This window comes from Martes martes (assembly GCF_963455335.1).
Source record: "Martes martes genome assembly, chromosome: X".
NCBI lineage: Eukaryota > Metazoa > Chordata > Mammalia > Carnivora > Mustelidae > Martes > Martes martes.
The window spans coordinates 92,011,506-92,082,718 of NC_137897.1; the positions used below are offsets into that span (position 1 = coordinate 92,011,506).

A 71,213-nucleotide genomic window follows, 5' to 3' on the forward strand; every position below is an offset into this window, starting at 1 on the left:
GAGCCGAAGGCAGACACTTAACGACTGAGCCACCCAGGCTCCCCAACAATGCCATTTCTTAAGAAGAGACCTGTGAGGGGGCCACAGACTTGTCTTCTTCAAAGGGGGAGAGAATACGGCAGGGGGTCGCTGGGGCCCAGGCTGGATGGGGCATCTGTCCAGGTTCCCTTAGTTGAACTGAATTTCCTGCTTCGAGTTTGTGATTCCTATTTTGGGAACGGGCAAGATCCCATCCTGAGTTGTATAGAGCGAGCACCCGGAGGCCGTCTTCATTTTCCCCCACAGGCTATTACCTGCTTGTCCTAAAGTGAAGTGCTTTATTCTGCTACCTGGATCGTGAGCAGAGCGATCATAAAGCATGGAAGTATTGGGAAGGAAATCTGCCTTCTGAGCATGCGTATGATCAACACCCTTTCTGGACACTAATAATGATGCCTAGACTTTCCAGCCTCACCTGGAACTGCCTAAGGGTTCTGAAAATGACACTTCCACCAACGACAGCTAAGAAGTCCACTTCAATGACAGTTTGACTTGAGGGGGAATATGCTCTCCAGTGTTCTTTCATAGGATGTCAAGGCATCCTGACTCCCTACTGTTGTGATCCTTTTGCCTCCTTGCTTTTTTTCCCAGGGCTCCCCTAAACCCAGGCCCTTTCAGTCAGGATGTGACCTGGGGGCGGCCCAGGTCCTTTCTGTGTTGAAAGTGCCACCTAAGGGCTCCTGAGGGGCTCAGTTCATTAAGTGTTTGCCTTTGGCTCAGGTCATGATCTCGGGGTCACAGGATCGAGCCCCGCATCAGGCTCCCTGCTCAGCAGGCAGTCTGCTTCTCCCTCTCCCTCTGCCCCTCCCCCCTGCTCATTCTGTCTTTCTCTCTCTCTCAAATAAATAAAACCTTAAAAAAAAAGAAAAATGTCCCACCTAATTCTCCCCTCTCCAGGCAACGGTCCCGCTTCCTGATCACCAGCTCTCCATTAGGGCCCCTCAACCTTAAAACATCCATGAATGCTGATTTATTCCCTCAGTGTCCTGATTCAGTCTTTTGAGGGGCAAGGGTAGAAGTTTCTCTAGGAAGTTCACAAATCCTTACTTGAAATTGAAAAATGTTGTGTTTACGGAGTGGGGAGTATCCACAGAGTTCTGTTTTTTTTTTTTTTTAAAGATTTTTATTTATTTATTTGATAGAGAGTGAGTGAGCACAAGCATGGGGGAGTGGCAGGCAGAGGGAGAAGCAGGCTCCCCGCTGAGCAGGGAGCCCGATGTGGACTCAATCCCAGGACCCTGGGATCATGACCTGAGCCGAAATCAGACACTTCATTGACTGAGCCACTCAGCCATCCCTATCCACAGGGTTCTTAAAATTCTCAAAGAGGTCCATATCCCTGTAGACATTAAGAAATATTGCATTAAGGTTTATTTAGCTTCCATTTGAAGATTATATTTTAACAACTCTCCTGGAAATAATCCCTTAGCCTAAAGAAATGGCTCTATAAATGAAGAGGAGGCTTCACGGTACGGAATATATTATTTGGGAGAGGAGTTTTGTGATACCTCACTCCATTATATGGGTAATTACTTATTTTTCTTGCTCTCTCTATTTAATGACAGTGACAAAGGGATTTATGCCTTCTGTTTCACTCTGTGGTTATGGCCTTAATGGATTCTAAGATATAATGTCTCTAAACTCTTAACACAAATGTCAGAATGGGGATGGGGAAGCATTCAGTCCAGTTTGGTTTACATGCATTCATTTGGCACTGTGTAAAGTGCAGTGCTTGACGAGATAGGCTAGAAAGAGAAATAAAATCCTATGAGATGTGAGCCTTCCAGAACCTGACAATCCCTGGGGGGCGGGTGGACAGATACACACATACACACCTACGTAATATTAATGTCAGACAGTGAGATGTGCTACTGTATAAGATGGGAGCAAGAGGCATTAATGTTAACTAGACAGCATCTAGAAAGCCTTCACTAAAAGTACAAATGAGTCTATCAATCCTCAAGCCCCTGGGCCCTCGAACTTCTCTCATCCCCTTTGCTGAATAACCACTCCTTCATCCTTTTTTTCTTAAACAGATTCAGTGATTAGGCCCATTCAACTGTAATTTTTTTTCTTTTTTTTTTTCTGGTTAGAGAGCAAGTGCAGGAGGAGGAGGGGCAGAGGGAGAGGGATAGAGAGAGAATCCCAAGCAGGATCCACACCCAGCCCGCAGCCCAACCCAGGGCTGGATCCCACGTCCCGAGATCATGACCTGAGCTAAAACCAAGAGCTGATGCTTAACTGACTGAGCCACCCAGGCGCTCCCCCGCTTTTTTCTTTGTTAGGAAATATTTCAGACCTAAAGAAGTTATATAAAATATTACAATAAATACCCACGTGCCCACTACTGGGCTTAAGAAATAAAGCATTACAGATACAATCGAAGCCCCCTGTGTACCCACACGCTAGAATTCTCTTTTATGGATACCCTCCGCTTTTGACTGGCAGCTTTCAAAGAAGACCTCGCCGAGCCCCATCTTCTGGTGTTCAGGCCTTCCCTTTGAGTGTGGGCTGGACTTAGTGACTTGATTCTAATGACTATGACAAAAGTGACGGGATGTCACTTCTGCAATTAGGCTACAAAAGATCGCGACTTCCATCCTGCTGGCATTCTCTCTTGCCCTCTCACTTGCTCTGATCAAGCCTGCTGTCACGTGATGAGGTGCTATATGGGAGACCCACATGGCCAAAACTCAAGGGAGGCCTCTAGCCAACAGTTTAGTAGGAAACGAATCTTTAGTCCAACAGCCTGTGCAAAACTGAATCCTCCCCAAGAACGATGTGAATGAACTTGGAAACAGATGGTCTGCCATGAGCCTACAGATGCTACATTTATGTGGCTCATTCCCATGCATGCCTATACCCGCACTCACATATAATATATATAATACTATATATTATATACATATATGATGCATGTATGTGTACACACACATACATCATTGATCATTGTGCTTTCTACAGCAGTATGTGTCTGAATGTGTAATGTGCATAGGAATTACCTCCTCCAGGGAGGAGGGCCTGAGGTTCTGTATTTCTACAAAGCTTTCAAGTGTTGCTGATGCAACATAGAGTGTAGGGAAAGATTGCACTCAGCGTCATTAACCTAAAAAGAAATCTGTCCACACTCGTGTTTCTAAGTTGAATGAATTGCTGGCAAATATGTGTGTAGAATTTAGGATAAAAGTCAGTTGTCAGTGGCTATCGCTTTTTGGGTGATGAAATTTGGAGTCAATATCAGTGTTGAGAAAATGTCCCTGGGCAAAACAAAAACCCTAAAAAGCGAAGAACAGATTCTTTCTTTTTTCCCCCCATCCTTCTCCTTCCTCCCAACTACAGGGCAAAATAAGAGAAAATTAACAATGATACAACATTAACATGCACTGGTGACTTTCTAAATCTAAGAAAATAGTCTTCCTTAGGTGCATACTATATCTCAATAAGGAGAAAAGAAAATACATTTTCTTTTCATAATTTGGAATCCTGTGTATCTGATGGCTTCTGCCCCTGATAGCACCAGCCTTGTCTCTGTTGTCCAGTCCCACAAACTCTTACCTCTTCCCCCCGCTTCTCTCCTATCTTCTTTCTTTCTTTCTCTCTCTCTTTCTTTCTTTCTTTTCTTCTTTTTAGAAAATCCGTTCTGAGATTTAAATACAACTTAGCTGTATTTAAAACTGTGTACAGTTTCCACTTCTGACCAAGTAACAGGGACTAGACTTGCCCTCTCACTTGAAACAACCAAAAACCAGGACAAAACACACAAGCTCTACCTGACTTGGTTCCCTGATCTCTCAGATTGGTGTCCTCAGCTCAGGGAGTCTGCCACGCTCTGCCTCCGCTCCCCTTCCTATCCTGGAAACTTTCTGAAGGCAGTAAGTTGGGCCAAATCTTCCACCTTAAGACACTGAAAAAGAAGGGCAAACTCCACCTAAAGCAAGTCAGGAGGAAATAATAAAGATCAGAGTGGAAATTAATGGGAGAGAGAATAGAAAAACAATGGAGAAAAATCAATGAAACCAAAAGCTGTTTCTTTTGTCAGCAAAATTGACAAACCTTTCCTTAGGTTGACCAAGAAAAGAAGAGAAGATTCCAATTTCTAGAATCAGAAATGAACTTACATAAATATAAAGGAATTCTATGGATAATTATATGCCAACAAACTAGATAAGTGAAATGGACACATTCCTAGAGAAATGCAAACTACCGAAACTGACTCAAGAAGAAAAAAATAATTTGAATAGATGTATTGTAAGTGAAGAGATTAAATTAGTATTTTTTTTAAAAACCTCCCCATGAAGGAAAAACCCCAAATTCAGTTGGTTTATCACTGAATTATAAGAACATTCAAAGAACTAATACTAACTATTCACAAACTTGTCCAAAAATGGAAAAGGATGGAACCCTTCCCAATTCATTCTGAGGCCTGCTATTACCTCGATTATCTTAATACCAAAACCAGAGACATCACAAGAAAACTAGAGATCATTATCTATTATGAATATGAGTACAAGAATCTGCAACAAAATAGTAGCAAACTGAATCTAACAGCATATGAAAAAAATTATGCACCATGAAAAGTGGGATTTAGCCTAGGAATATAAGGTTGGTTTAACATCTGAAAATCAATTAACATAATACATCATAGCCGCTGAATAAAAAACAAAATCACATGATCATCTCAATAGATGCAAAAAAAAGTATTTGACGAAATCCAGCACCCTTTCATGACAAAAACACCCAACAAACTAGGAATAGAAGGGAACATCCTCAACAAAGGACATCTACAGAAGACCCACAGCTAACATCATACTTAATGATGAAAGAATAGATGCTTTACCCTTAAGATTAGGAACAGAACAAAATGTCTGCAGCTCAGCATTTTACTGGGGTTCTGCTGGGGCACCTAGGCAGGAAAAGGAAATGAGAGGCATCCAGATTGGAAAGGAAAAAGTAAAATTATCTCTCTTTGCAGAAGACATGATCTTGTATGTAGAAAATTTTAAGGAATACACACACATACACACACACAACTAGTACAGCTAATAAATAGTTCAGCAAGGGGACACCTGGGCAGCTCAGTTGGTTAAGCATCTGCCTTTGGCTCAGGTCATGATCCCAGGGTCCTGGGAGTGAGTCCTGCATAGGGCTCCCTGCTTGGTGGGGAGCCTGCTTCTCCTTCTGCCCCTCCCCCTGCTCGTGTTCTCTCTCTCTCTCTCAAATAAATAAAATTTTTTAAAATTCCATTTATAATAGCATCAAAAAGAATAAAATACTTAGCAATAAAGTTAAGAAAAGGAGCATAACGCTTATATGCTCTGAACAATTTCAGACACCGTTGAAAGAAATGAATGATCTAAGTAAGTGGGAACACATCCCATGCTCATGGATGGGAAGATTTAATATTGTGAAAATAGCAGTGCTTCCCAAATTGAGCTATAGTTATAATGCAATCCCTAGAAGAATCTCATCTGACTTTGTTTTAGAAATTGGCAAGCTGATTCTAAAATTCATATGGAGTTGCCTGTGACCCAGAATAGCCACAACATTCTTGAAAAAGAAGAACAAAGTAGGAGGATTCACACTTCCCAATTTTAAAATTTACTACAAAGCAATGACAATCAAGACAGTATGGTAATGGCATGAGGATAGACATATAAGTCAATGGAATAAAATGGAGATTCCAGAAATAAAACCATGTGTCTATAGTCAACTGATTTTTGATAAGAGTGCCAAGATCATTCAATGGTGAAAGAATAGTCTTTTCAAAAATAGTGCTGAGACAGCTGGATAACCGCATGTAAAAGGGTAAAGTTGGACCATGCCCCACACCATATGCAAACATCAACTCAAAGTGGATTTAAAAACATAAGTGTGGAAGCAAAAACTATAAAACTCTTGGGGTGCCTGGGTGGCTCAGTTGGTTAAGCATCTGCCTTCGGCTCAGGTCCTGATCCTGGGGTCCTGGGATCGAGCCCCACATCGGGCTCCCTGCTCAGCGTGGAGCCTGCTTCTCCATCTGCCTCTCCTTCCACTTGTGATCTCTCTCTCTCTCTCTCTCTCTCAAATACATAAATAAAATCTTAAAAAAAAACTATAGAACTCTTAAGAAAACATAGGGGTAAATCTTCATAACCTCAGATTTGACAAAGGATTTATTTATTTAATTTATTTTTTTTTTTTGAGAGGGAGAGAGAGATAAAGGAAGGGGGAGGAACAGAGGAAGAGAAAGAATCTTAAGCAGGCTCCACACCCAGCACCAAGCCTGACATGGGGCTTGATCTCCTGACTCTGAGATCATGACCTGAGCCAAAACCAAGAGTCAGACGTCCCAGCGACCAAGCCACCCAGGCACCCTGGCAAAAGATTTTTCTTTATTACACCAAAAGGGTAAGCAACAAAAGGCAAAAATAAATCGGACCTCATCAGAATTAAATACTTCTGTGCTTCCTCATCAAAGCAAAGGATAACCCACAGAATGGGAAAAAAATATTTGGAAGTCATTAATCTTACAAGGGAGTTGTATCTAAACTATGTAAAGAATTCTTCTAACTCAATACAAATAGAAATAACCCAATTGAAAAGTGGATAAAGGCTATGAAAAGAGATTTCCCCAGGGAAGAGACACAAATGGCAAATCAGCACATGAAAACTTGCTCAGTGTCATCAGAGAAATGCCAGTCAAAACCACCATGAACTCCGTGCCACTTTATACCCACTAGAAAGGCTATAATAAAAAAAAAAGTCAGATAATAACAAGTACTGGTAAGAATGTGGAGAAATTGGAACACCTGTACGTTGTTGGTGGGTATTTAAAATAATGCAACCACTTTGAAAAACAGTCTGGTAGTTCCTGAAAAGTTTAAACATAGAGTTACCACATGGACCAGCAATTCTCCTCCAAGATATAGAAAGGAAAATATATATTCACAAAAAAGCTAGTACGTAGCAGCATTATTCATAATAACCAAAAGGTGAAAACAACCCAAACGTCCATTGCCTGAAGAATGTAGAAATGAAATGCGCTATATCCACAGAACGGAATATTATTTGGTCATGAAAAGGCATGAAGTGTATATATAACGTGAATGAATCTTGAAAACATACTGAGTAAAAGAAGCCAGTTACAAAAGACCACGTGTTACATGATCCCACTTATTTGAAATGTCTAGAATAGGGAAGCCTATAGACAGATGGTAGGTTAATGGTTGTTTAAGGGCTGGAGGGAATACAGAATAGGCAGCTAAAGGTATGGGGTGTCTTTCTGAGGCGATGAAAATGTTCTAAAATTGGTGAAGCTTGCACATATCTGTGAATACGCTAAAAACCATTGAACCATATACTTTAAACCAGTGAATTGCATGGTATGTCAATTACATCTCAGCAAAACTATTAAAAAGAAGCTGAGGCATACATAGGGCTCACCTTGTTTGTTTTCTCTCTGGGATCACTGTCCTTTGTTGCCTAATGCCTACTGTCTTGAAAACTGTTGCTTCATACTGTCCTTTTTTTTTTCCAGTTGTTTCATCCAGGGGGTTAAAGACAAATCCTTAGCCAGAAGTAGCAGTTTCCTTATATTTTTAACTGGGGAAACTGAGGTCAAAAGCAGCTGACTGGCTTGCCAAAGTTCGTGCTGGTTAGTGACAGAGTCAGGACCACAACTAAGACTTCCTGATATCTAATCCGGAGTCGAGACAGCATGGTTCCTTGTCTGTCCAACTTCTGGGGCAACCTGATGGCAGAAGTTCAATTAACCAGTCATAGACAAAGCAAATGTCTGTGACTAGAGGATCCCCCGAAAGGCCCAGCTCCGCTCTCTGCCTTCCCCTCGATCAGCAAGCATTTATTGCACACCTATGTGCAGAGCTTGTTTGGGAGACATTCCTGGGGACAGAGAAGCAGGTGCCATCATCTCTGGCACCAAGGAGCTCCCCATCTGTTTGGGAGAAAAGGCGGTGCGCAAAACATCTCTGACTCATGCATGATCACCCGTCGAATGTCTCATTCAGCTACGCAGCCAAGACCATTGGGAGGGGTCACAGCGTGTGGGCTTTTCTCAGGAAAGGTTTCCAAGGAGAGGAAGGATAGGGGTGCCTGGGTGGCTCAGTGGTTTAGCCTCTACCTTCGGCTCGGGTCATGATCCCAGGGTCCTGGGATTGAGCTCCACATCGGGCTCTCTGCTCAGCAGGGAGCCTGCTTCTTCCTCTCTCTGCCTGCCTCTCTGCCTACTTGTGATCTCTATCTGTCAAATAAATAAATAAAATCTTAAAAAAAAAATTTCGGTTTCAAAAGATAGGCAGCACCCCCCGACTGGGTTGGGGCACTGAAGGCAGGACACTGTCTCCACAGGGTGTGTGCTAAAACGAATACAAGGCCTCAGAGGTTCCTTGGTTGTAAGAAGAGCCCGAGTCTTGGAGGGAGGAAAGCACTGGGATATTGTGCTGATCACAGGACAGAGCTAGGGGATTTGATGGGAGCCTGTGATGAGCAGCACGACTAACGAGGCAGTCCCTTCACCTACTGCAAAATCAAATGCTCCCAGGCAGACAGTTTTTTTTTTCTTTCTAGGAAAACAAGTGTCTTCCCAGGTCATGAAAAGCTGGGCTGTTCACTTGAAGTTACGGGACAAATATTCCAGACCCTAGTCATTCAATCCTTCACTGAGCCTGTATTGAACATCTACTATAAACTGGGAATTGTGCTAGTGGCTGGGGATTCACAGGGGCCTAAGTCTTGTACTTGTCCTAGTTCATGGTCTGGAGAGGAAGACACTTGCATGATAGATTTCTTTAGGGAAAGGTGCTCTCCTTTCCTGCCCGATTCCCCCCGTCAGTCAACGGAAGCAGTCAAGTCCTTCCCCTCTGCAGACCTGACTCTAGGGTCAGAGTTGGACAGGGAGAAGGACCCAAGGCCATGACAACTGGGAGGGGTTTCCCTTTAATTTCAGGCCACTCCCTGAAGACCCATCTGGAGCTCTCCTTTATAGCCTGGGCCCAAAAGTCACCACCTCCAGGCAGCCTCCTTTCCTGTGTCTGCTCCCCGCCCCCACAGCCTCTCCAGAATGACAATGACCTGTGTGGACTGTGTTTAGGCCCCTGTAAGCACAGGCCATGGAGGGGGGGGGATGGCCACAACTTCGAGCTTGTAACAGCCATGGGGACTTTGCACAGGTGGGTGTTAGGCAAATGTTTGTTGACTGAATCCCAGGAGCTTTGGAATGACTGTCCTCTCAACGGCGTTTCTCTTCTACCCGCCTATGGCTTGACTGTTTACCAAGGGCCTTATCCCCTCTGCATTTCAGTCTCAGGATCCTCTCCACGGCCTCCTGTGATGTCTCTGCTCCTGGGGCCCGGGGGATGCTCAAGGCGCTGGGATGCCAGGCGGTGAGGGGCTGAAACCTGCAGGTGAGAGCCTGCCCGGGCCCTGCACAGGGACTGACTCAGCCTGTCCCTGGCCTCCTAGTCCCGCCGTGTCACAGCCAGACTGGCCTGTGGGGGCTCCCCACACGGGGAGTGCCGTGCGCCTACAGGAGCCTCAAGCCCTCGGGTGACAGGCCTGGAGCCCAGCCCCTCCTGCCGCTGGCGGAAGCCGGGGACACAAGGGGACCTTCAGGAGGGCCGGCCTCTCAGGACTGGACCTTGCCTTTAGGTGCTGGGCTTCCCATAAAGTGTAAATTCACATTCTTCATTCTTTTTTTTCCCCTCTCCTTTCTGGTTTTATAATTTGGAGAGTTGTACTCCTGCCCCCCCCCAAAACCTGCCCCCAAAGGGGAGACTTAGTAGTACAAGTGCATAGAAAAATACAAACAAACCCATGCATCTTGGTTGACAGTTAAGTCTGATAACACTCGGCTTAGCAATTACAGAGCCGTCATGCTCCCTGCCGAGCAAACAGAGTTTCGGGGAAAATCCGTAACAGCTGTGAGCATATTACGGCGTCAGAAACCCAACTTACCAAAAAGATTCATGAGAGAGTGGCTATTCACAGTTTGAAGGCATACTTACTTTAGAAGAGACTCGTAAAGTTCCTGAATTTGAGTGAGTATGCATTCATATGTTCTAGTCCCCAGGGTTTTCAGAGAGTTTAGAGAAAGTGACTTGTTCTATCCTGCGGCTAATTAGTGGCCAAGCCTAGGACTTAGGCTCATTCTTTCTGAGCCCCGGACTCTTCATCTGAGCCTCCCTGGGATAGAAGGCTTTGCTTCCAGCCTACTCATTAAACACGAAGTAGAAAGAAAGGAAAAAATGTCATGAAGCGCAGGGGTGTGAAGACATCCTATGCTGACAACCAATTAAAAACTCAGATAAAGTACTTCTGAAATGATTATATGCTGCAAAGCAGTCGGTGGGGAAACAGGACTTGAATTCCTTAAAAGGGATTTACAGTAAAGATCTAGAAACTCATCTATCGGCCTGTTCTAGAGGAGCGAGCTAGAGATGTCCGGGTAGAACGCCAGAGTCCTGATCGGATTCCTTCTGGCTCTCAGACCCGGTGCAAATCATTGCCCCTTCCTCAGCCTCTATCACTCATCTTAAGTGAAAAGATGATGCTAACATCTAAATTGCTCCCAAAGAGTGAACTAAGGTCATCGAATCAGTCCCCACATCTGCTCCTTTTTGTCCCAAATGTCTCTTGAGCCCTCATTTCTCCCTCGCCTCACTGTCCTTCCTTCAGTTCATCTTTCTACCTGGTCTCTCCCAGGCCGGGCTTTGTCATTCCGCTCTCCTCCACGTTGCAGCCAAAGATCTTTCTAAACAGCAAAGCCAGTCACATCATGAGTCTGCTCTAAACCCTTCAACAGCATCGTCTTCCTCTTGGGATAAAATCCCAAGTCCTTACACTGATCTACACAACCCTTCATAACCAGGCATCTGCCCACCTCTCTAGACTCCTACTACTCGTCTCACTCAAATGCTAGCTCCAGCCATGACACACTAGCCGCGGTTCCCTAGCCAGCCAGCCTTTCTCACCTCCGCGGTTTGCAGTGGCTTTTTCCTCTATCTCAAATGCTCAGCCCCTTCCAGCACACCTTTCCTCCCCCTAACCCCGTAATCCTGCAGAATCCTTGGTCCATGTTACCCACCTGGAGGCCCTCCCCTGATCTGAACTCACCTCCTCTGTGCCCCCCATCAGCACCCCATGCTTCTGTCTTCTTAGCACTCATCTCCTGATTAAGACCACCTTTTCCCATGGTAGTCCCACTCAGTTCTGTGGACTGCCTTACCCATCATGTTTCCAGTGGAGCCTGTTGAATGAATGATGAATGTTTAAATGCTTTGTAAATTGCAACTTGCTACACAAGTGTTAATTATTGTGTAATATTACTGTATTTGGGTTGGTGGTGTAATATTGTTGGCCTACTCACCCATTTGATAATAACGATTATCACATTTCACTTACATCATTCTGGTTCCTTCTTAAACACAATACTAATAAAGGTTACCACTTACTGAGTATTCAGTCTGGGCTAGGTTCAGGGGTAAGATTTGAGACATACGATCTCATTTACACATCATCAAAGCAATCTTACGAGCTAGGTTCTATGATAAGCATTATCCCCATTTTTCAAATGGAAGAACTAAGGCAGGCTCAAAGAAGTTAAGTAGCTTGCACAATATCAAATAAGTCGATTGTGAATCCAGATTCTTCAAGATCCAAACCTGAGTTCTAGTTGCACTAGGATGGGTCAATCAGTTATGCATCTGCCTTTGGCTCAGGTCATGATCTCTAGGGGTCCTGGAGTCTGGCTCTCTGCTCACTGGGGGGTCTGCTTCTCTCTCTCTCATTCTCCCTCTGAGTTCTCTCTCCTTCTCAAATAAATAAATAAAAATCTAAAAAAAAAAAAAAAACAACCTGAATTCTGACATCTCCCAGTTTTCCCAAGGTTGTCAGATAAGGACACTATCAGCTGTGAAAAGCAACCCACAGAATGGGGGAAATGGGAGGAAAAAAATTGCAAGTCACGTGTCTGATGAAGGATTAGTACCCAGAATATAGAGAGAACTCTTAAAACTCAACAACAAAACAACAAACAGCCTGATCTAAAAAAATGGCCAAAAGACTTGAACAGACATTTCTCCAAAGAAGACATACAAATGGCCAGTAAGCAAATAAAAAAAAAAGCTCAAGTCACTCATCATCAGGGAGATGAAAATCAAAACCACAGTGAGATGCCACCCCACACCCATTAGGATGGCTCTGATGAAAAGAAAACAACAGAAAATGACATGTGTGGACAAGGCTATGGGGCAATCGAAACACTTATGGATTGCTGGTAGGAATGTAACATGATGCAGCCACTGCAGAAAACGATATAGTGGTTCCTTGAGTGAAAAATAGAATTGCCAGCCAGTCACCATATAATCCCATAGTTCTTCTGGGTATAGAGCTCAAGAAGTGAAAGCAGGGTCTAGAAAAGAGCTTTGTATACTCATGTTTATAGCAGTATTATTTGCAATAGTCAAAATGTAGAAGCAACCCAGCCGTCCATTGACTGAGGAATGAACAAGCAAGAGAGCAAGATGTATGTACCTACAGGGGACTATTACACAGCCTTTAAAAGCAAAGAAATTCTGACACATGCTATGACATGAATATTGAGGACATTTTATGGAGTGAAGTAAGCCGGCCACAAAAAGCAAATCCCATGTGGTTGCACTTACTTGAAGTGACTAAGAGTTGTCAGATTCATAAAGACAAAGTAGAATAGTGGTGGGGGGGGTGCTGGAGAAAGGGGGGAATGGAGAGTTGCTGTTCAGCGGGTGCGGGGTTTTGGTTTTGCAAGATGAAGAACGTTCTGGAGGTGGGTGATGGTATTGGTAGCACAATGATGCGAATATACTTAATACCACCAAACTAGACACTTATAATGGTTAAAGTGGTCAATTTTATGTTTTGTATATTTCACCACAATTTATGACAGATACTAACCAGGCTTGCCAAAGTTCTCAGGTTAATTTCCTTCTGATGGATGTTTGCTGTTTTCCCTCCAGATAACCTGCCTTTTATTTCTTTTTCCTCCTAAGACCAGACAGCTCTTGGCCAGGAACTCTAGGGCCCCTACACTGGCCAGTACCCCTATAGAGGGCAGGGCCCAGCCCCGGGCCTTTAGCTCACTCTCCTGGGAAGAAAGCACTTCTACTCCGAAGGCAGTCGGTACATACTTTACCCACAACAGTTGACAGATGACTGTGGATCCCTTCAGTTCCCAGGAATCACATCAGGACTAACTGTACTGTGCATTTGCCATCACTGGTAGCTAATCCCAACAGTGACGCTGTACATCGTTATTAATAGGCGAAGGACACACAAAGAGAGAGGGGAAGTGGCTGGGGCTGAGTCACACAGCAAAGCTAGGACTCAGAGCTCCAGCCTCTAACCTCACCCTGGGCTTTGTCCCACACACCTGGCAGTTCCAGAGACTTGCTCCCTTTTGTCCCCTGGCCAGCCAGATCTGGCCAGCCAAGTAGGTCTGATCTGTCTTGCCGAGAAATGAAGCAAAATCTTCCTTGAGATGATAGCTTCTGATCTTTCTATTTCCACTGGTTGGCAGGAAACCAGACACCACACTACTTGCTGAATGACCTTCAACATATCATTGGAAGTCTCGGGGCATGGTCAGGGGGAGGGGGAGTCTCTGGACCCTCAGTTTTCCCTTCAATAAAAAGTAGACAAGAATTATTGATATTCACTGCCCAGAGAAACTGAGGGTGAGCTAGAGAGAGAAGGATTGGGGTGTACTTATCCAGTCTATTCTGCATTATCCTTTACATGAGTGAACCCCAAATCTAACTAAGCATCAAAATCACATGGGTAGCCCTTAAAAATAGAAATCCCCGGGCTTTGACCAGCCCAGCTTCCTTGAATATCTCCCTTTCCCCAGCCAGGTGGCCCCTGATGTGAAGGGAACCCCCTCGAGTTGAGAAGTGAGGTGGTCTTTAACTTCTCTAGCTAAATCCTCTCCAGCCTGGCTTAAAGGCACCTTCACTGTGAGATGGGAAGCAGTGCCGTCTGTCTCCTTTGAGCTCTCGCTTGGACTTGCTGTTACCCCAATTTTGGCACTTCTCACATACTGCCTGTTATTTTTACCTAACTATTTCAAATCTTTGCCTCTTGTTTCCTCAGTTAGCTACTGGAGGATAAGAATGGTGCCATACCCTTCTATTATTGCCCACAAATGCCAGCTCTGTTAGCACATAGTATATGTTCAATAAACATTTGTTGAATTGCAAATCACGTAAGAAACCTGAAATAACTTCCAACTTATTTGGGGAGATGTTCTGTGTTCTTTGGAAGTTTTCTGCTCACATGGAAAGAGCGTTAAACAGAGGCAGGGGGCCTAGCTTCCAATCTTGGCTGTGTCATGGATCCCCACAGCAAGTCACTAGCTTTTGCTAGCCCTCAGTTCCCTCATTTGTGAAACCAGGGCTGATTGGTGAAGTTTTCATACTTTGAGTTTTCAGCTCTGGCTTTTGGCTACTCTAGATAGCAAGGGGCAGCCTTTTTCATGTTAGTGCCTTTAGAGCCCCCACCGCCCCCGCATAAAGGCTAAATAAATTAACAATTTCTTTAAAGATTTCTTTATTTATTTGACAGAGAGAGCACAAGCAGGGGGAATGACGGGCAGAAGGAGAGGAAGAAGCAGGCTCCCTGCTCAACAAGGAGCCCAATGTGGGGCTTGATCTGAGGACCCTGGGGTCATAACCTGAGCTGAAGACAGACTCTTAACTGACGGAGCCACCCAAGTGCCCCAAGGCTGCGTAACTGGTGGGTCACCCCCAGTTCATAAAATGAGAAACTCAAGTAAACATTAAATAAGTGCTTTGGCTAAGCTTCTGGGCATAGCGTGTGCACACGTGTGTGTGTGTATGTGTGTGTGCGTGCGTGCAGGGTCGTATGGGACTCTTGGCTCTTTCCAATTTTAGTATATGTGCTGCCGAAGCGAGCACAGGACTGTCAATGCTCAATTATCTGCGTGTTCACTATGTCCTCTGTGAATGACCCAGGGCAAAGGTATGACCTTCTAGTTGGATGTCCTCTTGTCCCTCTGCACTCTCCCACCCAGAACCAAAATGTCCCCTGCTGTGTTCAGTAAGATCTGTTCAAATTCTATTCTTCAAAGGGCACTTGGGTGGCTCAGTGGGTTAAGCGTCTGACTCTTGATTTCAGCTCAGGTCACGATCTCAGGGTCCTGGGATCCCCTCTCTGCATCAGGCTCCACACTCAGCGGGGAGTCTGCCTGAGGATTCTCTCCCTCCGCCCCATCCCCCTTCCCTCTCTAAAACAAAACCAAATCAAAAACAAAGACTGTCCTTTGAGGAGGAGATGAAGGACACAAGACACTAGTCTTGCCCTCGTGGAACTTCTGGTCCATCTAGGAAGCTGGGATAAAAATATGTGGGAAAAGTATGTGCAACCCTCTGTAAAGGGAGTACCTGGGAGCCAAGTGCTGCTTTGCTGTATCTCCACCTACAACAGTGCCTGGTGTATAGAACATGCTCCACAAATATGGGAAAATGGCCATGGTTTCCAAACTTTTTATTTTATTTATATTTATTTAAATCCAATTACCATATAGTGTATTGTTATTTTCTGTTCTAGTAGGTAGAGTTCAGTGATTCGTCAGTTGCATGTCACACCCAGTGCTCATTACATCACATCCCCTCCTTAATGCCCATCACGCCATTACCCCAGCCCCCCCAGTCCCCCTCCCATCCCCTCCGGCAGCCCTCAGTTTGTTTCCTATGATTAAGAGTCTCGTATGGTTTGTCTCCCTCTCTGGTTTCGTCTTGTCAGACTACTCATTTTAAAGAAGGGAAAGCCGTTCTTCGGTGAGATTTGACCTCAAGCTCACCACGAAATGGACAGACTGACAGCTGCTGTGCTCCCTGGTGAAGGGAGCTAGAGTCAAGCCCTGCCAGCTGTCTCCTCTGGACCCCAGAGAGGTTCTTTAGCACCCAGTTGGAAAACTTGCTATAGTCACTGGAAAAGGATGTGCAGATCAACCCTGCCGCATGGGGGATACTAGCATAAACAAACAGTGGTTTGAAGCACCAGGCACTCCAAAGGGAATATTTGCATCTGAAAAAGTGTTGTCCGTCTCTCCTGTCCCCTCCTTGTAGGCAGCCCCAAGTAGTGGGAGCAGAGGGAAGGAAGTTTGGAGTAGGAGGCTTTTGAGTTGGTCCACAAATGTATATAGCGGTAATGTTTGTTCACTTTAAATAAAGGAAAGAAAGCCATTGTGGTAATGTCTTCCAGAATTCCACAGAAGCCCCTTTGGTGTTATCGTACAGGCAGTCCTGATACGCAAATACAATGGAAAACTCTTATGGAGTCTGTCTGGTAATTGAGTATGTGGCGCTGCCTGGTTTTGGTCCCAGGGCACCCTGCATCACCCTGGCAGCTGTTAACGTTCCTGGCGAAATTCATGGTCAGCGTTAGGCACACACAGATGTCGAAGGGGGCTACCTGTTGAGAGCATCTCTACTCCACGCCTGCTGGACTGAAACCTGCTGCCTGCCCTGCCTTGGCCTTCTCTTCGCCGCCTCCAACCCCAGTGGACAAGGGAGGGAAACCAACCCAGAGGATGCTTGCTTATTCGTCAAGGTGGTCCAGGGAACAAGGCTCATCTCAGAACTGCATCTGGAAGACAGCTGGCAGTAACCAACATCTTTTAAAAAACTTGTCAAAGGGAGAAAGATCTTGGATTAAGTTTTCATCGTGATTCATCTCATGGCCCTTTCATTACATCTCATTACGGGCCCATTACCTACAGACTGTCCCTCCTCAAAGGTGTCAAAAGGGGCAGACAGATAATGTTGGGGACCCTGCTATAGACTGAATGTTCGTGTCCCCCACATTCATATGTTGAAACCTAATCCCCAGTGTGATAGTATTTGGAAGTGTGGCACTTGGGAGGTGATTCAATCAAAAGGGCTCTCACTCTTATGAATGGAATTAGCACGCTTATGAAAGAGAGCCTGGAGAGATCCACGCTTCCACCATTTGAGGACACAGCCGGGGAAGATGGCTGTCTATGAACTGGGAAGAGGGCCCTCACCAGACACCAGATCTGCTGGAATCTTGATCTTGTTCAGCCTCCAGAAGTGTGATAAATAAATTTCTGTTTCTTATAAGCCACCCAGTATATAGTATTTTATTATGGCAGCCTGAATGGACTAAGACTGAGCCCATTCAACAGCAGGGCAATTTGAAGGGTGAAAGGAGCTTCCTTTAGTATTTTACTGGGAGCCCCAGCTTCTTCTCCACTGCCTGGCTTGGCCATCTCCTTCCCTCTTGTCCAGTCCCCTGACTTCTCTATCTTCAAAATCTAGCTCTTGTGGCGCCTGGGTGGCTCAGTGGGTTAAGCCTCTGCCTTCGGCTCAGGTCATGACCTCAGGGTCCTGGGATCGAGTCCTGCATCAGGCTCCCTGCTCAGCGGGGAGCCTGCTCCCCTCTCTCTCTGCCTGCCTCTCTGCCTACTTGTGAACTCTGTAATAAATAAAATCTTAAAAAAAAATCTAGCTCCAGCCTGACCCTGATGAGGACAGCAGTCTAGCCGCCCCTACCCTTCTGCTACTGCTGACTTCACCCCCTTGTCCAAGCCACCAACCAACAGCACGACCCCCTGCCCCCAGCATCTGGACCAGTCTTTTATTTTTATTTTTATTTTTTTTAAGATTTTATTTTATTTGACAGAGAGAGAGAGATCACAAGTAGGCAGAGAGGCAGGCAGAGAGAGAGGAGGAAGCAGGCTCCCCGCGGAGCAGAGAGCCCAGGACCCTGGGACCATGACCCGAGCCGAAGGCAGAGGCTTTAACCCACTGAGCCACCCAGGTGCCCCTGGACCAGTGTTTTAATAAAGTAGTTGAGTTGTTATCATGAAATTCAGTCTTAGGATAGAAGTCACTGAAGGTGAGGGCTGGAGAGAACCTTGATGATCTGGAGAAACTAAGGCCTGAATGGAGGACTTGCTAAGTTCTCTTCACAAGTCATGGCAAAACTAGAGCTGCAAGCCAAGTTTTCCTTTGAGCGCCTTATGCCTTTATGGCTACATCCTGAGCTCCTTGGTTCTTTTCTTGGTCTCTTCCCCCCCCCCCCCCCGCCGCCCCGCCCCCCCGCTGTCCCCAGCGTTCCTTCTCCCCTCTGACCCTTTCCCCAGTCCTGTCTCACCAGAGGGAGGCTCTAGAAATCGCTGCACGACAGCGTACTTGTGGGGTTTTTTTTTTTTTTTTTGGTGTTGTTTCGAGGGATTAACCACCTAAAGAGACACAGAGCCCTAACAGAGCCCTGTGATGCCCAACTCTGAAACATGACTTGATCCCGACTAAGGTCATCCCCGACATGTGTTCAGAACCCCAAATATTGGTTCCTAGAGTTTAGGTCATTTGTCCAAGGTCCCTCAACTAAGAGATGGCCACAGCGGGAGCCAGCTGGAGATCTTCAGGCGCTGGGGGGGACGCTGGGCCCCTGAGCGTGGCTCCAGGCACTGCTCAGAGCCTGCAGGCTCTGGAGGCTCCGGGAGTCAGAGGCAAGCCCAGACCCCGCTCTCCTGCTCGCAGCACCAAGGCCCTAGGGGACATGCGTTATTCCTTTAGGTCTCGAAGCCTCTTCGTTTTGTGCGTGTGGCTCCCGTCAACTTCTGGGTGGGGAGAGATGGCGTGAGCAGTTCACATGGGCCTTCTGGAAGGAAGCGGGGCATCCTCGAGGCAGCCCAGCTATTGTGAGCCCAGCACCCCGGCCTGAACACAGCCCTCCCCCACTGCGCGCAGGGGCCGAGACCGCGGCGCTCCGGGACAGCGAAGCTGGAGGCAGCTCCGCCTGCAGCTCGAGCGCGCCGGGACGCGCGGACTTTCCCCGGAGGAGCGCTCTTGGTTCCGATCCCGCCCGCGGGTCGCCTACGCTCCCAGGGGACCCGCTGATCCCCGCGGAGTTCTCGTGGCCGCGCCCCCTCGTGGCCCCCCCCGGAGCCCCTCTCGTGCCCCCCATTCCCCCCCCCCCCCGCCCAGGGCCACGTGCCGCAGGTTTTGGCGCTGACGGGAAGGACGCGAGTCGCGGGGCACGCAAGGCGCCACCCCTGGGGCCCGTCCCGCAAGCGCATCTTCCTGACGGGTCCCTCGCGGTCCAACCCAACTCTCCCGGGCCCGCCGCTTAGGGTGGCTCCCAGCACAGAAGCGCCTTCGGATGACCACACTCACTAACTTTCGGGGGGAACTCCCCGGGGAAGGCGGCTAGGGACCCCGAATGTGAGCAGCCGGGACGCGGCTCCCAAGGCTCACGAGCCGCGGCCGGAACTGGAGCGAGGGGGGCGCGTGTGGGCTTCCCGGGGACCGTCCCAGCACGCTTCCCTCCGCAGACGTCAACCGCCAACTGTAGCCCCTAGGCGGGCGAGCCTTCCGCGTCTCCTCAGAGATCTGGCGGGCTGAGCCGCTAGGGGTCTTTGCGTCTCGAGGGATGGGTTGGAGGCGGGGGGACCGCCGGCGAACGGCTGGCTGAGGTGACCTGTTTGCCCGCGGCTTTGAAGGTGGGATCGAGTAGGGTCCGCTGACGGAGAAACCCGAGAGAAGACTTAGGGTTTGTTTTTTTCTTCCCTTCCCTCTTCTCAGAAAAGCAACCACATCGTGGGGTGTGGGAATAAAGAGGAGAATAAACACAAACAGCCTCAAAAAGACGCCAAGAAAAGCGAAGCCAAAAGAAGCAATCGCAACACTGTTACAAAACTGGTTTTGTAACAATTTCCCTGCTGCCGGCCAATGAGCGGCGTGGCGGTGCGTCACGTGGTACTGTTTTATATAACACTTCGCTGAGACAGGACAGTTATCAGTCCGCGCGGGGCGGCCGGCGTGGTGCTCGCGAAGGCGCGGCAGCGAGCGGCGCACGGCAGCGCGGCGGTGGCTGTCCGAATTCTCTTCAGTCCCTGCTCTGGGCCTCCGGCCCCTAGACGCCTCTTCCCTGCGCGCCTGTCTCTCTCTCTCTATAGATTCACTTCAGACCGGACAGATGCTGAGCGTGTCCGCCGAGCTCGGCGGCAACAACTTAGAACTGGCGGAGCCGGCGGCATCCTCGGCCCGCGCCGACATGGGCCCCCAGCCGGGGGCGGCTATGGAAGGCTCCGCACCTTTGGCCGCTCGGGAGCCGGAGCCGGAGGAGCCGCCTCCGAGTCCCTCGACCCCCGAGTACAAAGTCCTGCTCGAGCAGGCTGACGCCCTGGCGTCCGGGGGCCGCCTCCGGGAAGCCTTCGAGGTGTACCGACAGCTCTCCGAGCGGCAGCAGCTGGTGGCCGAGCAGCTGGAACAACTGGTGCGCTGCCTGGCCCAGAACGTCCCGCAGGGCGAGGCGCTGCCGCCAGCGCCCCCGGACGGGAGCGGGGCGGCGAGCCGTGAGGCGGCGGCGGGAGAGGCAGGGGCGCCAGCGGCCGCGGCGGCCGACGCCGCCACCGAGGTGTGGGACGGCTTCAAATGCAGGAAGTGCCATGGGTTTCTGTCAGACCCCGTGTCCTTGTCGTGCGGCCACACCTTCTGTAAGCTGTGCCTGGAGCGCGGGCGGGCAGCCGACCGGCGCTGCGCCCTGTGCGGAGTCAAGCTCTCGGCGCTGATGGTGGCCGCCGGGCGGGCGCGCGCGGTCCGGCGAGTGGAGCCGCAGGCGGCGTCCGACGCCGCGCAACCGCCGCCGCCGCCGCCGCCGCCACCGCCGCCTCCGCCGCCGCCGCCACCGCCGCCGCCGCTACGGGTCAACGTGGTGCTCAGCGGCCTCCTGGGCAAGTTGTTCCCCGGCCCCGCACGGGCGTCGCAACTCCGGCACGAGGGCAACCGGCTGTACCGCGAGCACCAGGTGGAGGCGGCGTTGCTCAAGTACAACGAGGCGGTGCGCTTAGGTGAGTCCGCGGCGTCGCGGGGCCCGGCCGGGCGGGGGGAAGGAACGCGGCGGGGAGTTGGGGGGCGGCCCGCGGCCCGGGGGGGGGCGCGGGGGACCATTGGTGGGTGGTGGGGGGGGAAACGGGCCGTGACTGGTGTGGGGGAAGTGTGTCTGGAGTTCGGACTCTGACTTGGTCTGGGTCGCTACCTATTTCTCGCCCTTTCTCTGTGTCCCTGTCTGTCCCTGTCGCTCTTTGTCTTTTTCTGTGTCTCTCCGTGGCTTGGATTCCCGAGTCTCTCCGTCAGCTTTTGTCTGGGTCACCGTATCTCTGTCTCTTTCGCGGGCCTTTCGCATCTTTGTGTCCCCCCTCCTTCCCCCCCCCGCCCCGTTCCTTGCGTCGGGTCGCGCGGCGCCTGAGTCTGTCCCTCCGCCCTCTCCCTCCGCGCGCCGGGGCTCCTCTTGCACCTGCCCGCACCTTCCCCGCGGGCGGAGGAACTTCTCAGCCTGCTCACACTGGCGCCGGGGCCGACCCGCGACGTTCGGTCGGCACGGGCGTCTGCGGCTAGCGCTTGGGCCCGGGGTCGCCGCGATGGCGGGAATCGGCCCTTCCGGGGCCGCGGCTCCCGGTGGGGTGGGTCCGCCGTGGAATTAGGTCAGGAGAGCACTGGTTGCATAAGGGCCGCGAGCGGCCCGGGCCGGGCGGCCCCTCCTCCGCGCGGGCGGGATTGTGTAACGGCTGAGGTAACCGAAGTGGGCCACGCTCGCCTCGGAAACCATCCCGCGAGCGTGTGCGGGGGGAGGGGAGCGTTCGCGCCCCGCTGCCCTGTGACTCATTGTCACCGCTTCCTATCACACGATCCTCGGCTGAAATAGATGCCCCCCCACTCCGCCCGCCCGCCGCCTGCGCCCTCTCCTCGCACCCCTACCCCGCCAACCCGGCGGGCGACCGGGCGGCGCAACTGCTCGGGAATTCCCGGGACCGCGGGCTGGCCACGGAGGGGGGCGCGTCTCGGTCCCCTGCTGCCGCGCGCTGCGGGAGGACGGACGGGTGGGCTCGGCGGCTTCAAGGGCAAAGTGGGGAGCCCCACGGCTCTGGCCGCACCGGGGCGCCCGAGCTCCCTCGAGGAGCCGCTCCCGCCGACCCTCCGCGTCCCGACCCAGGAAGTGGCTGCCGAGCCGCGGGCGGGTAGTGCCCAGCTCAGGCCAGTTGCGCGGAGCTCGGCCGGGGCGGGGCGCGGCGTCCAGCGAAGCGAGCTGCGGAGGAGGCGGCAGGGCCGGGCTGGCGGGGCTCTGAAGATCCCAGGGTGCCCTGAGCCCAACTCCGACGGGTGGAGGCGGGGGAGGGGTTGAGGCTCCACGTGTTGACTCGCTACCCGAATTTGCAACAGGTAGTAGGGGAGGGGGAGGAGCGCGGGCTGGCGGTGCAAGGTTGCCAGGCGAGGTAGTGACCCCCCCCCCCAACGCACATCCTGTGCGCAGGCAAGGCGCGGTGGGAGCCGGCACGGGGCTGGCGAGTGCCACGGATCAAAAGGGATGGCATACTCTAAACTCCGCTAACGTCTGGACGGCAGGTAATGGGGACCCAAGGAAGTCCTCTGCACGGCCCTGGGGAAAAATCCCGCGAACTGTGTTGGAGCCCAGTCCCTGGGCAGGAGCGGGCAACCTGGAGACAAGGGAGGTCACTTAAACCCAGGTCTCCAAGGGAGGTTCCATTCTTTTTAGCCATACCTCAAGGGCCAGGAAAGCCCCTTCCCGCTGTCTTCTTCCCCCTTTGTTGCTGCCACCGCTTTTCCACTGGGAGTTTCTTCCTTCACCTCTGTTAATCTGAGCTGTCAGGGTGAAAAAAATCGTGACAGCCTTACCTTTTTAAGAGGTAAGGGGCCTCCCCAGCAGGTGAGTGTCTCTGTGCTAAAAGATGGCCAGTGTCCCCTTATTATTCTGTGTAGTGCACACTCTCCAGAAAAAGGAACATGTCCCCCGCCCCAACTTCAACACTTCCAAGGTCTGACCCTCTAGCTGTATGATTTGGAGCAGATGCCTTCTGCTCCCCGGGCTTGATTTTCCTCATCTGAAGAATGGGTTGATTGAACCAGGCAATCTCTAAAGGCCTGTCCAGCCCTGGCATCTAGCGATTCAAATTGTTAGTGAGAGCCAAGCTCGCTTCATTCCCAGCAGCCTTGTTCAGGTTCACTCACATTTGGCCATCTAATGAGAGGACAAAGCCTTGCAAGTGCATTCAGAGAACTTCATAGGCACTGGGCTTGGTAGACAGAGGTGTTGCTAATGTCATGAGTAGACTAACCTGGACTTGTCTTCCTGGTGGGCAGGCTGGGGGTCACATCTGGCCACCTCCCTTTCTCTCTTCCCTGGCCTGTTTCCTCGTGGGTGATACCTCCCTCAGAAGCCAGGCTGCCCGGGGGTAGCCATGTATAGCCGCGATGGAGGGGGCCAGGGTTGCCCCATGTCAGAGCGGCTAATGCACCACTGACCCCACAGGCCCACTAAAGAACCACTTGAGAAAGAAGCAAAAATCACTTCTTTATGGGGTGCTTGGATGGCTCAGTTGGTTAAGCGTCTGACTCCTGATTTCAGCTCAGGTCATGATATCAGGGTTATAAGATGGAGACCTGGGTGTGGAGCCTGCTTGGGATTCTCTCTCTCCCTCTCCCACTGCTCCTCTTCTCTCTGTCAAAATAAATAAATGAATGAACGAATAAATGAAAGTAAACATACTTAAAAAATAATTTCTGTATAGTTGGGAAAGCTCAGACCCAGAGTGGCTGGGGAGCAGGGCTGTTGTGGCAGGCAGGGCAACATCAGGGCTGGAAACGGAGCCTAAACCTTTGGACCCCCAGTAGAAAAATCCTAGATAACTTGCCATTTGCTCAAGATCCATTCTCAGTAGAGGACTTAGGTTTTTGCCCTGGGACCACTAATGAGAGCTTTTTTTTTCTCCTCATTCTGGCAGCTCCAAATGACCACTTGCTTTATAGCAACCGGTCTCAAATTTATTTCACCTTGGAGTCTCATGAGGACGCGCTGCATGATGCAGAAATAGCATGTAAGCTCCGCCCACTGGGTTTCAAGGTGAGTGGAATGGGAGGGCTGGGAATGGGCTGTGCTATAGACAGGAATTGGCAGGAACGGCTGCCTTCTTGAGGGTTTGGGGCACTAGAGCTCAAGCAGAGCAGGGAAAAGGCTCTGCTAAGGAGCTGGGGATCCCTTGGCAAAGGGTGACTCAGAGGTCTGCAAGGGAACTGGATTCTTCCCCAGTTTACTTCTTCACCTGATGACCTGCTGAGCAGCTTAGGCTTTGTGACTCTTAGCACATGCACTTGGCAGTCAGACCGCCTGCGTTTATGCCCCAGCTCTGCTCCTACCAGCTGTGTGGCCCTGGGCAAATTACTTAACTTCTCTGTGCCTCATCTCCTCATCTGTAAAATGGGGGGGGGGGTATTTAAAGCACCTACTTAACAGGGTCCTTCATGAGGATTACATGAGCTAATATATGTAAGATGCCTAGAACAATGCCTGGCACATAGCATTATATGGTCTGTCATTTTCAGGGACAGTAGAAAGAGGAACGTGAGAGAAGTATTGCTGGCTGGTTGTGTTATTTCGAGTCCTTCATATAATCAGCCTGCTGGTATCCCCAAACATCTAGGTCACACGAAGGGTGGTCAGAGAAAGGCTAGGCACCTCTCAGGATGCTAGGATGCAAAGTGTCACTTTCTGCATCTCTGGCCTCAGGACTGGCCCTTAGCCACGTGTCCATATTTTGTTTAGGAGATTAGGTTTGAGCCTGGGCTCTACTACTTGCAAGTTAAGTTGCCATGGGGAAGTCGCTTCACTCTCTGGACCCCAGGGGTCCTGGGTTGCAAAGCACTGCTATTGCTGTCTCCCCAGTTGCCTCCTGGGGAATGTGGTGTGAGGGTCACAGGTGAGTGTGATCGACAGGCCATTCTGGGTGCTCTGCCGTTTGCTGGGCCTTAGTGCAGTGTTCTCTTTATACAGCCCCCAGGATACCACCTCGAAACCCACCTTACCCAGGTTCTGATCTGTGATCCTTATCTGAATCCCATGGGGCCAGAAGTGTTCAGGGTCCAGAATATTTCTGATTTCAGAAAGACCACATACTAGGTGGCACCCTCTGGGAGCTCTGGACAACATCCCACAATCATACACACTAATATTTCTGCTGTACCTTACATGAAAATTCACACTAAATGAGATAAAAACTATGACGTATTCTATATCATATATATTTGCCACCTAATGACTTTTGACTCTGAGCTTGTGAAACTTTGGACTATCAGACTGTTTCTGGAACTGGGAACCTCAGATAAAGCATTTGTGGATCTGCGCACTGGGCCATTAGTATCAGAGTGAAGCTCTTATGTACTTTGATGAGAAGGTTTTCATGGGTTATGGCGGAGTAGTATGTGCTCCTTCCCAAGGAACAGATTTAGGGTTTACTAAAAGTCACCAGTGTCTGACCCAAAGGAGCTTCAGTGAGAACATACCATGCTTTATAGCAGTGCAGGTCAGGAAGCTGCCTGGGGGTGAGACTTCCCTTGCAGCTTCTTCTGCTCCCACCCTAAACCTGGGGCCTAAGGGCGGGAGTCTTCATAGTACAGTGGGAAGCAGGGCTAAGAAGTAGCGGACCATTTCAGATGAAATGGGAAAAGTGACTTCCCCAGTGAAATCAGAGTTGGTGAGAGTTGTAAACCGGAGTTTCATTTCCCCAAAGTGCTGGGGTAAGCAGAGAGGCAGTGCAGAGAACAAATGGTATTGTCTTGAGGGTTGAGAGAAGATTTGAACTGATCCATATGATTCAAAACCAGCCCGTACCCTGATTTGCATACTTCTCACCATTTCTGTGTGCAGTGCCCCTAGGGGCGGGGTATACCTCCTGCGGCCCTAGTGCAGACAGTCCAGCCAGGTGCGGTGGTATTCCAACATATCCTGCAGGTGGCACAGCTCTCAGTGGGTAGGCTGGCTGTCCCGAGCAAGTGGAATATGTGGGTTGCTATTTGGTATGATTGGAGGGGTCCTAGAGGCCTCTCGGGTCTCCCAACACTTATCCCCTCTAGCTGTCCTGAAATGTCATACAAGCCTTTCTCCAGGGGCCCCTGGTAAACGGTGCTGGGAGGAGCAATGAAGGAAGCCATCATTGTATCATCATACCCAAGTATCAGCCAAGATTAGGCTCCAGGAAGAGGGTGGGGGCACAGGGGAGGGCCTCAAGAGGTTTGGAGCAGAGGCCACAGCTCAAGAAGGCAGATCCCTGCCTGCGGAGCCTGTAGCCAGACAAGAGCCAGAGGACACCACCCCAGGGTCTGTAGAAGCATGTTAGGAGGGGAAGCTGGGAGTGCCCAGCAGGTGCAACCTGGATCATTTTCTTCTTTAAGTTAGACTCGGGGTCAGCCATAGAGGCAAGGGAGTGGGGAGCAGGCCCCCAAGGGGCACCCTAGATGACTCAAGAGCAACGCCCTCCCGGCCAAGTTGCAACGGCCACCTGTCCCAAGGCATGGAGAGAATGTTGCCATGTTGCCATCTTTCCACCTCTTTTCTTGTTCCTCCCTCTTCCCCAGGATGCTCTTCTGCTACCTCAAGACTTTCTCTGCTGGGACAGTTGGGCGGGGACCTCGGAGAGCCCTAAAACTTCTTTATACTTTTTTTTTTTAAGATTTGTCTATTTATTAGAGAGAGAGAGTGCACACATGCAAGGCAGGGGGAAGGGGCAGAGGGAGAGAATGTTCTAGCAGACTCCCACCAAGTGGGGAAACTGACGCAGGGCTAGATCTCACAGGCCAGGAGATCAGGACCTGAGCCGAATCCAAGAGTCAGATGCTTAACCAACTGAGCCACCCAGGTGCCCCCAAATCTTCTTTATACTTTTTAAAGGTGTGGGAAGGGAACAGAAGTGAGCTGAGCCCACAGGAGGGAAAGCATTTGCTCAGTCTCTGGTTGGCCCTCTGAAGGGAAATCAGCTTTGTGGGGAAGAGCATTCTGGGGGTCCTACACCTCAGTTCTAGTTCCAGCTTTGCCACTAACTATACCTTGAGGTCTTGGGGAGGTCATGTCCTTTCCTTGGGCCTCTTCTGAGAAATGATCAGCAAGTATAGGCAATCATTCAGCCAGTAATGTGGACTAGGTCTTTGCTTGACAGACTAGTTAATAGAAAGGCCTATCTGGGTGGCTTCTGGAAGCTGGATAGTATGTGCTTAAATGAGGGTTCTTGCTATGTTTGGCAGTGCCCCCACTACAACAGTGGGGCAGCAGGGAGATCATATGGCACAGTGGTTAAGAAACTGGACTTTGGTATCAGCCAGTCCCAGACTTAAATCCTGAGTCCACAATTTACTAGCTGTACTACCTTTGGGCAAGTTACTTTTCTGGGTCTCTGTTTCATCTGTAAAATGGGCTTCAGAACATTTGCCTACATGATAGGGCTATAGAGAAGGCAGTCCTTCTAAAACCCTTCACACAGTAATGACTACTCATTAAGTGTTCGGCTAGGGTCAATAAGTCGGTAGGTGAATAAGAACAGGATTGAATGCTAATGTTTTCTTCCAGGCACACTTCAGAAAAGCACAAGCCTTAGCCACCTTAGGCAAGGTGGAGGAAGCACTAAGGGAGTTTCTGTATTGTGTGTCCCTGGATGGAAAGAACAAAAGAGCAAGATCTGAAGCCCAGAGGGTGAGTTGAGATGATGTCAGGTCCAGCTGCCCAGTGGGCTCCCACTTCTCTGTCTTCTCCAAGGAGGGAAGTGAGGGAACTGCCATCCCTGGCATTTAGGGCCCTGAGTGGGTGGCTCCCTTGGTTAAGGGGGCAGGAAGGAGACACAAGAGCCAATTGCCTAGAAACACCATCCTCTTGGCATGTGCAATCCAATGGAGCTGTTCCCGCATTTTTGGAGTAGCCTCCGAGGAATACTCTTGCTTCTTCGAGTCAGGGTCTGGGTTGTTAGTAGGAAAACCACCAAAAGTAAACCAGACAAGTTAACATGGGGGTGGCGGCTCACTGATGGGGATCTGGCTGTTGATAGAGAGGTCAGGGCTGCGGGACTGCCCGGAGTTGTAGAACTTTGCTTTGGCCGAGTCACAGCTTCATCAGCCCCACAGGGTGACCTCCTCGCCAGGAATGCTGGTCACCATCTCCCCTGCTATATGCAGAACTCCAGCCTTCAGCCTTCGCTAGAAATACAACATACACTGTCTCACGAATGTAAGTCAGGGACCATGACGATATAATCCAAGCCGTCATTCCAATTCTTGAATCCCCGGAGAATGTGGTGGTTTTGTTTCGTTTTGTTAATTCATGAAACGTTAGCCCTGCTGAAGGGCTCAAGCGTCCCCAGCTCGGGGAGCGCAGTGCTTTCTGTTCCACAGTGTGCTTTCACGGTGGGGCTAACTGGCCCGGAAGTCGGATGCTGAGAGTCAGTGGTGGCCTCTGCCCTCCTTGTGCCCCTCCCCCTGTCCACCACCTGTCTCAAGTGCCTCTGTCCCAGCGAGGTTTGGCAGAGCCGTGGGTAAAGAAAGGGAGCAAGAGAAGGATTGCTTTCCTAAGGTTCCAGAAAGGAATCTTTAGCAACATCAGTGAACTAGAAGCTGAGCTCTGGAGGTTGTGCCTCGCACAGATTTCTTCTCTGGAAGGTTGCTTTGACCTGGTTTGGGAAAGTGGACAAGGTGTCCTTGAGAGGAGTACTGGTGGCCGAGAATTGCTCCAGGCTGTGAATCTTAAGTGTGGTCCATGGTGTAAATAATAATAATAACACCTAACATTTATGTAGCATTTCCAGTGCACCAGGCACTATGCTAGGGCTTTCTGTGGAGGATGTAATTTGACCCCCACAGCATCCCTATGAGGTTAGCTGCTGTTACTTATCCCCACGTTACCGAGGAGATAGATGAGGAAGCTGAGGCTTGATGACTTCCCGAGATCATGCAGCTGGTGATTGCTGAAAAGGCATGTAAACCCAACTCCATCTGCTTCCAGGGTCTGCCTTCTTAGCCATTCCACCATTCTTCCGTCCCAGGAGGACATGCCAGGGGGCTTGGCGCTCACTGCTGGGATGGGGTGGAGAGTAGCAGTGGGACCATCTGGTTCTGGGGGTGGGGGATGGCCAAAGGTTGGTTAGAAGAATCTTGACTTTGGGGGCAGAGCGTGCAAAAGCCAACAGAGGCAGGTGTCAGATCCAGGGGCAAGTGGTCTCTTTACTCCTGTTCATCCATTTCCTACTTGGCCTGAGAGGCTCTGGTGTCATCAGCTGGGTCGACCTCTCTCGCCAGCCACTTTTATAGACCTGCTAGTGTCACTTCCACAACCGTCTGACGGGATAGGGGCAAGTGCCATGCTAAGCTCTGGAGATCCAAAGAGGCATAAGCCACAGTCTTGGTCCTCAAGGACCTTCCAACCCCGCATGTGTTATACAGTGCACTAAAAATGCCAGACAACACAAGGGTGCATATGCCCATGATGAGTGTCCTGGAGGTCTGAAGCGGGGTGGAGAATTTAGAGGCGAATTTCCACTGACTGCGATGAGGCCATGGCAGCCGTATACAAACCCCGAGGGCCCTCGGCCGTTCTTACTTACTGTACCGTTCCAGTTTCAGGGTTGAAGATTTGACAAAGTTGGTCCAGGTTCACTCGGCAGGAATCGGCTCCCTTAGGCACTCCCAGGCCTAGGTTTCTTTTTAGTGTTTGTTTTTACCTCGGATTCTTTTTTTCCCCTTCTTGACCCATTCGGGTCTTTCTAAGGCTGACACTGAAGTGGAAATGACTTTCATTCGTGTGGAATGATTATTCTCACTCAGCGTTGACCCCAACTTTTGTTTCCCAAAGCCTCTGGGAAGGTCTAGAATGCGGTCTTAGGTAGTGAAGGGAAGAAGTGAAGTGCTGTTGCTGTTTCTGCCTTGTCTCCTTCAATTTCTCCCCTCTGCCCCCTTCCCACCCCCCTCCATGCTCTGCCCTTTTAACCTTGTCCCTTGGGATGCTGTGCGGCTGCTACTGAAGAGCACCACGCTCTCTTTTCAAAAGTTCTTCTCTCAGTTCTGGTTAGTTAACACACACTGTTACATCAGTTCCAGGTGTACAACACAGTGACTCAACACTTGCATACATCAGCCGGTGCTCCTCCCGGCAAGCCAGCCCCGTGCTCTTTGGGTGAGAATCCTAGGGACACTGCTTCAGAAGTGGTTGGTCCTCTGGGCCCCTCAGGAGGGCTTCGGAAGGCCAGCTCTGCTTCCTGGGGAGGAGGGGCCTCTGAAAGCTGGCATCGGTGGCCCGGGGCACTGTGAGTACCTCCCCACCTCACTCCTTTAGCGACAGCTTCCACCTGGGAAGTGGGTTTCCCAGAGCTGGAAGGAAACTGCGATCCGTCTGAAGACTTGGGACTTGAATGCTTGGCCTCTGCCTAGGCCCTGGGATGGATAAGTGTCTTAATTCAATTCTATCCGGGATGATGAGTATGTACTAGACATGGTCATGGGCCTCCAGGAGCTGGCCACCTGGTTAGAGAGAAAGACTCAGGTGTGTGGCAGGATCTGAGACTCGGGCAAGACCGAGCAGTGTAAGGCGCTCCGTTATGGTGCAGCAGAGAGCACGAACGGACCAGTGACATCAGGGGGCCCGAGCTGAGGCACTGGAGCTGGCGCTGGACACTGAGCAGGCTTTGGCTCTGTGGGAAGTGCTGACATCTCAAAGAACCTCATGAAGGCACTGCTAGGGGCCAGCAAGAGGACAAATTAAACCGGACAGAGTTTGGTTGGAGTCTCTGTCAGCCTCCCTTGATCAGTTCATACCCTGTTCCCCTGAGCAAGGGTGTGGAGCATCCTTTAGTGGGTCTCCAGACACCGCAGCGGCTGCCCAGTGGTAAACACTTCCATGTGTGCTGGAAGCCAAGTGAGCTGCTCTCTTGTGTTTCGTGTTACATACAGTATGTCCACGCGTCTGTCTGTAACCTGTGCTGGCACAGGGGAGAATCGAAGCAAGAATGCGGGCAGCTCGTGGGGAAGCCTGCACTAAAACACATATCCTTGACTCCCAGACCCTGCTGGGTCTTCTGTGTCTTCACCTGCCACCTCCCCCGCTCCCCACCTTCTCCAACCGCAAGGGAAACTGGCCCCAGACAGGAGCCTGCGTGCCTCCAGTACTTGAAGTTACCCAGCAGTCTCTGCACAGTGAAGGCCAGAATGGGGGAGGAGAGGCTGGGTTCGGCTCTTCCCACCACTTCACTGTGGAAGGGATTAAAGGTCCAAGGAGGGTGGTCCGAGGAGGAGGAGGCAGAATGGGCTGGTAGGGGGAAGACATGGAGGAACCTAGAAGATGTGTGTAGGCTTCTACCCACGGGGCTGCTACGGACGGGACTGCAGGTCCCCCCATGTTGTTTGCCTCCTGCCTTCACCTCTCTGTGTCTTTCCTCCTAGATAGGTCTTGAATTCCCACTGCAGCTATTTCTATGGAATGGTAGCATGGGAGTGATGGCTCTTAACTTGGCTAGGGTGACAAAGTCATCTGTGATGCCTTTTTGAGATCCAGATTCTAGGGCCACACTTCAGACCTGGGGGAGCCAGGCGTGGGAACTTGGAACCTGGGGTGTTCATTAGCTCCCCAGGTAGCTCTGGCGCACGCCAAACTGAGGCCCCCTGCCCTGGTACGTTGGGGTCTCTGGTTCCAGGCTGCTTCCCTGGAGTTTCACCCTGCGAGCTGTGTCCCCTGCCCCTGTCTCCCCCTCCCCCACCCCCACCACCCAAGCACCTGTAGAAACTTAAGCAGTGAAGTCTTCTGTTTTATGTCACAGCTTCTCCTTAGTTTCTTTTCACCATCAGTCCCGGGGGACTCTCAGGAACATTTTCCCGATATCCTGAAGTTGTTGGCACATCACCCTAGATTAAAGGAACACGTAGAATCAATGGCTACTGAAGGCACCAGTCATAATCTACCAAAGTTGTCACAGGTAAAACTCAACTCACCCAGCTCGCTCGCGATGCTTCGTTTGGCTGTTGTGTGGGCAAACGTGGGAGTGAGCCCTACCTCTCCTTCGGTTCCTGAGAAGGAAGAAATGGATTCACTAGTGGTTGTGTTCTTTGCTAGAAGGTTATTTCTTACAGATAAAACCGGATTTCAGGCACGGTCCCGGCGGGGGGGGGTTGGTTTTATTACCTTCATTTTTTCAGTTCTTGGTCAGATCCAGCTGAGAGAGAGATTTGACAGAAGGAAAAAGGAGTTGGCCCGCTTCCCCTGGAACCATTCAATCCAGACGGCTTTATCAGCTTAGGGGCGGAGCCTGGGAAGAGGCCTAACAACCCCTCCTTTCCTGCTTTTTTTGTTTGTTCAAGCTGCTGGTCTTTGAGCACCAGCTGAGCTCCCTGTGCAAAGACAACCCCATTTGGGTTGTGGAGGTAATTTTATATCCCCCCACGGAGTCTTACACATCAGTAGACTTCCAGGACGTAGTCGTAGCTGGGAAGAGGAAAGCAATTTGGGAAGAGTTAAGTCCCTGGGAGGAAGATGGGTATTTGTGCCCATCTTTGGGAACAAGAAAACAGAACCACAGAGAGATGGGCTCTAGGCCCTGGCTTTCTCAGCAGAGAGTAAGTGGGCAGAAGCTGGGGCTCAGAAGTCCGGACTTGAAGACAGAATTTAGCCCTGAAAACCTAGGCACCTTGAGGCAATGGTCTCCCTCCCCCCACCCCCCACCCCCGCCCTGATCCGTGCCATGTGTTCTTCCCCTGTGGGGAAGCCCTGTGATCTCCACGGCTTCTTGGGTTCTCTGACAGGCAGGAAACTTACATTTTTCCCTGCTTCTTTCCCCGCTCTTGAGAAGGAATAAGATGCAGGCATGCCTGACTTAAGAAAACAAAAACAAAAAACGGGGCAGAACCGAGTATCTTCAGAAGTCAGAGAACACCTAGTGCATTTCAGTAATGTTTGAGATCATCAGTAGATGACTGAGAACGCTAATAGTTGCCCGAAGAAGTGCCTGGAGTGACTTCTCACTGCAGCTCAATCAGAAGTGAGGGAGAATAGCACCCCTGGCTTTCCAGGGTGAGCCAGTTGTGGGGAAAGGGGAATTGGGCTTCCACATAAACTTTGCATTGCAAAGCAGTGTTCTCCCGTGTGGACAGTGCGCGGGGCTTAGAGAAAGTGGAGGGTGCCGCACGGCTCTGGGGCTGCTGATCCCCCGATCTCCCCAGGTTAGAGACTGAGAAAACCCATATCCTTTTTCTCCTCATCTCACCCTTTTCTCCCGACTATACACTCCCCATTTTCCGTCTGTCTACCATTTGGAGGTGCCAGGGGTTGAAGGGAAAGAAAACAACATGAGCATTTTGGGACCTGCGGACTATGGATTTAGAGCAGAGTTCAGGGTTCGCCAGATAAATCTGCAAACACCTTGTCACTGGATTTATTTCTAGATCCATTTTCAAATGCCCTCTCCTGGACGAAAAGTCTTGAAAAGGCTAGAGACATTATTGGTCGTTTTGCCAAGTGACTTGTCTCTTTTTCAGACATCTCACTCAAAATCTAGTCAAAAGAGTAGTTTGTCTTTTGGCTAGTATGACACGGAGTTCTTTTGACTGGTATAACGCAGAGCTCTGGAACCCAAGGGAACTCCGCAGGCCTGTGAACACACCTGTGCCAAAGCCTTAGCGAAAGTCCTTTTGGAGGTGGGGCTCTCAGATGGCCTGAAGTGGCAGAGAGAGCGGCAGGAGATTGGGTGATAGGATCCACGCTCATTGCGTGCCTTGGTTTCCCTCAGGTGGTAACTGGGGAAAGATTTGGCCAGGAGAGGGGCAGGTACCCCACTCTCTATCTGTCCCCTTCCCCCACAGCCCAAGGTGTCTGTCCTCTACGCGCTTTTCTGTCCTTGCCTAGGGAAGTTCTTCCGTTTCACCCAGGCCCGGCATGCCTTCTTTGCCGATGCTGTGTGGTTGGAAGTAGGAAGTATGTCTTCTGACTGCCCCCCACCCCAGTTAAGCCGTGTGTCCACTCAGCGATCAGGGCTCCGTAGTTTTCTCTCTGTCCCCAGTCAGTAGCAGTGTCAGAGGACGATGCTGGTCCTAAGGTGATACTGACATTTGGCTCTTTCTCCGTCCAGGACAACCCGGAGCTCCCACGCTGTTCTAGTCAGGAGGAAGCAGCGGCGGGGGGAGACCGCGGCAGCCTGGCAAACCCAGTTAAAGTAGAGGGGGAGGGGAAGCAAGGCGACCAGAAAGGCCAGGCAGGAGACAAGGCGGAGAAGGGGGACGCGGCCTCTGCAGAAGCTGCCTCCACCAAGGCTGGCAAATGCCACGAAAAGAAAAGGAAGCATTGTCCAATTGAAACCCGAGACCCAGAGGTGCCTGCGAAAGCCTCGAAGCCAGGTACTGACTCTCCCCAGGGAGAAAGGGGCTTGGAGGGGGCAGGGCCGGGACTCACAGGCATCTGGGTCACTTAGCCTCCATGGGGGGCTCGGCGGGCTCCGCCGACTCTGGGTGTGCGGCCCAGCTCTGGCACTGAGCTGTGCCAACTCGGGGTGCCGTGAGGCCTTTGAAAGAGCCCACATGGTTGTTAGCACACTGTTGGGGTTCACTAATAAGGAAAAGCCAAGGCATAAGGTCAGGGCCCGCATCAACTACTGACACCTCACGCCCTTGGTGGTGTCGCCTCTTTCCAGGCCCACCTGCCCCTACCCTCGTCTCCATTCTAGGAATGGAGGCACGGGGTGGTGTGACCAGGCCTTTCCCTCCTTCCTCCCAGCTGGGTGCCCAGCGGTAGGCATCAGAAGCGGCAGCCGCAGCCTCGTGTCTTTCTGAGACAGGCTGCCGGGGCCGGGATTCAGTACCAGCCTTGAAGACCTGGCTCAGGCCATGGGATTGCCGTTGCTGCTGCTGCTGTTGAGTGAGGTGCCTGCTGCACTGGAGTCAAGTCCCCAGGGCTCTTGGATATTCCCAGACTCACATTTTTCTTCCTGTGGGGCTGCGGGAAACCTCCCGGAGCCTCTTTCTGGGTATCCCACTCCTGGTGGCTCGGGTGGCCACTGCATCTACCCTCTGGGAGGCAGGGTGAGAGCGGCAAGCTTGAAACACCCATGGGGTTCTCTTGCCTCAGAAGTGCTGTCTGTGAAAGTAAGGTTGGTCCATCTCTGACTTACTGCTTTCTAAATCACAGATCCTCCGGCTGAGCAGGGGGCCGAGGCTGCTGTCAGTGCTCCACTGCCATCTTTTGTGGATGCGTCTGACCTTGAATGCGCCCTGTGTATGAGGTATGTGATGGGGGCTATCACTTATTGCCCGAGGCTGCTTCTTCTGGGGAGTCCGGACCTTTGGGCTAGTGACCTATTGTTCGGTTGGTTAGCACGGAAAAGCATGGTTTTAACAGAATGAAAATCACGCTGTTGTTAGTCACGTGGGCTAGCTTGTGTCCCTTACAGCTTACAGGTTATATTCCCTACACTCCTGACTTGGAGATACCTAAAGAGTGGGAAGGAAATGGTCTACTCAGATCTCACAGACTCAGGGCCACACTCTGAATGTCTTTGGTTTGGCCTTCATGGGATTTTTTTATTTTTTTGGTTGTTGTTAAATGTGAATGTTTAGAGAGAGGACAGATACTCTCCAGTTGGCCATGGTTCCTCCCTCTCTCAATTGCCTGTGTCTCATATTTGCATTATTTTCCTGGTACCTTGTAGGTATTTGAGTTCATGACCCTGGAACCAATCTCACCTACTAGATCAAGATCCCAAAGCTCAAGGGCTAATGTCAATGCCATAGGCCTGTTCTTTGGAAGCCAAATGGAGGGCCTGACTGGTTTTCGTTTTGAACAATATCAGTAGCAGGCATGTACTACTTGGCCAGGCATCCCTTCTATACCCAGTGGGGAAGCAAGTTATCCACACACCTGCCCACCGCCCTCGGGAAAAAGGAAGCTGGTACAAGCTTGGGCTGTGTGAAAAAAAGGACTTTAGTTTGGTTCCTTTCACAGCTGTGACTTCGTGGCTACAAGGAGGCGCTCCAAAGCCAGATGGCCTCGGCTTGAACCCTGGCTCTGCCACTTACTGGCTGTTTGACCTAGAGCAAGTGATTTTTCTCTGCCACCGTGTTCTCATCAGTAAAATAGAGAAGAGTAGTACCCAGCCTATGAGGTTGTTATGATTAATCGAGAGAATCTATTTAAAACACACTTAGAGTAGTGCCTGACATAGTAAATACTCCATGTATGTTAACTCTTTTTCTAGACCAGAGATTCTTTAAGCCCACGGACCCCTGAGGAAGTTCTTTGTATGGATTCTAAAAGATCTGTGAATTCCCTGAAGTTGTATGTAAAAATGTGTATGTGTGTGTGTGTGTGAGAGAGAGAGAGAGAGAGTGTGTGTGTGTGTGTGTGTGTATGTATGTGTGTTTCCAAAGGTCCACAGATTTCGGTAGATTCTCAAAAGTACTTTTTTTTTTTTTTTCCAAAATAGCATTAAAAGAAGGCTGAGACATTTGCATAAAAGTTATTAAGATGGTTGACCCAAGAGATGTTAAGAAAAGTCCGGTGGTCTACCACACAGTGGGATCCAGCCCCCCAAGGATCCTGGGGTGTTTTCTTGCCCTTTGCAAGCACTTATGCCTTCCATAACAATCATGTGCTTTTGTATTTGAGAGGACTTTTACCGTACGCATAAAAATGAGTAAGGAGCCCATTACCTGGACATGTACTTTTTCTTCCTCTTAAAAATAGTTGAATTAGGGGCGTCTGGGTGGCTCAGTGGGTTGGGCCTCTGCCTTCGGCTTGGGTCGTGATCTCAGGGTCCTGGGATCGAGCCCCACATCGGGATCTCTGCTCAGTGGGGAGCCTGCTTCCTCCTCTCTGTCTCTCTGCCTGCCTCTCTGCTTGCTTGTGATCTCTGTCTGTCAAATGAATAAATAAAATCTTAAAAAAAATCGAATTGTCAGATTTGCTTCTGAGCTCGGGCAGACCTGAAAATGAACTGTTCGGCAGATGAATACGGCAGCACTGAAAGAAAGCCTTCCAGATACAATCGGGGAGTTTTAGGTGGAGTAGATGTGAGTGGGGTGGGTCATGTAACCAGTTCCCTTCGACCATCTCCCCGTCCCCCTCACAACAAAGCGTCAGGTGGGTCACGGAGGAGCCAGGATACGAGGCAGAATGTCTGCTTCCAAGCAGAGAAGGGGGCCTCCGCCATCATTCCTCTAAGCCACAGTCTTTAAGGTGTCAGACTTTGCTAGACTTGGTTTAGCTTGTTCAGAAAGTCCAGGTCTTTGCTGGATGTATCCTCCTTAATACTCCTCCCAACATCCAGCCAACGCAAAATCAAACACACAGACTCATCCTGTTTGTGTTTTTGCTGAGGGCTCAGAATCCTGAGGTTGGAGTTCTTTTGTTCTGTTTCCTCTGCTTTCTCCCTTTCATCTTGTTTGTCCCTGATCTCAACAGGGGGCTTCAGAGAAGGGTTAGAAATTTGCTCCAAGAAATAAACACGGAGAGGATAAGACCCCCTTCTGGTTTGCTCACCCTGAGCTTAAAAGCCATTATTTCCCTTATCCTGCCCCTCTGTTCTAAATGAGACTTCAAAACAAAAGCCCATCTTTGTCTGGGGTAGCTGTAGTATAGGCCGGTAACTTTTAAGGGGACCCCAGCTGCTTCAGAGTGCAGAGGAACCCACCAAGTCCCGAGAGCTTTTCTGGCCTCAAGGCTCTTAACTGTAGCCCTTGGGACACCTGGGTGGCTCAGTCAGTTAAACATCTGCCTTCAGCTCAGGTCATGATCCCAGGGTCCTGGGATCGAGCCCCATGTAGGCTCCCCACTCAGCGGGGAGTCTGCCTCTCTCTCTCTCTCCCTCTGCCCTCCCCCCCACTTGTGTTCTTTCCTTCTCTCTCAAATAAATAAATAAAACCTTAAAAAAAAACTATAGCCCTGGGTCAGAAGCATGTAGTTCCCCTCCCAACAGGGTTTATCTGTAAGGCAGAAATCAAATGTTGACAGAAGCTGTTTCATATGCATGCTTTGTTTGAATACAGTCTTGGCAAAGTTCCTGTTTCCACCTCTCTAGTGATTTTTTTCCTTTTTATTGTCATTAGGATTTTTGTCAGGTTCTATTATGACCCTCATGTGTCTTTGGGGGAGAGGGTGTCTAAGGGTTGAGATATTTTCAAACCATCTACTGGGTCGTGAAACTAGACATTTGTACCTCCTCTACGAGTTTCTAGAATGAAATCCAGTCCCGTGGCACTGCATTAGTAGAAGACAAGTTGGAGTGCGAAGTTCATCCGACTTTAGAGGGAAACTCAGGGCTGCTTGTACATCTTGCAGGGAAAAGGGTGGAAAAAGTGAATGGGATAAGAATTGGAGCGTGCCGTAATGAGACACTTTCCTGTCTCCCAAGTCCCCCTGGCTGGATTGGGAGAGCTCTGTTGAGGGAAGTTGTTTCCTAATTCCAACCCCTCAAGAACTCGGCCCCCCAGTCTTTCGTGACTGGAAACCCCTTGAGATTTAGCCAGCTGGAATCTCTCACCACGGGGTCCCCCCTCTGGGGCTGTTGTGGAACATCGCCTTTGGGGTGACAAGGATATTTTGAGATGTGGAACAAGAATGCTTGATATCTGAACCAGTTACCTAATGGCCCAGTGACCTCTTTGTCGATTGAAATGAAAACTTTGTATTTAACCTAGTTTTAGCTACTCAAATAGCTGGGTGTTAGAGTCCGCCCCACCATCTCTTTCCTTCCTTCCCTCTTTCTTTCTCTTTCTCCACCCCCCTCCTTCTCATTCCCTCTTTGCTCTCCTTTGATAGCAGCAAAAGAACACAATACAAGGATGTAACTGGTGGGAAAAGATAGCTATTTCTAGACAAGCCAAGCATTTTATCCGGGCTGACATGTAACTGAAAGCATTTATTATTACTATTGTTTACTCCACCACTGTGACAATGTAAAATGCTTTCTTGTGAGAAAATCTGACTCTACTCTGATTTATAAATGTCTCCCTCAAGTGTTTCCTGCAATCATTACCTAGTGGTAAATGAAATGGAGAGGACTTCAAGAATATACCTATTTCTAGCTCTATCTCTATATATAGAGATCTCTCTCTCTCTGTCTCTCTCTCTCTGGAGTGGGGAGACAGAGAACTGTGTTGTCGGTATGTCTACACACGGATGGATGATGTTTGTTCTAGATATAGGTGTGCACGCTGTTGCCGCTGTGTCATATAGTGGAGAAGGAAGATGAGCTGGGGAACAAGGTGTGACTTCACACCCCAAGCCCTGCTACCTCCTAGCTAGCTGTGTGACCTTGGGCAAGTCGCTTAACCTGAGTCTTAATTTCCTCAGTAGTAATAGATGAAGTTAATTTATTTGAAAAACAGTATTACACACACCAAGAACAGCAAGAGAAATATACTTCCTCTGTCTCTTGTCACTTTACTCCATCATCCTTCGGAGGGAGCAGAGTAGCCCCGAATATAGAAGCGACTTGAGTCTTAAAAGGTGGTATATTCTGAGCATCTGAACTTTGAATTATTTCAAAACAGTCATTACACAGTGTCTGTTGGCAGCCTTCTCGTCTGCGACCACTCAGCTCAGGGGCATTTTAATCACAGTTCTTGCTGAGAGTTGCTGTTTCCTTTTGGGTCTGTTTCGTTCATCTGCTCATTAAATGTCAGTATTTACTGCAGTGAATTAGCCAGCGATGCCACTGCTGTTTTACAAAAGGCCTGATTTTGAAGTTCTCAGGAAAAAACAGTTCAGCAGGTACAGCTTCCTCAATCATCATCATCATTAGTGTCATTGACTAAGGTGTAACAAATTTTCAGATTCATAGGACTCGAATTACTGGGGAAGTGAGACTTTCTGGATTTGGCTGCTCCAGGAGCTCACAGCAACGGTTTCCAAATCCGCCTGCAAATCACACTTGTGAGAAACATTCTAAATTGTGAAACACACATGGTGGAAAAGTACATAAAATTAAAATTGTACTCTTTTAACAAAATTCTTTAGAGAGGATACTCGTACAGTCCTTCTCAGTTCAAGAAATAAAACGTGGCCAGGACCCCCACAAGCCTCCTTTGGGCCACTTCTGAATCACAGCTCCTTGCCCCTTGCCCACTGAAGCCACTGTCTTTCTTGATTTTTTCTCTCTTCTTTTTTAAAAATAGTTTTACCCCCCACCCATGTATGCATCTCTAAACGGTATAATTTAGTTCTACCTATTTCTAAAACACTTTTATAAATTGAACTATCCAGATCATATTTCTTTTTGTTCTGGCTTCTTTTCCACAGTATTAAGGTTTATTCACGTTACTGCGTACTGGTGACGTTTGTTCATTTTCATTCATGTATAGTGGCCCATTGTATGAATCTACCACAGTTTCTTCCTCTGTTCTATTTCAGAAGGATATTTGGGTTGTTTCTAGTTTGGAGCTGTTATGGACAACATTGCTACGAGAAGTTTCTATGTATGCTGGTGCATATAAATCTTTGCCCATCTTGATTGGGTTATCTCTCTTTTTCTTACTGACTTCTAGGAGCTTTATGTATGTTGCAGACACAAGCCCCCCGTTAGTCATGTGTGCTACAAATACCTTCCCCCACTTGTGGCTTGCCTTTTTGCTCTCTTCATGGCATCTTTTAATGAACTTGCAAGTTCTTTGTTTTAATGCAATGAAACTTATCAATCTTTTCACTTACACTTAGTGGCATTTTTTTTTCTTGTGCATGTTTTGCCTAAGAAATCTTTTTTCTTTTACCTTGAGGTCATCAAGATATTCTGCTATGTCTTCTAAAAGCTTCACTGTTTCACATTTACCTTTACAGCCCACATGAAAGTGATTGTTGTGTGTGGTGTGAGAACAGCCCAACTTCATTTCCCCATACAGACAGCCCGCTATCCCAAATAGCATTTATTGAGAATGCTACTCATGTACTGAAAATCCCCCCTCTGCTTTGAAGTGCCACAGTTGTCATAAATCAAGAATCTGGGTCTGGGTCTATTTCTGGGCTTTCTAGTCTATTTACGGATTTGTCCTTGTGCTAGCCCTATACTGTTTTAATCACTACTGCTTTATAATAAGGTCTGATGTCTGGTAGAGCCAGTCCTCCCACAGTGCTGCCCTTAGAAGTGTCTTCGGTCCTCTTGACCCTTTGCCTTGCCTTATACCATTTAGAAATCCACTTGTCAAGTCAAAACAAACATCTGAAATAAGCCACCGGGATTTTTATCAGGATTAATTAGGTCTTCTTTACTTCCTTTCAGTGAGGTATTTATAGTTCTTTCCATCAGAGGTCTTGTACAGCTTTTGTTGGATTTCTTCCTGGACACTTGATTTCTAAATGTGACTGTAAATGTGACCTTTTTAAAAATGTGTTTTCTTGTGTTTTTTGCTGGTGTATAGAATACAGTTGTGTGTGTATGTATATTTATTAACATCCTTGTTAATACTGTAAATTCTTACAAATTCTAATAATCAGTCTGTAGATTTTTTAATTTAAAAAAAAAATGTATGTGTTTTAGAGAAAGGAGCCGGGGAGGGCAGAGGGAAAGGGGGAGGCATTCTTTAAGCAGACTCCCTGCTGAACGCAGAGCCTGACATGAGGCTCGATCCCATGACCCTGAGATCACTGCCTGAGCCGAAACCAAGAGTTGGACACTCAGCTGACTGAGCCACCCAGGACCCTCTGTGGATTCTTTTAGATTTGACCAGGTCACCATCACACCATGTGTGAATAATGACAGATTTGGTGTTTTCCATTCTAATCCTCATACTTTTTTTTTCTTCTTTCCTTAGTACACTGGTTAGGACCGCCATCGTAGTGTTTTTTGAAAATTAATCTTACTTTTTGGCCAATTTAATAACTGGCCAAATAACTTTTTGCCCAATTTAATAACTAAAATATATTAATTCTGTTAAACAAATGAGCTACTTTCTAAAACAGGAATATAACATTCAAAATGTAGAGAAAGTGAATCTATCAAAAGTCTCTCTCCTACTCCAGACCTTCATGTGCTTTTTTTTTTTTTAATTTCAACATTTTAACAATGATTATTTGTACTGGTACGGACTTATTAAATATCACCTTTTCAATGACCTGTTCAGTGTGTGTCCTCTCGTCTCCTAGAAGTCAGATGCCTTCTTGTACTTGTCATACTGCCAGAACCTAGTTCTGTGTCAGCACGCAGAGCACGTTTGCTGAATGAATAAGTGAGAATCAGTTTCGTGGATAGCTTGTTAAATTTAAACTGATTTCTCTTAAGAAACTATTCATTTCTTTCCCACGAGATGCTTTTCCCTCAAATTGCACTAGAATTTTTTTAATCAAGAAAGGGGAATGTGCCAGCAGCTGCTAGTCTTTCACTGGCTTGTTAAAAATGTCAAATCTCTGTCCCTCCCTTTGACCCGCTAAATCGCACACTTAACCCAGTGGAGCTTCACTGTGTCTGTTTTTGAAGCTCTACAGGTAGCTCTGATAATTCAGTTTGGAGATCAGTACAGAAGATTAATCTGTGCAGAGATTAGTAGGATTGTGGAATACAGTGATTTTCAATCCTGGTTGCACTTTAATTAAAACCACCCAGGAGCTTTAAAAAAAAATCCTGGTGCCTGGCCCTTACCCTGGACCAACTGATCTGAATCTCTGCAGGTGTGGTCCCTGGCAACTGTATGGTGCTTAAAAGTTCCCCAGATGGTGGTGGAGGCTGGGAGAGGGGAGCAGGAGATAGGATTTACAAAGGAACATCAGGCAGTATTTGGGGGTGACGGGTATGTTCATGACCTGGATTGTGGAAATGGTTTCATAGGTTTGCACGTAGTTTAAAACTTACCAAACTGTAAACTTGGAGTATGTGCAGCTCATGCATGTCAATTACACATCGTAAAGCCGTTTAAAGAAAAAGCTCCCCAGGTGATTCTCACAAACAGCAGTGGTCGAGAATCATTGTTTGAACAGAGGGAGCACGGCACTGGAAGGTGGACATTGGATAGACTTTGATCTGCCAACTAGAAGCGACTTCCTCTCCTCTGGACCTCACTTTCATTCTGGTTGGGGGGTTCAATTTTTTTCCCCGGGCACTCTTCCTCTCTGACATTTTGATCCTTCTGCTCAGCCTGGCTGTATGCGCCAGGCTGTTGTTGCACCTCCTGGCCACACGAGGGGGCTGTGCAGCTGGCTGCCTCTTCCTCTCAACTGAACATTCCTGTGAGGTCAAAAGAGGCTGGTCAGGCATCTGTCTTTCCCTTCTGTCTGTCCTTTGGTGAGCGCGGGCCTCACTTCTGTACCACCATCTTCAGCTGCCCCCACCCCGTGGTCCTGCTGCAGGTGAGCCTTTCTTTTTAAGCAAAGTAAATCCATGAATTTCTGAATGTATAGAACAGTTTTTTTTTTAAAAGATTCCCCAGATTGCTTTGAAAATATCCAGCTCCTGCAAAGCAATTAAAGTAGGATCTAATTGAAGTATATGGAGGCAGATCTGCATATGCATGTGTGTGTGTGTGTGTGTGTGTGAGTGTGTGTATCAATAAGCACATTGACAGTATTACTCTACTGCTTCTAAGAAAATGATCCATTCATACAAAAGGTAGTCATCTATTTGTTACAGGTGCAATATTGAGATCCTTCAGGCAGTAAACATTGCTTAGGTGAAAAATGGAGTCAAGGTTAGCAAACAAGCCAAGTCTTTTTGCACTGTACATATGATATAAAGTACTTAAATGAGTAAATGTGTGAGACAGAGTGTGTGTGTTTATCTGTGTGTGTGCTTATCTGTGTGTGTGTTTACGTATCTTTAGGTGAACAGGTTGGCTAAATATTTTAGAACGGAATCTATCCAGACACTCTGGGCATTAATCTCTATTTTTCTGGGACCTGACAGGGAAAAACATTTTGGATGCCAGTCAGAAGAGACTGACTAGAACTGATGTTACAAAATGATCTAGCTATGTCATAAATGTTGATAAATGCATTTAAAAAAAAATCCAGCTCAGGAATAAAAAAGCAAATGCTTTTCTGAAATGCAGCAACAGCAGGGAATTATTTTAAAAAGGAAAGACACCCCCCCTTACACAGAATTTTCCAATACTGTAAAACCTTAACAGTGACTAGCTCTGTCTTTTATTTTTCATCTTATTGCATGTTTCTTCCATTTTGATTCCTAAATTTCAGATTATTCTATGAGCCAGTCACAACACCTTGTGGACATACATTTTGTTTAAAATGCCTTGAAAGATGCCTAGATCACAATGCAAAGTGTCCACTGTGCAAAGATGGTCTTGCACAGGTAAGACATTCTTTCTGTCTTGATTGGGTTAGCTTATTTGGAACTGGATACCAAAATGGTGTCCTGTTGGATCCCAAGCCAGTGCACTGTGCTAGGGCAAAATACTCCCTCAGGCCATCTGTCTATTTTTCCTGTCTTAGAGCTACCCCTCCCCTCTTCACAAAGTCCTGCAGGAAAATGGGGCAACATCTAGGTTTTTATGAACTGTAAATAGTGAAATTAATTTGTGATGGAAACAAAAGGATTAAATTGAGGCCAAACAGGGATCCTGGTGCTAAGCCTGTCATGGCACCTGATTCATTGCAATCTTAGGTGAATCCTTTGTCCTCTCTGGGCTTGGACGAGATGAGTGCTGATGTCTTCTCACCATCATTGTTTATTCTGTGGTTTGAAGGTATCACTCCCAGGTCCCCAGAAAAACCTCACAGACCTTCAGTGTAGTCCTTGTTCCACGCCCCCCCACCCCCAGGAGCTGCTGTACTTATTAGCAGATATTTGGCCACTTCAAAAGCTCTGCAGCTTCCAGATACTCCGAAATGAACCACACAGGCTGCCACCATTGTTTTTCAGGTGGACTGGAGGACTTTCCCGTGGCACAGGAACACCTGGGAGCCCATCTTGTTTTCCCTCCCTTGGGGACTTGTGCACGACACATTATAGTCAGTCTTAATGTTCCTTGACCCCTGTTGTCCCCAAGGAGAGGGCAGAGATGCAAGGCTATCTCTAGGTGAATGCGGGTCCAGAAAAGTCACCTGCTGAGCTTTCCCAACACCCAAACGTCTGAACAAAGGGAATGGAGTGAAATAATCATCCAGGATAATCCTGGGGGTGTGTGTAGGGTTGGAGGGGAGGCTCACTGTCACACCTTGCCTAGATCAGTGGGTGGGATCTGCTGGCCTGGTGGTGGGTGAGGAGCCCATGGTCCTTGTACATAACAATACACGTGTGTTGTGGTAACACTACAACATTCATGTAAGCAGAAAGAAGAAGCTGCTCCTGCTGAGCACCCGGAGAAAACCACTGTTAACATCTCAGTATGTGCCTTTCCTGGGTTTTTGTTTTAGCATCAGCGGTGGAGTCTGGATTAGCAACCTCCTGAGTCATTGCTTTTCCCCAAAGACTGGGACTGGGCAAAGCAGCTGATCCGCCATTAGGCGGTAGCAGGGGCTGGGAAGGCATCCTAAGAGCAGATGCTGCGGGTTCCCAGACTCAGGGGCTAGAAAATATTCTCGTCTGTCTCTGTGTATTGGCACAGGGGCGCACTTACACTATGTCCAAGAGCGATAAATATTTTATGCCAATCACATTCACTGCAGAATAGACACACAGAGCCCATACTGGGAAAGGAAAAAGGGTCTCCAACAAGCAATTTTATACCCAGGAGCTCCCCCTGCTGGGTCTCTGTGGGTAGTGTCCATAGCAAGCAATTCGCAGATGTTTTAACTCTAATTGTCTGGTTCACACAGTTAAATTCCCATTGCTTACGGATCCCTGGATATGTATGGAGTAGGGGTGTTTGCGAGGATAGTAGTGACCAATGGACCTGAGTTTGGTTCTGAAATCATGGTTTATGACATAATTTCAGTGATAACCTAGATGATATATCTAAAAAACAGATAAAAATCACCAGTATTTAGTTGTTGTTTTGTTTTTAGCTAAAGCTGGGCGGGGGTAATATTTAGACTGACAGTACCCAGAAGCCAAGCATTGGGGTGGGGTGCCGTGGGTATGGGACAGGTCAGGAAAAGATCAATGTTTGAAAAATGGCTTTTTCGTGCCCCAAACATTTTAGCCAGACTTTCAGTATATCCCAGATGGAGACCATTTTCATGAGCTTGTAAATGCAGTAACCAGAAGAGGAAAGGGAAGGATTTGCCCTCCCAGCTTTTTGACAAGAACATAATCTCAATTTGAGCATTTTAGGGAAGCTATGAGATTTTTAGAACTTCAACGCAGGTCTTTTTCCCTTGTTAAATATTTTTGCCTAATTATAAAAGTAATTAGTCACATGTAATATCCAGAGAATATATGCAGTATGATTTATCACCTGCTAATACGTGGGTCCAAATTACTCCGATATGTGGGTCATTCGACTATCCTACTGATAAGAGCAGACGTGCTTTGTGTTTTTCTGAGGACTGATTAGTATCTCATTGCCCTGTTCCCCCTTTAGTGCTTGGCATCCAGAAAATACAGCAAAAATGTCATAATGGAAGAGCTAATAGCTAAATTCCTTCCAGAAGAACTCAAGGAACGAAGGCGGCTTTATGAAGAAGAAATGGAAGAACTTTCTAAGTATGTATATGCACGTCTTCTCTTTTTTCTTTTTTCAGTTTGACCCACAGAAGCTCATAGAACTCAATGTGCACATTTCTTCCTAACTTCTCACTTGGCGATATCATGTTGGTAGATAGATTGACATTGGCCTTGGTGAGAGTATCTACGCTCTAGAAATTGGCAAATGCTATAAGCCAGAGCTTCCCCCAAAAACCAGTTGCTCAGCGCTTACCCACGCACCACAGACCATTGACCAGGTCACATCTTGGCCCTTGTGCCTGGGTGTTGCTGGTAGGAGGTAGGAGTAAATTTGGAGTAGCTAATCAGGGGACCTCACGGAGTGTACAAAAGACTGCAAATACTCAAACAGGTTCTGTGAGGTTAAGAACTTTGGTGCCAACCAGACCTGGGTTTGTGACCCAGTTCTGCCACAAAGCGAGTATCCTTCAGGGCCTCAGGCAAGTCCCTTGACCTCTCTGGACCTCAGTTTCCTCACCTGTAGCTTGGGAATAATCCGTTCTTACCTCACGGACTTTCGAAGATTAAATGAGCTAGTGCACAGTAAGTACTTAATTAATGGTAATGGTAATAGTGAGACCGCTGCTTGTTCTGTGCCTCCTCTGCCTGGCCCGTGGGAGAGGCAGGGTAAGGAGGGAGGCGGAAGGAGGGCTCCTCCGCTGGAAGAGCAGCTCACTGGGAAAAAGCAGGAGGCAGTCTCTCACTTCTGCCTCCTCTACTGCTGCCTCCCGCCTCCCCATCCCCACTGGAATCCTCACAGCATTCTGGGGGCCAAGTGCCTGGTGGCAAAAGGTGCCCTCCTTACAGAGAACACCTCTGAACTGCCACGGGTTCTTTTGAGTGAGCCTCTCACTTCGGATGATATGTTCTCCTGAGAAGCTAGAAATTAAATCCTTGTTTTTCTCCTTGACTTAGAGTAGATCTACTCAGGGCATCTTTATTTCTTTTTTTTTAATATTTTATTTATTTATTTGACAGAGATCACAAGTAGGCAGAGAGCCAGGCAGAGAGAGAGGAGGAAGCAGGCTCCCTGTTGAGCAGAGAGCCCGATGTGGGACTTGATCCCAGGACCCTGGGATCATGACCTGAGCTGAAAGCAGAGGCTTTAACCCACTGAGCCACCCAGGTTCCCAAGGGCATCTTTATTTCTGATTCTTAAATTTGCCTTGAGTTTCTCTGAGCCCTTATCTCCAATATCACTTTGTGTCTTATTTATAAACACTGGGATATATTAGAGGGATATCTATTTAAAGAAATTCTAAACTTAATACTGCGGGGATTTGGGCAGATGGTCTTATAGCTATTGATAAGTTCCAGTACTGGATTTACCAGACGAAGAAGAGAACGGTGATGCAGGAGGTGCTGGCCTGGTTGGTGGTTTCCCATCAGGCTGTGCGTCTGCTTCTTCATGGGCACTTGTTGAAGGGCAGACTCCAGGGTCCTCACTCCAGAGCTAATATACCAGTATCTCAGGGGTCCTGCGGCCCACTGTCTGGATTGAAGGCCCCCTGGTGACTGATGCACAGGAGCGTTTGAGCATCACTGGGCTAGCAACTTGCTTCTCTGTTGCTCCCTCCTCCTTCTGGCTGGGCCTGCCCAGCAGGTCTCCTGGGGGCTTTGCAAATTTAGGATGCTGATGGGGACCTTGCAGAGATTTTCCCACCATCCCCCTGGAGGGCTGGGTCCATTTTTACCACCAGCATGACACCTGAAGAGATTGTTCTGAGTAGAGAGCATAAAAAAAAAAAAAAAAAAGATTGAGGTATAGCTATTGCCCACCACGTGAAGGTACTAGAGGACATCTTTAGGCAAATTAGAATGTATAGAATATCGGTTTCAATCTCTCAGCGCTTAGGCTAACCTCTGCACCAGGTAATGGGACTCAGCCCATAGTATCTGTTGTATCTCAGGATTTTTTTTTTTTAATCGGCCATCGAAACTTGAGGTCTCCTTGCCTTCCTGTGGGGGAACCACAAGGGGACATTTGACCAACCTGTGTTCTGCTCCATTGCTTTGAGACATCCACGTCATTTGCTCTTCCTGACAGCTTAAATAAGAACGTGCCTATTTTCGTGTGTACTATGGCCTATCCCACCGTTCCTTGTCCCCTGCACATCTTCGAGCCTTGTTATCGCCTGATGATTCGTAGATGCATCGAGACAGGCACAAGGCAGTTTGGCATGTGCCTTGGAGATCCCGTCAAAGGGTAAGTGGAGAACTATGTAGAGTGAAGGGAGGCTTGGCTGGAGAGGGATTTGGGTTTACTTTGGGGTGCTCCCAGAAGATGGGGAGACACAGCTCCTGAGATTTAGTCAGTCCGTGACCATGAGTGTTCGTAGAGACCACGGTCTCCCTGGCTTACCATGTAATAGGCTGCCTATATAAAGGAACCCCGGGATTAATCTTTTGTTAAACGAGTGGCGTTTACTCTACAGTTTGTTTCACTGGAAGACTGTGGACCCGGGAGTCACACTGCCTGGCTTTACATTCTGGCTCCAGCCTTAGCAACTTTGACTTCGGACGAGTTACTTCTGTGACTCAGTGTCCTTATCTGCAGAGTGGGCACAATAGTGCCTACCTCACTGGGCTTGTTGGGAGGGTTGGTGAGTTAACGCGCATAAAGCACTGAGCACAGTACCTAATACACAGTGTATGCTCAATACACGGGAGCAGTTATGTTATTGCATAAACATTTTTCTTTACACAGACACTGCCTGTTGTGTAGTTGCCGCCGTGGACCCCAGCACAGGCAAATAGGCAGAAGTCCCTCAAGGCACAGCCTAGGGTTACAGAAATGGCTCAGGGCCAGGCCACAGAAATGACTCAAGGATTTACGTCTGTACTCATACCCTATTAAGCAGGTTCGCGGAATACGGCTGCATCCTGGAGATCAGAAATGTGCAGTTCTTTGCTGATGGCCGCTCGGTGGTGGACAGCATAGGCAAGAGGCGCTTCAGGGTCCTCCATCAGGGCCGCCGAGATGGCTACAATACAGCTGACATTGAATACATTGAAGACCAAAAGGTGAGGACGGCCAGTGCCACGAATCCCAAGGCCAGGCTATCCCTGTAGCTTGGCCCACAAAGATGTTCGCAAAAGAATTTCTCGGCGCTGTTGGGGGCTTTGGGGTCTCTCACCAAATTGTTATGGCGACACTGAATGCTGCTGGATTGCTGTTTGGCTGTAGAATGGCACCAGGAGTGCTCCGTGTCCTGGCTTTCTCTGCTTAGCTGCTGAGTCGTATTCATGCGTGGGAAATGGCAAGCCAGACCAACCACGCTGAGGCCTGTTCAGCCTAGGAGTTAGGTCTCTGCCACAGATATCAAGGGATAGATCTGGAGCGATAGCTACACTTGTGCATTTTATGTATCAATTTATTTATATTTTCCAACTTTTTCTTTTGAGATAATTGTAGATTCACACATATGTTTGTATTTTTTTTTAAGATTTTATTTATTTATTCGATAGCACAAGCCGGGGAATGGCAGACAGAGGGAGAGGGAGAAGCAGGCTCAGGGAGCTTGATAATGGGGCCTGATCCCAGGATGCTGGGATCATGACCTGAACCAAAGCAGATGCTTAACCCACTGAGCTACTCAGGCGCCCCCGTACATTTGTATTTTTAAACGTGCAGCCTGCTTAAGAGTTCTTCCCTAAAACCCATCATACCATAAAGCAGAAAGATAACATGTCTAGTTAATCTTTGGTGTTCTGGACTAATGAGCAGAAGAAAAGGTAAATAATCCCACGTTCACTTATGTTTACATTCACTACATGGTACAAGATTAGTAAATGTTTGATCAATGAATGAATGTATTTGACATGCAAAATAGAGTTACACAGTGAGACACAGACATACTCATGTCTCTTTTGCCAGTGCGCAATGGGAAACCAGATATGAAACATGAAAAGGAGAGAGGCGTAAAGCAGCATAAGCTAGTTGGACAGCATGCCTCCAGTCAAGCCAGTGCGCCCCTCTGGTTTCCTACCAGTCTTGCTGTTTCAGCTAATTTACCCAGAGGAGCCTTTATCCTTCCTCCTGCCCCTCAACAAGTTATGCATAGCCCATCCTCTGGCAGAGGAGACGTTCACACACCACACAGGAGAAGGCCGGGTGGGCAAGCCTTCCTAGGGGGGCGGGCTGGATGCCCAAAGGGAGTCCATGTCAGCAGCAGCCTTGGGAGTGGTGAAGAAGGTACAGAGTGCTTCATTTCCACTTTGGTACTTTCAGGTTCAAGGAGACGATTATGCTGAGCTCATGGGATTGCATAATTGTGTCTATGAGCAAGCGTCATCGTGGTTTCATTCGCTCAAATCATCGCTGAAGAATCGGATAATCAGTCACTTTGGTCCCATGCCAGAGAAAGATGCTGATCCACAGGTACATGAAAATGTCTCTTTGTAATGGACTGCCCCCACCAGATGAGAGAGCCTAGGGTTTGGGATCAGGTGGGTGCACGGTTGCCATTTGGCAGACCAGGAACAGAGGGGAAGATGGATCCCGAGTCAGAATTGGAACAGTAAAGTAAAGCAGTAGGAACTTGGATCCAAGACAGGTTTTGAGAGATAAGTCAGGTGAGAGATTGAGAACACAGATGCCATCAACAGAAGAACTTTCAGTGAGGCTCCAGAGTCACACCACAGTAATGTGTGAGAGTGACAAGATTCACGCAAAGGCCAGGCTTAAGAGAAGGGTATCCTGGGAGCTGAGACCAAAGGTTTCCAGTTCTGGGGAGCCCCGTAACCGTCTTCGCCATTGCTGCAGGAGCAGGGAGTTGGGACCAGCTAACTTACAGGATTCCAACCGCAAGACCCCAGAATCTTCTCACACCTGGGTCCCTCCCTCCTTAGCCTTGTATGTCTAGACCCTTGTCATTGTTCTCATCAGGGGTGAGCAGGTCCTGAGCAAACAGACCCAATCTTTAAATCTACCCTTGGCCGAATTATACTAGAAAGCAGTTCATTAGATTCTACTGGATTAGTCTGTTTCCTAGGGAGACAGGTCCACTTGAGAGATCAAGCTGCAGATCAGAAGCTTTCCAGGAAATTGGAGATAGTTAAGTTTCTCTAAGCTTTGTTTGCCTGGTATAAATCAGACAATACTCTCTCTCTAGGACCAGGCTGGAGATAAGCTAGGTAAATATTTGCCCACGATCACCTCTCCTACATTCTGAGCTGGCTCCCTACATTGTCACTTCCATGACTTCCTTGATTCTTTGCTTTCACTCGTTCCCGACTCTGTCACAGTAGTAAAATGGAATATGTATGTTCTGACTTCCCTGCCAAGAGACTGGTCCTTACCACTCTAGCTATGTGACCTTGGATAAGTCCCTTCTCCTCTCTCAACCTTTCTCCCAGCTCTGAAATGAGGGAGGTGGGAGAGGAGGTCTTCCAAGTCCCCTCTTCTTCTTGCATCTGGGGCTGTAAAACACCGGTCTGTTCCCTAATGTACTGAAATGTCTTGCTTTCTCCAGACCACAAACGTGCCTCTTTCCCCCCATGCAAAGGCATCGTGAATGTTGAAGGGAGAAAGTCCAGTCAGTGCTTCCCAGTGACCCAGCTCCTGGCTCTGGGCCACTGTGACTCAGGACTACGTCAGAGCTCTGAGCAAGCTCATGATCAAGTGTAACATTCCCCTTCACCTTCTGGAAAGCATTCTTCCTCAGTCAGGCAGAAGGTAGCAATCAGCAATGACACAGCATCTTCCTCAAGAAAAAACACAGATGCCACAGAGTGATTCAGAAGGGCTCGATGACACAGAAAGCTGAAATCTTGGGCTCATTTCCTTTCTTATTAGAACCATTATCATATTGCTTTGGCAGCAGTGAAAAAATTGTAATAATAATAAAAAAATCATCCAGTTTGATCCAGTCAGTGCTGCAGCCCCAGTGGTCCCATTAATAAGAATGTTCCAAGCTTTGGGGGGAGATTTCTCAGCAATAGCTGCAAGTATTAACATCAGCTTAAATGTCTTTGTTAATGGCCCTGGGAAAGAAAGTTCAGAATATGTCAATTTCATATCCAGAACTAGTAATAGGAGGGAGAGCCTGTTACAGCTCACAGTGAGGGGCAAAGAAGAATTCAAATGAAGCTGCAGGCACAGAGAAGCCAAGAAGGCAGCAAGGTTTGGGGAGAATCAGGTGAACCGATTTGGAGGCAAATAGTCCCATATGTAGGTGGCCTGACCAGAATGGGGTTCTGTATAGTCCTAAACCCACCTTCTGGAAGTTGTGAGTCGAGAGCTCATTTCAGGCTTCATAGGAAATAAGTCACCAGTGTCTAAAACATGTACCTGAGAAGCTGCTGACAAACCGAATTTCGGTGAAGGACTCATGTGGGATGGGAAGGGTCTTTATTAAAAAAGAAACCTGGGGACCGAATACATTTTTAATGTGAATGTGTTTTCTAACTGGAATTTTTGCAGAGTGGGATTGCTGTGCTTTGGGGCTATGGATCATAGGCTTTGGTTTCAGAGGAGGAGCTAGCTGTGGCCTTGTATAGTGACTTGTCATGTGGGAACTATATTGCCTTCAGCCAGGAGCAGGGAAATAAAGGGAGTTAAGAGACATGCCAAGTCCAAGGGATCATGGGAATGGAAGGCCCACAGGTGGTAGGTGTCAGTCCAAAGAACCTAAACAGAATCTTCAAAATGGAACAGGCTGAGTGGTGGATATTCTAGCTCACAGAATCACACTGGCTGGGAGGTATAGGGTATCTGTTAGGATATTGATTTGTTTGCTTTGACAACTACTAAAAATAACTGTGGCTTGAACCAGATAGAGGGCTAGGGCAGCTCTGTTCCATGAGATCATTCAGAGATCGTGTCCTTCATTGCGAAGCTCTACCATCCTCAGAATGTTGCCCCATCTTTCTGATAGAAGAAGGCTGGTCGTCACCATGTTCACGCTCTGGCCGGGGGCGGCGGGGGGGGGGGGGTGGTGGAGAGAAAGAGTAAGGTGGAGGCCTCATGACCTGTTCCCGGCGCGTGAGCCAGGAGTTACACATAGAACTTCCGTTTACATCTCATTAGCCAGAACCTGGTCTTGTGGCCTCCCCTAGCTACAAGGCAGCCTTTGTTTTCTGGGTGGCTACACGCCCAGCTCAGATAAGGGGACATAGACCTGGGGGTGATCAGCAGCGTCTGCCATACACAGAAGCAGTTCCTCCTGTGACGTTTACCGTGCGGCGTGGGAAACCTGCAGACTGAGCTCACTTCTGTGAAAATGGGATGAACCCATGTGTTTCTCTGTTGTAGGTTAACCCAAATGGCCCAGCCTGGTGCTGGTGGACGTTAGCGGTTCTCCCACTGGAAAGCCGAGCTCAGCTCCCATTCCTAGCTATGAGGTCCTTAAAGGATAGACTGAACGGCATTCGGCGAGTCCTGGCCTTTATATCCCGAAACCAAAACTAGTGAGAGTGGATTGCTGAAGAGGAAGCCCCACCCTCCCCACTGCCCTTGGGGGAGTCATCTTGTAAATATATCTAATTGCAATAACATCTTAACAGAAGGAAGTATCAAACAGGCATTTCCTTGCTGTTGGTCACAGAGAGAAAATGTGTAGAAAGACCAAAAGCATGGGACCTGTTTGAAACTTTCTGTCTTAAGATGCTTCTTGACATGCTGCACAACGACATGCTCAGCAGAGGTGTTTAAAAGCCCAGAAGAAAAAAATTCCTTTGATTTCGACATAAACTTTTCCGAAAGTTTAAAGTGGTTTTGCTTTAATTTTCTTTTTTGCATAGTTAAGTGTGTGGTTGAAATGTGACGCACAGATACTAATAACGTTGTGTTATTTCACTGACTTGAGTTCTCATTCCAAATGGTTCAGGTTTTATACAGCATTGTGTAAAATAAGGTTCATCGTTCTATCTGTTTTAATAATTTATTTTTTACACTACTGTATCCTTTTTTTCTACATGTGTGTTTGTGACTATTTAAGTGTATGTTACTGAGAAGCCAGTTACTTTATTTATTAACGTGGTTTACCGTGTACCAAGGGGGAAATAACAGTACTAGAAATGTGCCATTTTTGCTTTTATCACATGTAACTGTGTTTCTTAAAACAGTTCTCAAACCATTTTCGTATCTACCCCATTGGAAGGTTAGAGGAAGTTCAGGGTCACGCAGAGATTACTGATCTTCGCAGGTTCCATTTGCCTTTCAGTTTGAGTTCAACAATATAAGATACGCAAGGAACTTGGCATACATTATGGAATAAGCCAGGGTGAGGTAAAATAATCCATTCTCTATGTGTTTTATGGAGCAGGGCTGAAGGAATGACTTTCTTTCAACGAAGAGATGAATCCGAGGGGCGTCTTTCAGAACAATCTACTGTAGGCATTTAGCTCAACAATCTAATTACAGTGTACCTCATTTCTCCCCAGTGTAGTTAGGAGTAGGATTCTGAGGCAGGATGATTTTTAACCCTTCAGAGGGAATGGTTTTCAGTCTGGCACACCATAGCCTCCATACCCCACCTCTTCTCAGGGTTCTGGGGATCACGACCTGGCTAGCACTCGTGCAAACACAGGAAGAAGAGCTCTTTGTTATTAAAATGCAATGAAGCCAGTAGAAAAGGTAGAACCCTTAAAAAAAAAAAAAACAGAAAAACTATCTTTTCGGTTTGTAAAACTCTTTAAAGGAAACAGTGAATCCATGATTTTATCTAAGCACTGCCTTCCCTCCCAAATGCCACACCAAAGATAGAGGTACAGGGGAAGAATAGTGGGTAAGAAGGTAAGAGGGAGGTCTTGTTTAGCCTGCTTAGTGCTAGTGTAATTCCTTTAGTGCCGGGAGAACCTGAAAAATGCCATGAGGATGGAGTGTCACAATGACAATGGGATGAAGAGATCAGGACAGGCAAGAAGTGAGTCCTACCATTCGCACTGTCGTGCGCATTATTGCCTGACGTGATGCTGGACGGACGCAGTGCAGCCCACCCACCCCTCTGAGGAGGGCTTAGTGCCTCAAGGAACCAATCTGGCTTCTTCCATCACCACCTCTGTCCAGAAACAGAGAAGGGAGAATGAGATGATCCAGGCAACAGAAAAGAGATTCACGTAAGCAGTAACTAAATGATCTTTTCTGCACTTGCCAAATGGATGCTATATTGTCAGAGCATTATGTTACCAGGCATGATGTTTGCAGCCAGACTAGGCTAGTGAAAAATGTACGTATAGGCATGGTTACTGCCCAAGCAAATTCTGCAGGGCTCAGGGAGCGGGAAATTAAAGTCTCCCCCTCCCACTTGGTGCCCAACCACGAGGTCGTAGCACTAGGACTCTAGTGAAATATTTTCCCGTCATCTAGTGCAAATGCAGCAAAGAAAATTTCATAAGCATCCCCCCTTGGTAGATGTTTTTGTTTTATGATTTAACACTTTCTGGGCCCCAGGGTTCTTATCTAGCAAATGGCAGTGTTCAGTGCCACATATATGGTTGTTAGGAATGTTATATAAGGTAGTATTTATGTAAGTCACTTAGCAGAGTGCCTAGCACCTAGGAGATGTTTGAAAAATGATAGTTTTGATTAGGTTATTCATAGTTATAGAATATCATCAGGGGCCCATGTTTGCATAAAACACTGTCTGTACACACAGGACCCATATCTACTCCTTGAAACGTAGTTGAGGGGATCCGCACCACTGATTCTTGGACCATAACTTGATGCTTTACAGTTAATTCCTTTTGGAGACAAGTCTGTTTGGGAAAATGAAAAGGCTAGGGAGCAGATGAGGGTCAGAGACAAGGGAGACTTCTGGGCAAGTATATTTTTCCTTATTTCAATAGGACTAAAAAGTAGTGCTCTTTGGAGGTCTAGAATTTCTGATATAATGGAAGCCTTAAGTTCTAGCTCTATTTCAATAACCAGCTCATCACTCGCTCTTCAAAAAGTATTAAAAATATCGGCCATGCCAGAGTGAACGAGTTTTAACGATCTGACTTTTGTGCTTATTAGTTCATGGGATTTCTTTATGCTGCTGCCACAGAAATTTATTGTGAACCTACTAAGTACCAGGCACTGAGCCACATGATTCCAGGTTCATTCCACGAACATACATGAGTTTGTGGAATCGTTTATTTTCCACATCAGCCCTGTGAGATCAGTTATCATCCCCACATTACAGATGAGAAGGCTGGGGCCCTGCAATGTTTAACATTTTGCCCAGGTAACACAGCCAGTTAATAGCCAAGCTTGATTTTGAACCCCTTACTTCGCAGATTTTTAACACTTTGGACAGTTTCTGTTACACGTAATTTTATTAGATAGTCAAGACAACCAAGTCACAAAAGTGCGCCTCAGAAGCTCATGATTCAAATGGCAGTTGGGGGTTAAGTAAAATGCAGTTACCTCACACATCTTAATCTAGGTAGAAAGGGAAGTTTTTTTTTTTTTTAAGTAAAATTCTACATTATAGAATATTTCATGTTGATAAATGAGAACCTGACGCCAGCAAATGTAGATCTTGGCTGGGCAGAATTGCACTGTACTCTCGATAGCCTAAAAACATATTTGAGTTGTTTTCTAGCAAGCTTTTGTGTCAGCAGTGGTTGGAGGCCAGATGCAAGGCTGACGAGCCTTGGCTTTCTTTGGGATGTACTTGAATGGGGTAGTCAGCTGAACATGACCATTTTCACCACTTATAAATTGATTTTGCTGCCAAGCTTGGGTATGAAGATTATACAGAGAAAAGATGTAAGGCTAAATCTAGGCCAGAAGTACAAGACTTCCCCCTTGGTAGATTGTGCCATTTATTTGGATAATTTTCTCATTTTAACCTAGATTATACCTACATTATTTTCTGTGTGTATATATATGTGTGTATATATGTATATATGTGTGCATATATATATATATATATATTAGGTACCAAGCAGATATTATGCCTTTCTGCTTTGTACTGTACTACTGCTGCTAGCTAATACCCAGCAAAATGTAGAAAATGAAAAATGTTAAACTAATTTTCTGTAGACAACTTGGAGAAAAGGACACCTGCCCCTGACTTAATGGGGCTGAGAGACCTGACTATTTTGAGAATTTGCCTTTTCTGAAGGCTGACTACATCTAGCCCCATGGCGTTTCTAGCTCTGCCTGTGGGGCTGGCCTGGGCTCAGATAATCCCCTGTGACTGGCTGTCAGAGCCGTGGAGCTCCTGAGGCTGGTTCATAGCACCCAGAGGTCTCTTACTGTCAAACAGATTACATGCTGTGGATGGACCAGAATCCATCGGGGACTGCGCTCCCCCTGCCAACTCCATTTCCAGGTTGGGAGCTTCATTCAAGGACTCAGAACTTGAGTTCCCAACATGTTGACTTTGCATCCGTTTCTGTTTATCGAGGCAAAATCGTAGCAGAGGCGTGTAATAAGGGTGCGAATGGAAGGCAGCCCAGATAATGGAAAAGGACAGATTTTTCAGCCCATCTGGGGCTTGAGGAGTGAGGTTTTGATTTAAGATTGAAAGCAGTTCTGCAAAGCAGGCCAGCTGCATGGGCTACAGTGTGTGCCCCTTCCTGAGTGCAGAGGGAGACAAGGAAAAGGAGTCACGTACAATGTACGCATTCAGTTCCTCTTAGAACGATAGCTCCCACTGTTCAACTGTTTAATAATCCCGGTGATGCACATCCAGAGGTGAAATGAAGTTGTTCTCACTAACAAGTGGTTATTTTTCAATGCGCTAAGTTAACCTTGAGAGAGAAGTGCCTGTAATCTCCATTCCTGGTGTCCTTTTAAAGCTTTTGCTTCATGACTCTGTAGCCGTTTAAAAATTTGTCGCAGCAAATGTGATTAACAGAAGTTTACAAAGCAACACGGTAGCTTGTGCGTCATGTTAAAAATTGCCTAATGTTTACCTATTGTCAAAGCAACAACAATAAACAGCAAAATAAAAGGAGCACAAATAGGCCAATGTGGCATCATAGGCTTATCTTAGATACACTAGCTCCGTCTTTTCAGGCCGCGCTCAGTCCTGCCAGGATTAAAATCTCAAGCAGGCCGTGCAAACAGTGGCAAATGCGTGGGTGTGCTTGTTAGCCCGCTTGTTTGTTCAGCAGCCATTTTACTTTTGCACTGTAATGAACTGGAAGGGGAATTAAGATAATGCTTCCTCCCCGCCCCCCACGTGGTTATTCAACTACCTCTATATGCTTGGTTTCTCTTTATGGGTTTCTTTCTTCCAAATCTGTACAAAATGCTGTTTCAACTCTTCTCTGTTGTAATAACAATGTGATTGATATAGACTTTTGCTGTGAAAGATGTTCATGCATTAAAAAATGTTTCCTATCTTCTCACTTTATATCTAACAAAGCTCGACCCATAACTTTTGGGCGAGAATTACCTAAATAAGTCATCATTTTGTTGGAAGCCGAATAGAAGGGAAAGCTATTGGACCATCTATTCTGTTCTTGTTCCTGTTGCTTGAAATGCCTTTGATCAGAAGATCTTTCAAGGAAGTAGATTTTCACTCAAACAGTAAGCTCTCACGCATCTGACAGTGAGGCCGGCGTGAGCTAGTTAATGTGACTGATGTGTTCTGAAAACCTGGCCATAAATTGTCTTTCAAAAACGCAAAAATTGTTTTTAAAAACAATCTTGTTATTTAAAGACTTATGTTGAGTGTTTTGCCAATAACCCGCCCCTGGTTTGTTTGCAGATCCGTTCATCTGTTGGGTTTGCTTCAAACAGAATACACTACCTACCGTTTTCTTTGCCAATATAAAATGTTTGTGAAAAGCAAGTTACGTGTTTTTATTTGCGTCAGACTGTTTCTCCACAATAGGCTAAAGCTAAGGCCCAAAGCGTGAACCCTTTGATGGGAAAACTGGTAAAACTGGGACAGTGGGCAATACTGACCGAGCTGGGTTCGGCAAGTGCAACCCAGCAACATCTTTTCAGTACCAGTTTTAAGCCTCCTGCCACGGAAGACTTTATGCAGGGTCTGTTTCTCCCCCCGGCAAACAAAATACGGTGGAGTGGGACAATGAAAATGATAGCAAATCCCACTTGGCTTGACCTTTGTGTAACAGGGTCTTTTGTGTAATTGAGAAAAATGAGAACTCCTGGCCAGGGAGATCCCAGAGGAAACACTTGGCTCTGTTGGCCTTCTGGGCCCAGTCCACCCCTGTCTGGTGGTCAGGAGTTGGAGTGCACCCCGGCCAAAGAAGCACAGTCTTCCCTCCCAGGCAGTCCGGGCCAGAATGCCTGCGTAACTCTCTGGAGAACTGCACTGGGTCATCTAAAAGGAAGGTCTGGTTTGCAGTTGCCCTCCAGGCCTTGGGCAAAGCCAAAGCCAACACTTTCTGCTTCCTCTCCTCTGGGATCCACCCTGGCTCCACTCCTGTGAGTTCTCAAGGGCCAAAGATGCCTCCCTGGAAGGAACTCCCCATCTCCAAATTAGATCAGAGCAAGAGAAGGAAAGAACAAATGCCCTAGACCCACAGGCTACTAGATACTTCCACTTTCCCTTCCTGCGAGGATTTCATCGCTCCCGGGAGGGGCTGAGGTGGGACGGGAAGGGGCCGGTGTCAGTATTCCTGATGCTGGCTTCTTCCAAGGAATGCAGGAATTTCCCAGCTGGCTTTGTCCACTCTCAGCCCAATGTAAAGGTCAAGGCAGGAGGGTCCCGGCCCCCAGGAGCCCTGCCTCTGGATCTCCGAATCCCCTTCTCCCACCCTTTCTGGTTTTCTGTGACTGCCTTTCCCTTCCCACCCTATCCTGGCACTGGCCAGCCGTCCATGTTTACTGTCCGCTTGGATACACATGCATTAGCAAGTAGCATTGTTGCGTTAGAATGCCCCGAAAACCGCTTTCCTCCACTTCCTAAAGTGCTGGCCCCAACCCCCGCTGCAAAGCGCTGCCTCGCTCCCAGTGAGTCCCTAGGAGCCATTTCTGGAGGCCACAAAGTATAACACATTAAGTCCTGAAATAACCCATTCACCCAAAGTCTCATTTTGCTCTCAAAAGCTTGCTTCTTGCATTTTAGAGGTGCGGTAGGGGAATATCTGGCAGGGTCAGGGGGTGGGCAGGGGAGATCACCACCCCTTTGGCCCATCAGGGTATCGGTGGCCACCCCCAGCGCGCTGCTACATTCCCAGGGCCACGTGCTCCTCCCGCAAGTGCACACGTGCTCTTTCAGAAGACGACCAGCGGTGATGGGGAGCGCTGGGCCCACACGTGGCTTCTGGCCCTTCTGCTGGGGCTGTCCACGGGGATGAGTCCACTCGATCGTGGCTAGCCAGGATGACTGGAGTGGCTCCTGAAGTCTGAACGACCCAAGTCGCCTCCTCCTGGTCACACCTTCATGCATCCTCTTCTCGTAGTCACTGGGTTTGGTCTTCCGGCCCGATCAGGGAGGCCGTTTACGCCCAAACCCAAAGTGCGGGCGTGTGCTCAGGAAACAAGGAGTCCTGTTCCTACACCCCCAGGCATCTATGAGCTCAGCTGATATCTGTTGAATGTTCACAGCATGCCAGGCTCTTTTCTAGGGTTTTCTTTCTTTCTTCTTTTTTAAAGCATTTAGCTTCTCATTTGATCCTCGCCATAACCTACAAAGTAGATCTCTTTTCCCAGGTTATAGGTGAGAAGACTGCGGCACAGGCTGGTGATGTCACTTGCCTGTGGTCCTCCCCATGAAAACCTCGGGCGGCCTGATTCCAGAGCCCACACCCTCAAGTGCTACTATGAGTCCCCCATCCTGCAGTGGCACGGACCCAGGAGAGTGACTCAGCTTGCAGATACCCCGTGGGGGGAACTTCCAGAAATAACAACAGCAGAAGAAGGCACCAGCAGCTCCCAAGTATCGAATGGGCACTACATGCTGGGCACGGAGCTCAGCATGATCTGATTTAGTCTCGACGCAGGTGCTGTTGGCACCCGCCCTTTACCAAGGAGGGGACACTGTGGGCTCAGACAGCCTGGATTCCGAGCCCAGCCTCCCTGCTCCCCAGCTTCGTGGCCTTGCGCAAGTTGCTTTCTCTTTCTGAGCCACGGGGAGGAGAGTGGCCGGCCTGGATTCCTGAATTCTAGCATCTTCCTTCTAATTCTAGTCCCCTAAAAGGCTTGCCCGTCTTCCGTCTTTGGAACCCTCCTCCATGAAGGCATGTCTCTCTAGTGACAACAAACTCTGCGGGTGCCCCGGTTGTCCCCACGGCTTGCCCAGCTCGCCCTTCCTCCTCCCCACACCTGTCGCTGCTTGAAGAATCTTCTGCCACCGAAAGACAGACAGAGATTTGGAGACTCGGAAGGTAATTCGAATAAGAAAATCCAGAGGCTGCAACCCCATAGTTCTAGAGTCTTCCTTCCCAGAACCGGAAGAGGCCTTAAGAAATCATCTAGCTCAGTTTCCTGCTTTCGGCCTGTATTGTTCTCCATGAGGTGGCGGCCAAGGCCAATGCAGAGCCTCCTATAGGACGCATGCTACACACTAGTGGTGCTCCCAGCTGCCCCTCCGCACCCCACGAATGTTCCAATGGGGGGCATCTTAGAGATGGCACTTTCACGGGGAAGAGCAACAAATTGTGTAAAAGCAGCTACAGCCTATTTGGTAAGGCCCCTTTGGGGATTGTGGTTTCTCTCCGGTTCCTCCGCCCTGCCCCACCCCCACTGCCTCACCTGTTCCCCTCAGACTGCTTCTCTATCCAAGAAGCTTGTCTCTCCTACAGCCTGCTGCTTGGGAGAGACAAACTCTAGAGTCAAACTCTTCAGGTTAGAATTTTGCGGCTGCTCCTTAGTGCATTCATGATCTAGAAGGTGATTCATGGTTTCCTGTCGTTGTTCACATTTGTCCAAATACGACCTTCTGGGGCAGGCCATCAAACCATACTCGGTCTTGTTTTTCAGAGGACAGGTCTTCAAAAAGCTTCCTCTATCCCTACCCTCCCACCAAATAGACATTTACCATCTTATTTAATAGGAAGACCGGAAGCAACAGATTTCAGGGTTGGTTCGTGGGTCTGATGGTCTCAGCGAGTGCCTGGGCTGTCTCCATCTTTCTCCAATGTTCTTAAAGCCCCTGACAGAAACAGCTCCACCAAGAAGGCCATCCACCCAGTCCTTCCTGCCAGAGGCCAGATGCCTGAAGCAGAGGGTTTCATTGGCCCTCTGCAAGGCAGGGCTGTAAGTCCACGGACAACGACTATTTTCCAGTGGGAGAAGGTGCTTTGAATTTTCCTCGGAGCAGGTTGTAACATCTTACTGGTTCCCTCATTAATTAATGAGTCAAATAAAAATCTTTAGCCCATGTTCAAAAAAGGAATGAAGTGGGAAAGGAGTCTTCTGGTCTTCACATCCCCCTCAAAGCTCAGATGGGAGGGTGGTCGCCAGAGGCTTTTCCACCTATAGGAACCGCCTGGAAGATAAGGGTTCAGCTACACTTGGAATTTCTACTTCAGGCTCTCCACGGGCATGTATACCTCCCACTCGCTCACCTACTAATGGAACAAATGTTTACAGGACACCTATGCTAGGCATTGGGCTACAGAGACGAACACAACACTGTCTGTGCCCTTGAGAGGCTCACAACTGCGGGAGGAAAACACAGCATCACCTAGAGCACAGGGGTGCATCAGAGGAAAGGCCCCCAATCTCGTCTGGGAAGGGCTTCAGGGAAGGCTTCCTGGAGGAGATGGTGCCGGAGCTGCATCATGAAGGATGAGAAGTTTTCCAGATGAAGGAACGGAAAGGGGTTGAGGAACATTCCAGGCAGAAGAAACCTGTGAAAGAATCTGGTGGTCTTACAGAGGGCTGGCCAGACAGAGGGAATATTGTGAGAAATTCAGCTTGGCAGAGCACAGGGCTGACGGCATGATAGGAAACGGGACCCAATTTCTCACGCTTTTGTTTGATCCTGATCGGAACCCCCAGCTGGTCCTGGGGAGGCCTGTGCAGCAGGCTTCTAGGCGAGGGGGAAAAGACTAGTGAATGGGAGCCCTGCTCGCTGACCAAGTCAGGGTTCATTGTGTAACTGCCACGGGAGCCCTCTTGGCACAACCTGACCCCCGGTGCTGAGGCCAGCAGCCCCCTCAGGGCTTGGACCCGAGGAGGACAGAGAAGGACTGGCGGCAATGAGAGCCAATGGTTAAGATGTCAGAAATATTACAAGCCAGTTATTAAACACAGCCTTTATTAAAAAAAAGTTGTATCAACTTACAATTAAATAAATTACATTAAAACCAAAGTAATAAATACTCAAAGTTTATCACGTCCTAATCCCTGTACTACTTTTTACTCTTATCTATGCTCTTGAAGTTATTTAGGTTATACTGGCTCCGGTGGGTGGAAAGCCTACCTAATGGCCCCCCACTGAGCATCTCTTTCCGAGTCCCTGTCCGGTGACAGGTCAGGTAGGTGGCCGAAATCAGCCAGGGTGGGAGTGTTTACACCCCACTAGAAATTAGGGCTCCCCTCCCAGAGGGCCGTTTGCTACATTTTTACCAGCACGCCACCGGCCCTGGGTCTTTCTCCTCTCTCCCTCCCTGAGCTTATTTCAGATGCCCATAGCTGTTCTCAGGGAAAATAGCCATCCTGAAAACTAATTCATGCGGACACGCAGAGTGCCAGGAGTCTAGATTTCCGGTCTGGGCTCTGAGGTCATCTCTGTATTAGCAGAGATCTCCTGGAGACACCATGATGGGATGATGGAGTGAGATTTTTCCACTCACTTTTCCAAAGGCTGTTGAAATGTACATGATAGACTACAATCTCCGACGCTTCTGCTTAAGGTCATCCTTCCATGTCGCAAGGCTGAAACTATTCCCCTGCTTAGGATTTCAGTGGAGTTAAGCCGCTGAATCCCATTCATCCCACTGAGGTCATGACAGAATGGATTTACATTTTGTCCCCAACCCAGGAACTCCAGGCTAGAGAGGTTTCCTTTCGCCACCACCACCACCACCACACAAGGATTAATAATAATAATAATAATAGTTGGCAGTAGCTAGTATATATTGAATGCTTATTATGTACCTTAACAGTCAGCAAGAGTTCTATAAGGCAAATACTATTACCATCCTCGTTTCATAGAAGAGTCAACTGAGAGGCTCAGAGAGGTTGAGGACCTTGCTGAGAGGCACACAGCAAAAGAGCGGTGGAGGGAGAGATGAATGAGGCAGTCAGTCTGCTTCCACGGCTCTCTCATTCCTCACCATAGCCGGGAGCTTCTCCCGTCAGAGCTGTCCTCATGGCCCTCCCCATGGCTCTGCCTTGGCTCAGCCCCGGCTCCCTCTAACCAACCTGTTCCTTCTGCCTGGCCATTGTGCCGTGGCGCATGTAGGGGCTTAGCCTGACGGATGAACTTGAGTGGTGCATGAGAAAATTGCAGAAGCTGTGAAAGTCCCTGACCAATGCCACTGTGTAGTCCTTTCCAAAGTATTCAACAATACTGGCTAAGACAAAGCCAGGATTTATGTAAAAATTAATTTGTACTGAGCTATGTGCTGTACGCTTTGGAAACGGAATGTGAGCTTTAAGCTGGATGACGCATGTTGGCTTTGTCCAGTCCTGTGAGTGAATCTTGGTGGGTGTATGCAAGACAGATGGCGGTCCCAGCTGCCCACCCATGTTGTGCTCTGATGAATGGCTCCTGGTGGCCGAGGGTCATTCACATTCATCGGTGCCGCTCAGTTTCATGGCCCTGGCTCTCACCATCACTTCCAGAGAAAGCGCACCAGCTTGAGAGATCTTCCAGGACAACGCCATCTTGTCCTGACGTTCTGGTCATCTGAGCCAATGGTTGAACCTTATTTCATCGCTCTTTATATTGTTGTAACTTGCTGATTGTCACCATGATTGTGTCACACACAAACGTGGAACGTTATATACCTGGTATCTAGAAAAAGATATGCGCAGACACACACACACACACACACACACACACACACACACACACACTATTTAAACTACACTCTGTATACAGTTTACAGACCTCTGAATCCATGAAGTCCATTCTTGTATTCTCCATATAAGAACTTGCTTCATATCAAAGTCCACCATCTTTGACAGGAAGTTCTAAGCCGTAATTGTTTGAGACCACCAAGGCGAACTTGAGAGCCCGTCATATTCTGGGGACTTGGTGGTGGGTCAGCACCTCAGGACAATATGTTACATTTGGACTTGACCCAAACTCCCAACTTCCCCGGTTTGAGAAGTTCGAGGACTGCCCCCCACACCTCCCTCTGGCTTAGTCTCCCTGGCATGCTGGTTGTGGGACTATAGTGTGGAATTGTCTAGCAAACAGGCAAAAGCAAACACTCATCAAATCTCTCTGGGGCTGGTCTGTGTAAAGAGAAAATGTATCTAAGTTGTTCTGTCTTTGAGAAGCAGCTAAAAGCCACATACCTGGGCGCACGTACTTGGGGGCTCTCGGCCCCCTGACAGGTCTCCATTGTCCGTCATGCTCTATTCGCTCTCTGGCTTCTGACCTGGGCCCTTCTTAGAAATTGTCCTTCTCTGACTCTAGGGTCTAGACTACACCCAGGTGGACATTCACTTCCTGTCTTATTCATCTGGTAGTCTCTGTCCTTGCCTCACCACACTTGTGCTCTCTCATCTCAGAGCCAGAGTCATATTTCCACTCGTTTCCCTCCCTTGTTCCTTTAGCTCTTATTTTCTTGAGGCTTCTGTGACACTGTTCTGCCCTTCTGGTCTCAGCTCCCCTCTTCCCCCAATAGCCTCTGAACACTGCATGTCTGATCCTTCTCTGCCTGGCCCAGCATCTCCCACAAACCGACTATGCCTGACTCTGTCAAAGAGTTTCATTACAGCTTTCTAACATGTATTTGCGTTGAGCTTAGGACTCCCATAGATTTCAGCTTTGCCGAAACCAAACCAAACCCAAGATGAAGACCACACTTGGCGGGGCGAGCACAGTTCGATGTGTAGAATTGTCAAACCCCTGTATTGTACCCTTGAAACAAACAGGACATCGTGTGTCAACTATATTTCAAGAATAAATTTTTTTAAAATAACACAACTCAAAAAGCCACGGTGACCATTTTTTAAGTCTAGTCTGACTATCTTCTCCCCCTTTTGGCTTCCATCTTTCAAAACCCCTCCATTGCCAGGAGTAGCATGGTGCCTCTTCCGACCTCTCTCTCCCACACTTAACTGCTGGGCAGTTAAAGAACAGAACATTGTTTCCACTTGGCTAAAGGAAAGAGGTCATCAGATGGAACCCAGAGGCTATGTGTGTGGGCTCAAAAACAAAATAACCTCATTTCGTACTTTTCAAACAGCCTTTCAGCTAGGTCAGTTCCACCAACAGCCATGCATGGTGAGGTGCAGGGGAAATGAAAGGCTATCAGCTTACAAAACAGGATTGTGGAAATTTGTAAAATGAGAGCTTGATAATTCTTGGGTTAATGTTCCTCATTGACCTTAAAGAACACTGCAGAAAGAAAATAGTGTATTTGCTATCATGACAACCTGATACTTGTCCCTGGCATTTTTTGATGAGTGGTGATGCATAGACACTGTGACCTTTTCAAGGGTGGCGGGACCGAATTCTGAATCATTGCCTCTGGAGCTTATCTCGAGGAACATGATAGTCAAATGTTCCTAAATATTTTCACCCATCTGGTCCTTGGGGGATGAGTTGATACTTGTACTGAAACAGTGGGCCACTAGCCGTGCCAGTTTGGAGTCTTAATAGTTCATCAAGAATATGGGAGCAGGAGACTTAAGAACTCCAGGTGTTTTAATTTGGGAAAGTGTAGCCGCAAAGCATGCTGGGACCTCGATAGAGACCTGGGAGAGGAGCGAAAGTAGCTGGCATTGGAGAAGTGGGATCGGGGCTCACTCCAACAGCCCCATCTTACCCATTTCCCCCAAGTTTGGGGAATAAACATTTGTCCCTGTTGCGGGCTGAACTGTGTCCCCTGCAGAATTCTTATATGCAAACCCTAATGCCCCAGGACCTCGGAATGTGACTGTATTTGGAGATATGGCATTTAAAAGTAATTAAGGTAAAACCAGGCCGCCCAGGTGAGCACTGACCCAATCTGACAGGTGTCCTTATAAGAGGAAGGGCCACGGGGCACCTGGGTGGCTCAGTCAGTTGAGCTTCTGCCTTCAGAAGCTCAGACTCGGGTCATGGATCCCAGAGTCCTGGGATCGAGCCCCACCTTGGGTTCCCTGCTCAGTGAGGAGTCTGCTTCTCCCTCTGACCCACACCCAGCTCCTGCTCTCTCTCTCTCAAATAAATAAATAAAATCTTAAAAAAAAAAAAAAGAGGAAGGACCATGTGAAGACCCAGAGAGAAGGCGGCCTTCTGCGGGCCAAGGAGGGAGTCAGGAGGGGACACACCTGCTGGCACCTTGATCTTGGACTTCCAGCCTTCACAGCTGTGAGAAAATCCATTTCTGTCGTATAAGCCCCCCGAGTCTGTGTTATTTTGTCACGGAAGCCCTAGCAAACACACTCGGTCCCTCTTTTTCCCTTCCCAGGCTCTAAACCCCCTCCTTGGGGGGAGACTTGAGGAAGCCTCCCTTGACAAGAATCGGGGGGAGGTGAGGCCTCTCTAGCAGCAGTGATGGGGGCGTCAAGAAGGAGTTCCCAGCTCAGCCGTGATGGTGTCAAGTGGGCCCGGCAGCAGTGTCGGGTGCCCAGAACTAGTCCTGAGTGGATGAGTTCTGCAGTGTCCTGGTCATCATTCTTGCTTGCTCTGACCTGGGCATGGCTCCCTAGCTCCCCCCAGGGATGCTGGGAGCTACTAAGAACCCATACATAAATGCATCTTCTCCCTAGATCTGTGAAAGATAGTTTCTGTGGCTTCTCATCGATTCAGGTCGACGTCTGTATCCTGAGTCACTCAACTACAAATGGTACTGAGTGTCAGGGACATGCAAGGTTGGGTGGGGGTGGCCTCGGGGCTCTATGGAGTCGGGAAATTTGAGCAGTGCTCCAGCCATCTGGCCGTCCGAGGTGTTGGCAAGAGGAACACCTGGCCTGAGGCGTTCTTTTTCTTTTTCCTTCCCTACATCCCTTTGTCCTTCTTTTTGAGGTCCTCCTTTTTCATTCCTCATCCAGAAGCTGCCTTGGGATGCGCCCCCTCCGGCCTGTCCAGCATGTCTTGCACTTGTTGGTGAAGGCTGGTGGATACTGATGATAGGACATGATTTCTCTGTAAACGTGGATTCTCAAAGACTTGGGAACAAAGGGGGCAGCCTGAGATACAGTCGCAACTTTCGTGGCCTTGGGTCGAGAGCCTAATCCTTCCTGAGAGTGTTTTGAATGTGACCTGAGCCTCGTCCGACTCCTGCTGGCCCCCACCTTCCTTCGTCGTGTCTTACCAATCCCTCTGTCTTTCTCACTCCCTTCCAGTCCGTGGTGTCCAAGCAGGATGCGGAAGTTAGTCCTTGAGCCACAGCACGTACAACGAAGGGGTCATTCCCGGATTACTTCCCCTTCCGGGAAACTCCGTAGGATGATTTGACTGAAAATGTAAAAATCCAGATCAAAACAAAAACTCCGGGAGACAAACTGAGTTTGTCTGAGGTAGAAGACTTCCAGGCATTCCCCACGGGGAAAGAGCACATTATACTCAGTTTACCCAACCCCTCATTGAAGAGTTAATTTAACTTAAAAATAAAAAAACAACCCACAAACCTTTTATTAGGGGGGAAACAAAAGGTCAGTAGAGCAAAGGTTTCTATAGCAACCTGGCAGCTGTGCCTCTCGTAACCTATGAAATCATTACATCATGGGGGGCAACTGGGTCAGAGAAGAGCCTTATGAGAACTGGCTGACCAATGGTTCTATACCCGGCGTAAGCAAAGGTTACAACCCACTCACCAAGGAGGAGGCAAGTAGGTACTTACAAATGCCTGAGGCCACGTCAAGCTGCCCTGTTGCTAGGAGGGCCTTTGGGGCAGGGTGGGAGGGTACAGGGTTCGAGAGCATCTCTGCTGGGTCTCTGTCTTCGGGTTGGGGGTGGAAAAACAGAAGGACGGAACCTGACAAAGCAGAAAGCCGGAGACTGAAGTCTGAAAAGCCTGGTGCTCCTTGGCCTGGGTGATTCCCCGAGGGTCTGCCACCCTGGCAAGAGGGGCCGGGGCTCCTTTTTCTGGAAGGCAAGGGGGCAGACGAGTGCAAGCCTGCCGTACTTGAGAGTAAAGCCACGTGTGTGGCAAGAACACACGGCAAGACCAGGAAGTTCCTGTGCACACACATACACACACACAACCCCCAAACTAAAACCAGGCCGAGGTTGGGGACCAGAGGGTTTGCCAAGGTTAAAAGGGTTCATGGGCCCAGCGGCCCCATCACTTGCTGCCCTCCTTCTCCCCGACACCGCAACCTATGACGACAACCGTAAGTTCCCATCCGGCCTCCAAGTGTCAGGTGGAAAGCCTGAGCAGAGACTGCTGGAAATGAACACCCACCATTAGCTTCTTTCATCCCAGCGACACCTCAGCAAGCCAGATGTAAATAGATTAACCAACCCACTTTAGTGGGTTGGGATTGCAGTTTAGTGTGGGGGATTGCAGAGCCTTATATAAGGCGGGTATTTAATTTTGCACCTGCTGCTAAAAACGGGGTTTGACTTAAGAGAAGTTTGCTTCCAGTCTGGGTCATACAATGAAGGAGACACACACACACACACACACACACACACACACGCATTCTATCTCCTCAGTGGCTGGTGGGAGGAAAGTCTGTCACCTGATCAGCCCCATCAGAGGGGCCAGAGTCTGCAACCTTGCCAACCACACCTGTGCTGAGACCATTTCCTGGACCCTGGAAGTTGCTCCTTGGTCAATTTCCCCTGGGGTCTCAGAACCCGCCTCTACCCACACAGAAGACTTGGGCCCCTTATCTGTTGTCTTGGATCACATTTGGCTGAGAACATGTAGGAGTAAAGACTGAAAAATGGTGAATTCTGGGGGAGGGGCGGTGAGCCACAGATAACAAGCCGCGCTGCTGCACTCAGGCACTGGCTCTCGTACTAAAGTCCAGGGTAGTTTCCAACTTGCTCAGTGACCTTCAGTCTTCCGTGAGTCACAGCTGTAGCTGAGTCATAGGCAGGAGGAGAGAGACTGTTTTCCACATAATTGGCCTTCTTCTCTCTCTCGCTCTCTTCCCATATTCTCCTGAGCTGCTGGAGGAAAAGGCTCTTACTCTTATAACATGAGATTGTCCCAATGGCCTGGGAGTCACGCAGATCTGTTATGGATCATGTGTAGATTCCTACCTCCGTCCAAGGCTCCATTTCCTCACCTACAACGTGAGGGAGAAACCTCATACTGTAGCACAGGATTACTGTGTGGAGTTTAAATGAAATAAACTGCACAAAGAATGTTTTCAGAGTCCCTGTCCCATGGTAAGTGCCTGAAGATTGTGAATCACGATGAAGTCCGGCCTCCAATTTATTTTTGGAAAGCTTTTTGGAAATTAGTCTATTATGAGCTTGGTTAGTGAGGAAACCTCATCGCCCTGGCGGGGGAGGCAGTGACCCTAATTTCTAATTTCTGCATCTTCAAAGCTAAGGACCAGCCCTAAGCGTGTGGTCAGGAATGGATTACACTTTTACGCCCTTCTGTTTGTCAGACTTCCGCTAAGGGCAGAGGTGTCCCAGGGTTCTCTGCGTTTATGCTAATGGGATGGTTTGTCCAACCCATTTAGAAAAGCCATGTTGTTCCTTGCTGTCAGTAGAAAATACACCCTGGCCACGTGGGTGCCCCCCTGGGCTCCCTGCAGGTCCTATGTCCCTTATAGATAGGCGTCTCTTGGTCACTCTTACACCCTGAGCCAGTGGAACTGACCAGTCCTCAAATTGAAGGC

The 71,213-nt window shown here is 48.4% G+C and overlaps 1 protein-coding gene across 1 annotated transcript; it reads left to right on the forward strand.

Moving 5' to 3' along the window:
* The first annotated feature begins 19,917 nt into the window (after positions 1–19,917).
* Positions 19,918–59,166, forward strand: LONRF3 (LON peptidase N-terminal domain and ring finger 3). The gene is made up of 11 exons (XM_080795568.1): positions 19,918–20,693; positions 20,781–20,908; positions 23,858–23,976; positions 33,995–34,259; positions 35,047–35,140; positions 44,032–44,146; positions 46,320–46,441; positions 48,489–48,647; positions 49,303–49,465; positions 50,673–50,822; positions 53,697–59,166. Exons 1-11 carry the CDS (start codon positions 20,035–20,037, stop codon positions 53,850–53,852), a joined length of 2,130 nt encoding a protein of 709 aa, XP_080651694.1. The 5' UTR covers positions 19,918–20,034; the 3' UTR covers positions 53,853–59,166.
* The last annotated feature ends 12,047 nt before the right edge of the window (positions 59,167–71,213 follow it).

Coding starts and splice junctions, on each gene's coding strand:
- LONRF3 (XM_080795568.1), top strand. CDS start 20,035: ATGCTGAGCGTGTCCGCCGAGCTCGGCGGCAACAACTTAGAACTGGCG. Junction 46,442..48,488: donor GAAATGGAAGAACTTTCTAA/GTATGTATATGC, acceptor TCTTCCTGACAG/CTTAAATAAGAACGTGCCTA. Junction 49,466..50,672: donor AATACATTGAAGACCAAAAG/GTGAGGACGGCC, acceptor TGGTACTTTCAG/GTTCAAGGAGACGATTATGC.